This window comes from Hydra vulgaris, chromosome 08, assembly GCF_038396675.1.
Source record: "Hydra vulgaris chromosome 08, alternate assembly HydraT2T_AEP".
NCBI classification, from domain to species: Eukaryota; Metazoa; Cnidaria; class Hydrozoa; order Anthoathecata; family Hydridae; genus Hydra; species Hydra vulgaris.
Genome location: NC_088927.1, coordinates 22,091,979 through 22,164,067, shown reverse-complemented (window position 1 = coordinate 22,164,067; position 72,089 = coordinate 22,091,979).

The following is a 72,089-nucleotide window of genomic DNA, read 5'->3' as shown; positions in this document are numbered from 1 at the left end:
GTAGTCAAATCATCTGTATTTTCACAACCACCTCTAAGTTTAAACAGAAATTTTCAAACAAACAGCAGTTGTATGGCATCTGCACCCCAAATCAATGAAATGGATCAAGCGAGTAAGTTATCAAACTTTAAAAGTTTTTGAATTCTATTGCCTTATGCTAGTTGCTTAAGGAACTTATAAGGATCTATCTCTGGATCTTATAACTGTGAAATAAGGAATTTGATAAAATATTGCATAAAATTTTTGAGGCATATATTTTACAACATACATTTTAAAATAGATTTAAAAAAAAATCAGTGTATCAAAATTTTAATAGTTTTTTAAAAGTATTTTTCCCATATGAAAGTATTTTACGGAGTTTCAGAGAATAGTTCTCGATCAGCTAGCAAATTTGGCAAATGAAATTAAAGATTTGAGAATAGCAGTTGAAATGATGGATATTCCAAGTTCAGAGCACATAGAAAGTGGTGAAGTTCATCTCGAAGTTATTGATGGACCTATTCGGACCTTAAATGGGTATAGAAATTTAGAGGAGCAGTGTGGAATGCTTGTAAATATAACAACCTTAGTGAGTAAATAACTCATACGTTCTATTTCAAGTTTAATATCTTGTCATTTAAAATTTGACTATGATTTTAAAATTTGTATTCAAGAATTTTTGTTTTGTCTAAAATAGGATTTGGTTTTACTGAACAAGCTGAATTTATTTTTTGATTCTGAACTGGAATTCCTTATCTAATAAAAAGTGCATTTATTAATAATTTATTTGTAGTTTCACCTTTTTTTACGAATTCGTGGGACATCTACTAAGATACTTCAATAATTTTCTTAAAACAACTTTTGTCTAATTTTGTTATGTCGCATTTAAGTATGGATGGAAAAGGCACACTTAAAAAGCTTCCAATTAGAGACACTGCTTAATATCAACTTGTTGTTGATAAAGTATTAACTTTTTTGTTTAACTAAAATCAAATTTAAGCTATAATTCTATTCTTTAATGTGCTTCAAATCTTGAACACCATTAAAACTATGAAAATAGTTTTTGAAGGATATGATACAAACCTATGAAACGATGAATAGGATTTACAAAGAGCATAGCGCAATCTGATTAAATTTTTAAATTAGATTAGTAAAATATAAAAGTAGTGAAGCAATTTAAACGGTTTTTTTAATCTATTGGTGGTTTATTCACGGCTCCTTATACACCACTGTTAATTTTGTGTATTTAATTTTTTGCATCCACTTGCTAAAATCTCGGACCCTTGTTTCAACATTTAGTGTAAAGGTTAATACTGATTTAATTGTTTTTAGAATGTGTAATGGAACGTGATTGTACGTCTACAGTATCGGAAATACATTCATTGATTAGTTTCCATCTTAGAATGGCTCCCTTCCGTATAGGTGGAACTTGAAAAAGTCATTTAAATGCTAATTTTTCAAATTCTCAAGATGAAGAAGCTGGATTGATCAATTTAAGCAGAGACGATGACGAGGATCATCATGAAGACGATCTTGATCTTGATGACAATAATAATTATTAAATTGCCATGAATTTATATGTATTTTCATCAAACTTAAACATAAATAAAACAATAACCTTTGATGTTTAATTCCTTTATTCGTATTTAGACAACGCCCAACTTTTTTTGACGTCGAAGTTAAGAAAAGTTAAACGTTGTCTAAATTTTGACAACGATCGTTTTATATTACTTTTCAGTACTTAGAACGATTGTTTTGTAGTGTTGTTTTTATTACAATTTATATTTACAATGTTTTATATAAGTTAAGCTAGTTAAGTTTATGTAAATTGTTAAAATAACTTAATTGGACATGTCCTATTACAATTTTAAATGCATGAATGTATAATCAGATGTTTTCTTATTACTTTTCAGTATTTAGTATGAGTGTTATACTCATATTAAATACTGAAAAGTAATATAAAACGATCGTTTCATTTTTTACATTCGTACGGTGTTTAAAATCAACATTTAGATGGAGTTTAAACTGCGTTTAAAACTAACGTATAGGTAGGGTTTAAAGGAACATTCGAACATTCTGTTTATTCCAGATACTTAATCGCTGCAGCGTCAAACAATAAATGCAGTCATTCCTTTTTAAGAAGTATTAATTCAACGGCAGTTTCAAATGGGATACATCTGGACCATTTTGCTGCTATGATGAATTTTTCATTAATGGAAAGACTAAATAGTACAATCAGAACCAAATTAGGACTTATTTACCCAGTCTTTTCAAATAAATGTAGTAAAGATTTCGTAAAGCAAATTTTCCTCGAAGCAACCGTTGTAAGTACGGAAAATGGGGGTACTCAACGAGCAGTTTGTTTGGCATGGCTACTCCTGTATATTTCATTATAAAGTATACATTAATAAAAAATGTATAAACAAATGTATGTATTTCTTTTTAGAATAATTTTGTTTTAAAAGATAAAAAGTTTAAATGTTATATATTTTGTTGTCAACGGTTAGCAGTAATTCCAGAAATTGAAGAAATTTGTCCGACACCAATAATTGCTGTAGAAGGAAATTTTGTGTGACTAAGAACATTGAGATTTAAAACTATAAATAATAATTTATCAATATCAAAATATTACAATAATGTTTTACAACAGAATAACGATAGCATGTTTACTATATTGATTGATGCACAGGAACTTAGTTTGATTCAGAAGGTTTTTATATTTTGGTGGAAAAGAAAGCTTGCTATACTTTCTTTAGAGTTTTTTTATAGGTAAAAATATTTCAAAATAATATTATTTACTTATTAGTATAAGTGTAGTTCAATTTTTTTATCCAAATATTTTGAATTCTTGGCATAGGAATCAACAAAAGGATTTGCCACAAAAATTATTTGTCCCCAAATAAATGCTAGATAAGTTACTATCTTTATTTATTTATGTGTGTGTGTGTGGGGTGGGGGAAAGGGGGATTTGTACGTATATCAACTGAAGATTTAATGATCGGACAGATATCAATTTAGATATGAAGAACTATAATTACAGCAAGAAATTTTTTGCTTTAATTGATTGTTCTTGGTTTTTTTTCTTCCTGAAAAACGAACTATAAAGTGCACATTTAAGAAATATAGCGAACCAGAATATATAAGACAACTGATTCTTAAAATATTATTTGTAGAAGTATATATATGTTTCTCAAAGTTCCTTATTCATTAAGCTGAATAAAGTAATTTCTTTTTCGTCTTTGATACATGGTCGTCTATAATCCTTTGAAAGGCAGATGGCGGTCGTGTTTTTTTAACGGTTGAAAAAAAAAGGAAATAAAGAAAGAAAATCTAAAACTGATTTAATTATCAATTGTTAAAATAAAGAATTCAAAAATATAAAAAGAAAACGAAGAGTAAAAAAAACAAGTCATATTTTAAACAAAGAAACTCTTAAAAAGTTAATACTTAAAATTTAACACTTAAAAAACTAAAAAAAGAAAATTGAAACATCAATTTGTACTAAGTCGCTACCAAATTTGCTACACCTTTTTTTGTCGAAAATAACAAAAAATTATTATTATATTTTTTTTTTGCAGAAGTTTTTGTGTTTGCATTTTCGTTTTGTAATTTTTGTGTTTTGCCTATTCGTTTGCGTAAAGTTTGTAATTATTTGTGCTGTTGTTGCTAACTATTTTTATTACTGTTCGCTGTTTTTCTATGTAACTAATTTTTCGTTTTTTTTACCGCCACAAATAACAAAATATTGTTTTTATTTTTAATTTAATTTTGTAGAAGTTTTTGGTGTTTGCATTTTTATTTTGTAGTTTTTGTGTTTTGCCTTTTCGTATGAGTGAAGTTTGCTTTTATTTGTGCTGTTTTGCAAATTGTTTATATTTTTGTTTGCAGTAATTATTAAATGAGTGTTTTCATGTTTTTTGTCTTATTAATTAATTTATTATAGCTTTATCGTTATTATTATTATTTTTAAATTAATTCAATTTAAACATGCTTTTATTTATAATTATTTTTTTTTGTTTGTTTATTTTATTTAGGTGACACTTCAATGACTAGTTTTCAACTTTATGAGTGACACCTAACCTAATTTTATAAAACTTGTAATTTTTCAGTTTTTGGTTGAATAAATGGATTAATCCTGATGAAGACAAAAGAAATGGCTAAAGAAAAGAAAAAAGTAGCACTTATTTGCCCAGCCATTGCCACTTTAACTCGAGGACTAAATAGTTTTGCTTAATATTTTTCAAATCAAATATTTTCAATTTAAAAAACACACTTTCCATCATTTTTTCTATTTTTTTCCTGGACGCCATTTTGGTATTTCGTTTAATCTATATAGTTAGATATCTACATGGATAGTTAGAAAGCGCTTATTAAGGCGACTTAGATATATAATTAGTTTTTTATATTTAGCTGTTGGAAATGCAGAATAGAGATCTTTATTTCTGGTATCAAAATTTAGAAGACAAAAGCTTAGCTAATGTGTGCAGTTTTTAGACAACACTTTTTTTCCAATTTCTAAATTGCTAAAAATGACATTACTTTTTTTTCGTAAATAAAAAGAGTGATTCAAAAAGTTGGGTTGCTCACTAAAAAAAAGTAAGAAGAATTTCTGCTTTTAAATTTTAGATCACCATTATCTGAAACAAATGTTCAACCATTTTTACAATCAACGTCATCTGAAATAGAAAAAATCTCAAAATAAAACTCCAAAGCGCAAAGTTGAAGAAACCAACACTTTTAAAAAAGTTTCTGAAAACTACTGTAACCAGTTAAATGGTCTTGAAAGTGAAAATGAAAAACCTAAATTAGCTGTAAAAACCAGCAATGGAGAGAAATTAGACAAGCCATGCAGTGTAAAGCACTATAAACAACAGCAAGCAAAAGCTTGTTGAGTCATGAAAAAAAGTTTAATACATTGAAATTAAAGAATAAAACAAAATTCGAAATTTAAATAAGATTGTTTATCGAGATTTAAGCTGAAAAAGCAAGAAAAAGAAATTGACACATTAAAAGCACAATTTGAAAAACATCTCAAACTTTAAATATGGAGTTCAATAACCTGAACCAAATGCTAGAAAATAGTCATGCAAAAGTTGAAATGTTGTGTCAAAAGAAAAGAAATATTAAAAAGAATTTAAGCCGTGTGAAAAATAATTTAAGTAAAACAAAGCAAACAATTTCCTTTTCTTCAATTGCAAATCTCTCCTTTTTAAAGTCAGGAGTAAAAGAACTTAGTGTAAAAGTTGAATCATTAAACTAAGAAAAAATTTATTTAAATAGTCTTTTAGAATTGTTGGAAGATGAGGATATTGTAACATTTGAAAAAGGACGTTATTCAAGTGATATTCAAGAAATGATCATAGAGCTGTTATCATTAAATGTCATTATGAACAAGGCCAATGAAGTTATTAAAATTGTATTAAAGAAAATTACTAAACTTCCCTCAGTAGGTATAAAATCTAAATTTATGTCAGAAGCTTTAATTCTTGCACCGCTTCAAGAAATGTTCGATAATATTGAAAAAGACACAGGAAACTGTTTACATGGAGATGGAACAACCAAATATTACCGACATTATCAAAACTTTCAGTTGATTGCCACAAGCGGTAGAAACTATCATTTGGACTATCAGAAATAGCCTCTGGAGATGCTGCATCAACTTTGAGTTCTTTTAACAGAAATGTTAAATGATATTTGTAATATTCTAGACACAAAGGACAGGAAAAAAAAACTTTGAAAAGTTAATTCGTTTATTTAAAACAACTATGTCATATTTAGGTTCTGTCAATCCACTGTTTAACAGTAAGCTCAGAGAAATGAGGGAGCTATTGTTACCAAAAGTTATAGAACATTCAGGTAGTTTAACAATTGAACAGAAAATTGAATTTAAGGATATGTCAAACATTTATTGCAAGTTTAAACATCTTTAAACAAACTTTGCAGCTGAGATAGATAAAGTACTAGATTCATTTAAAAAAATTGCTCTGAGTGATGCTTACGAAATCACTTTTGCATTTAAAACTTTTGAATCTAGGTCTGCAAGACTGATACGTATTGAGAATGATAACTACGTAATTATGTGATTTAAGTTACGTAAGTGCGTTTAAGTGGAACGCACTATAAAAAACGTGCATAAAAATTGAAAATAGAGACATTAAAAGAGATTAGAATTCGCGTTGTTTTCAAAAGTTGTACAAAACTATTTTTATTAACTGATTTAAAATAATATATATATAAGCAAACATATAAAAGTGTCATATGCTTAAGAGGATCACAACAATTGGCGACGAAGATAAAAACATGGCAAAAGCAATTTGTAATTTACCAGGTATCGAACAATTTATTATTAACGAAAATATACAACAAATATAGATAAACGGTGGGAAATATGGGGAGAAGATTTTGAGCTATATCTAATGGCGACAGGAGTTATGCTAGAGGCGCAAAAAAACGCATTATTGTTGCACTTAGCTGGGAAAGATATGTAAGAAATATACAAAACTCTAAAAGGAAACGATACTGATCAATACAATGCAATGTGTGAAAAACTCGATCAATATTTTAAACCGAAAAAAAACATCACGTATGATATATTTTTAAGAACGTAAACCAAAATAAGGAGGAGAGTACTGTGAGCTTTGTTACTCGATTACGAAAATAAGCCGATCATTGTGCGTTTTCATACATCGCTGAGGCAGTTAAGGATCAATTTATATTAGAATGCCATTCTGTAAAACTGAAGCAAAAACTTCTTAAGGATAGAGAAATAAACATTAATAAATGTTGGTCGCAACATAGAAATATCAAAATAACAAGCAAAAGAAATGTCAAATAAGAAGACAATTTAATGTACAGAGGAGATTGAGGTGTAGATCATTACAAAAAACTAACCTTTTTTTAACGACAAAAACAAGCAATAGATTTTAAATCAGGAAGTAAGAAAAGTGGAAATATATGTAAAAGAGAAAATGACTTGTTATGTTTTCGATGTGGGGAAAAATATTTTGTTGGTCATTAAAAAGAGTGCAAATCTAATGGAAAAACATGTTATAAATGTCAAAAGAAAAATCACCGAGCCATTTGTTGCAGAAGTTTTTAAAAAACGCCTTACAGGCCAATGCAGCAAGTTAAAGAGATAAGTAATAAAAGCAAAGGTGAAAGCAGCTAAGAAAATGACTTGAAGGAAGCGTTTGCTCTAATATTTTGTTCAAAACAAAGAGAACAATCCTATAAAATAAAATCAATAAATGTGCTGGTTGAAAATGTTATAATAAAAATGATTGTTTACTCAGGTTCTAGTGTGAACTTGATTGACAAAAACACTTTTGAAAGGATTAAAAACAACAATCCTAACTTATTACTTAAAAAATCATCAACATAAGTATTTCCTCAGCTTCAACGACTCTAAAGTTGATAGATTGTTTAAAGGCTGAAATTAAAACAAAAAACAAAATAACTACCAACAAAACCTATGCTGTAAATAAAAAAAATGTTGGAAATATCATGGGAATTGAAACTGCAAAGGAGTTGAATACTTTAAAAATTGATGAAAATAGAAACTATGTGCTCAACAAAGATAATGGTGTAAAGTCATTGGCTAAATCAAATAAAAATATTCAGCATTTTAACGTGTGTAAAAATATTGATTAAGAAATTAAATCTCAAATAAATCAAAAAGTAAATAATTTGCAGTATTTTGATGCAAGTTGCTTAAGTGACTTTGAAATTCAAAAATGATTTATTAAAATTGATTGCAGATTATAAAGATATATTCAAAGGACATGGTAAGCTAAAAATTTTTCAATGTAAACTCCATGTAGATAAAAACATAAAACCAATGGCACAAAATTTACGTCGCTATCCTTATCACCTTCGAAAAGATATTCGAGCAGAACTAAGGCGTCTTGAAGAAGCTAACATTATTGAAAAGGTTGAAGGACCGCAAGAATGGATTAGTAACTTTGTAATTATACCAGAAGCAAATAAAACGGTACAACTAGGTCTATATGCTAAAACCATCAAAAAAAGCAATCAAACGCAAAAGATACCCAATACCTACGTTCGATTCCGTAATTGATGAAATGAATGGTTCAAAAACACTTGCTAAGTTAGATATGAAAGAAGCTTATACTCAATTAGAGTTAGATGTCGAGTCCAGAAAGATCACAAATTTTCAAACAGATGAGAGAGTTTATTGACACAAAAGATTAGTATATAGTATTAAAAACTCATTCGAAATTTTTAAAAAAACTATGGAACAAAATTATAGTAAAATATATGAATTAAAGTTTATCAGTGATGATATTATAGTATACGGATCAAATGAACAAGATTTATTAAGGAAGTTAAAACTATTGTTTATCAAAACACGTTCATGAGGTTGAAAGCTAAATAAAAGTGTCTTTGAGGGTCACTTTAAAAAAGTGACCCTCAACTTTCTTTTCTTGAGCAAAGATTTTAAAATCTTTGCTCAAGAAAAGAAAGTTTTTGGTATTGAAATATCCAAAAGTGGTATTAATCATGATCCAAACAAATTAAAGGCTATCGAGAATGCAAGACCACCAACAACTTAATGTGAGCTTCGTAGTTTTCTGGGTTTATACACATACGTGTCAAGATTTTTTAAAGATTTTAGTGAAAAGACAAAAGCATTGCGTGAACTATTAAAAAAAATACAAAATTTAAGTGGTTCAAAAAACATAATGATGCTTTCAATATGTTTAAACACAAAGTATCAAGTGAATTGGTTTTGTTTTTATATGATCCGCAAAAAGAAGTACAGTTAATTACTGATGCAAGTAATCATACCATTGGAAGAATACATTTACAAAAAAAAAGGTATTGGAATGAAACCAGTCTACTACATAAGTAGGTCAATGACAGCAGCTGATTTAAAATATAGCATTACAGAAAAGGAAGCTCTTGCTTTGCTATGGGCAATAAATAAATTCATTTGCACCGGTATGGAATAAACATTAATGTTGTAGTGGACCACAAACCGCTCAAGTTAATTTTTTCATCCGATTCTAAAATAATTGCACTTGAAATCAATACCAATTAAAGATATAAAAATGGAGACAGCAAGAGACATCAGTTTAGTTGCAGGAAGGAATGCAATATTGTCTAGTAAATGGTATGACAACCCAATACTGGAACCATATCGTAGATTTCAAAATGAGTTAACTAATTACGATGGGATTATGTTAAGAGAAACTAGAATTGTTTTACCAAACTCTCTTCAAAAAAGAGCTTTACAAATTGCACATGAAGGACATTTAAGTGTTGAAAAATGCAAAGGATTGTTGGGTTAAAAAGTGTATAAGGTCACTATGAATACTGACATTGAATCACATATTGGAAATTGTCTTGGGTGCTAGGCTAAATTATGCATGCCAGATCCTGAACCAATTTTATGTCGATTTACCAGAGCATGTTTGGGATGAATATGCGATGGATTTTTTTTAGACCATTACCATCTGGTAATGTTCCAAAAAAAATCCATCCATGATTTTTACGGCTTTCGCAGAAAATTTATTTTGTTTGACCCAATTGCTCCATATGGGGGAAACGAGCGCTACGATTCCAATATTGTTTCTAGATTTTAATAAATTTGTATGAATTAGTTCACTCTTAAAATTTATAACATAATAATAAGCTCTTTTTTTCTTGACTAAAGTTAATTTTTATCACTTTTACCGTGATTTTATAGCTCTTGAACCAAATGCCCCATAAAGGAAAAACAACGACTGGGACAACTATATCACAACAACAATTTGTATAACTGAATACATTCATTGCTATAAAAATATAATGAATATAGTTTATTATTTGTGCTCAACCGAAAGTCTTCTCGTCGATGTCAATTAAAAAGTAAATAAAATTTTTAATTTCGTCAAAAATCCTTAAGAAAAACTCCACAATTTTCGACCCAAAATAGGCGTTATTGAGCAGGACATAAGTTATCATAACCCAGGAACCAATTTTCCAAACTAATAAAATGAACTCATTTTAAATCATCTATATTTTCACATAATTTGTAATAAATATGGCTACAGATAGTAAGGAATCAAATTCTAGTGAAGTGCATACTTTATATATATAAATTTAATACATTAGGTTTTACTCAGTTATTAATATAACACCTAAATGGTTGTTATTAAGATGTTATATCAATATCACACAAAAATGCATATAATTTAAATATATTAAGGTCCTATTTTAAGCTGTTGTATTACTATTATATTAAAAGGAATTGTTATACAAAAAATGTAACAATATTATTATAATATTACAATAAACAATGTTATATTAATGTCATTTGAGATAATATAACATCTTAAGAAAATTTTTCTGTAAGAATCAGGCAAAAATACAACTTTTTTAAAGTGACCCTCTTCAAAATTGCTTATTTTTTAATATGTTGTTGATATTTATACTGGAAGCTCAGTTCCCAAATTTTTAAAAAAAATATTTATTGGTGCTATAGATATTGGATTTCATAGTTTGAGTAAATTTATAGAAATATTGACTAAATGTAGTCAAATGGATTTTTAAACTTGAAAATAGAACAAAATATATGCTATCAAATACCAATTTCACTTGATTATTGTTTATTGGCTATTTTTAGACCAAAAATTAACAAAACAGGTAAATAAAATATTTTTCCATGCCTAAATATTATGCTTCAAAATACGCGAAAAATGATTTTTTTTGTCATTTTTGATCTTCGCTTTTATCTAAAGTCGTGATTATTCCATAATTATTTTTTTTTTAATTATAAATCTTTAACTAGTTAAGCAATTTAAAATTTAAAAAAACATCTGGGCAAGTAAAGTCTTAGTCGCAAAATGCAACTCAAAAATGAAAGTTTAGTCATTTGGCGATTTTTTTATGACCTCATGATGGCTTAAGCCCTGGGTTTACAGTAAAATTTAATTTTCAAAAAGTGTACAGACCTTTAACCTATCTTATTTATGAAAAATACCTATGGGTTATTGCAATAGTATCTTAAAAATAACATATACTTAATATTGATGATTTCTATTTTGAATAATAAATGTTTTATGTAAGAAACAGAAAGAGCTCAAATCATGTTTCTTGAGTATAATTTTTACTCTGAATATTTTTCTTCAGTATGATTTTGAGTATGATTACTTTATTTGATAAAACACTTTGTAAATCCAACCGATGTTTTGTGTGTGTATAGTTAGTTTATACTTTTGACTTTTTAAAATGTTAGGAAAAAATATTTCTTACGAAACATGTTGTTGCTTTGAATGGAATAATTGTGGACCTAACATGCGATCTACTCCAAATGTAGACGAAATGTTTGAAATAAGCTAACTCACTGAAAAACAACTTACAAACTGAAAGATAATTTTTCAATTTTAATAAATTTAAAAAATTTAAATGGATTTACAACTGTGTCTTGTAAATGTTAAATTTAGGTTTTAATAATTAGATTTTGAATAATAAAAAAAGATAGTAATAAAATAATAAAATTGGTTTTAAGGTATTAAAGAGTTATGAGTTTGCTTGTGATTGGAACGAAAAATCTCTGATTGAAAATCGATTAAACAGAAATTTTAACAAGTAGAGAAAATATGTGCATATCATCGCTACACATTAGGAATAGAATGGAAACAAGGTAAAACATGTATGCACCCTGATCACAAACTACAAACAGGGAAAAAAGCAACATTAGGGCGACCCACACCAATATTTATGACACTTTAAATATCTTCCTGTTATAATTCATACTTTCCAATTGGTTCAATTATATGTGATCCTTATCAAAAGGAACACTATTCCGATACAAAGAAAAAAGAAACAAAAATAGAAATTGAACTTGAATCTTCATCAGCAGCATATGATATTGTTTTTATACCAGATGAGTTTATACAAAATCAAGAAGAACTCAATACTTCAAATGAAATCAGAGAAAGCATTACTTATTGTCTTGGGACCAGCCAATTAAATTCCAGTTTAAAAGAAAACTTGAGCTTATCAATGAATCCTCAAAGCAACAAATGCGAAGGAAATATAAACGTATAGAAGAGACCTTGAGAAATAAATTTGCAGAATGCATTGCACCTGGTCAATCGGAAGAGTTTTTGAAAGTGCTTGAAGGTAATGAAAATACCGAAACAGAAATTCTGGATAAAATTGAAATACTCGTGGAAATGTATAACAACAGTGACGCAACAAGTCAAATAGTAATTTTGGCATTAATTGATCCTAATAAATACACATAGCAATTTTTATGCGACACATTTACATGCACAAAATATAAAATAGAAATTGCCAGAAAATGGAAGTCCTTGCAAAATAGGTTTGTACAATCCCAAAAAAATTTATTTACAAGAAGCAGACTTTCAATTCTAAAATGTGAATATTTTTTAGATTTTCTCCTCTCAAGTAGATTATTATAAGACGTTTCTTATGGATTTTCAAAATAAAGTATGACAGTGGTATAGTTAAAACTGTAGCCCGTGTCATTTCAACAGCAAAAAATAGTCATACAATTGCTCTAAATTGCGAAAGCTACAAAGAAACTGGATACGAACCTCTGTCCGAATCACGTTTATTGAGAATACTAAAAGCAATTAAACCTTCGCATAGAAAATGTCTGGCTGGTTTAAATGACATGGCTGCTGCTGGGATAAACGCATTTGCAACACTTGAACAATTCGCAACTATGGTCAATAAAAAATCAACTGTTGAGAAACTCGAAAGATCAAAAAGGTATTTAATAACTAAAATAAGCTTTATTGCAGCGAATTGGAAAATGAAATTGCAACACATTCAACAAGATTTGCCCTTTCTGATCCTGAAAACATTAAATTGCAATTACGCAGCATTTTGAATGATTCTGTATGCTATGAATGCAACGAATTACGTGAAGCTTTAGATGAAGTCAACCAGATAGGAAATAAAAATAATGTTGGTGATGATGAACTATATGACATTAAAGTTGTAATAAGCAGCATCGCAGAGTATATGAAGCGCTAACTGAGAGATGCACAGTAAAAAAACCAAAGAATGATGCATATAAACAACAATATGACAAATCAGTATTTTGGTTGAAAGACTATTCACAAAAAGTATTGCCCGTGAAATTTCGAGAGGGCAGAAGGACTACTTTGGAAAGAAAGGCATCAGTATGCCCATAGATGTTTTTTTTTCCAAAAAAAAAAAGACATTCTCAAAAAACACGTTTACCTAACAATTGTGTATCGATGCAGTTAATGTGATTCCTCTGTTATCTCTGTTACTGAATCAGTTCTAAGTCAGTTTCGCCTAGATAAGCAAAAAATAGTAAATATTTTTGCGAAATCAGATAATGCTAAGTGTTATCATGCTAATTATTCAGTCGAATCTATGTACAAGCTCTGCAAAAATAAGAATTTTAAACTTCTTCGGTACGACTTTAATGAGCCCTGCTGTGGAAAAGACCAATGCGATAGGGAAAGTGCATCCGCTAAAACAATATTGAGAAGTTATGTAGATGCTGGCAATGACATAGTAACATCAGAAGATGTTGCAAAAGCAATGAAATACGGATACGGCATCAAAAACGCTATGGTTAGCGTTCCAAATATAATTTATAATTTATAAATAGCGTTCAAAATATAAAAAAATTCCAAATATAAGCAACTACCACTCCTATGAGTTCCAAGAAGACTACATGACTTTGTAGTGATACTATGTTATTGAAGAAGGAGGTAAAGTGCTATAAAAAAACCTTTCAGTTGAACCATCAATTGAATTGATTGTTCCATTTACAAGCACTGAAGGAAAGCCAGTGCATTCCCATATCGATAAAGTAATTTTTGCTGCCATTTATCTTGATAAATGAACAGCAATGAATTTTGAAGCTTCAGGTCCTTGTCTGAACTGATTGCTCCTTTAGGGCTAAACTGCATTTTTGCATCTGGATAGTACATTGCCCATTCATTAATCTTGTCACGAAGGCATTCCTGATCTATCATGGATCTACGAAGAGTTAGTCTAGCTTTCTGCATATGGTTGGCAATTGTCTCATCTCGTGGAAAAAAACGTTTATTTGTTTTCTGTGGTAACTCAATTGAATTAAATTTGGTACTGACAAAAGAATCCAGAAGACGTCTCATTTCTGAAACCGAATTGACACTCTTTGCAACAAGCTGATCAATTTTTGTAATAATTTCCTTGGAAAAATGTTGATTAAGACCAGCTTCCTAAAAATAAGTGCAGCAATAAATAAAGACACAGGACAACTTTATGTAAAATAATGGTGTTACGTACATCACCAGTTGGATGGTTTTTGTGAGCAGATATTTCAGGTAATAATAAAATGTATTTTCTACAAATTGAAATATTTTCTTTGGTAGCCAAAGCTGCACGAAGTTTTTTTGAAGCTTCTTGTCTTAACCATACTGAATCTCTGTCCAGCTAGAGCAAAGAAAATTATAAAAACATTTATATCTTTATAAAAAGTACAGAAAGTATAAAAAATTCAAGTAATAAAGAAAATTTAAAACAATATTCAACATTTTAAAATATTGAATTTTTTCATTTTAAAATACCTTATATTGAAGAAATTCAACTATTTCTTTTATCACTGCTTTAGCAGGACAATCAAATTTCTTTGTATCTTGCAAAACAATTTTGTTTTTTTTACAATAATGACTGTAGCCTAAAGATAAAAAATAAATAAGAATATAACAAATAAAGAGAAGATAAAATATGATATCCAGGCATATATATCCGTGTATTATTCCGGAAAATATTTTATACCGCGCTTTGGCGATGTTTATCATTATTTTTACTGAAAAAATATTTGCAAGACTTTCAAGGACCATTTTTTAATTGAGGATATTTGCTTTATTATTTCAAGGACTTACAAAAAAAAAGTTATAAATTCAAGGACTTCACAGGACTTTTTTATCGATTGCTCAAAATATCTACTAAATGTAAAAAAAAATTAATATAAAATAAAAAAATACATAACTACAACTACAGAGCTAAATATAAATTTAAAAAAGTATTCAACAAAAACTAGTTTTTTATTTGTAAGAGAACAATTATTGAATTAAGCTATTAAACTTTTAGAATCTCTAATACTTTATACTTGAATATATTAAAGAATGCAACTATGCTATAATTAAATATTAATTCAAAACAAAAAAGAAAAAAGAATCAATTTTATATATATTTATAATTTATGTAAAATAAGATCTATTGTGGATGTGTAAGTTTTTTTAAATTTTGATTAAAACAATATTAAAATCTTATTTTTCATAAAATAATTTATTAAGAAATAATTAGCGCAACTATACATATTTTATTATTATATATTATCATTAGTAGTAGTATTATTTTTATCAAAATGATTAAAACAAGTCTAAAGTCAAAAATATAAACTTACTGCATCTTTAATTTTTTTTTTTCAAGTACAAAGCTTTTGCATTCAAATTTTTTTTCAAGATTTTTCCCGCTAATTAAAGATCGAGAGATAATAAATTGACGTTTGGATGGTAAAATAGAAACAGGAAAAGAATGTCAATACTGCTCTATAGTATTAGAAGAGGAAGAGAATTCAATTGTACACGTCAAAGACAAGTGTCAATCAACAGAGCTTTAAATTGAACAAAAAAAAAATGGCATGCAATCACATAGGTTTTTTTGTTATTGAAAACTGATGATGTCATATTTCTAGAGAATAAATCATTATCTAATCAGTTTAAAAATATGTTAAAAATATGTGTTTCCTCTTTAATTCCGTTCTTTCTTTTTGTAGCCTTATTATTGCAAGTAAGTATAGTAAATTTAAGCAATTATATTGTAGATGCACTTGCAGAAGAACTTATTTCTGTTGAAATTATGACAGAAGCCGAGCACATCGAGGAAGGTATTTGAAAAGGAAATATTGACACCACAAGAGTTTTTAATAATGATGAAACTCCACAATTTATTCACTATGGTGTTGATGGAACTTATTCTGGTTTGGTCTATGCAGAGAAAGGAGATCAATCCAAAAAAATGCAAAAAGAAAACAGAGAATGTGTTACCATCCATCCCTTAATGTCATTTTTAGGTTTTATCTTATTTAGTATTTGATATTTTCTTAAAATGATTGATTTAGACCAATATTTTCAGACGTAAAAGCAATATTATTTGAACTATATCTTTTAACAAATCTATTGTTATCAAGATTTACGGGTTTAATTTAGTCTCACTATACATTTAACTACATTAAACGTAAAGTAATAAAACTGTACTGTTTAGTAACTTTTTAAACTAACTTTAATTGAGGTCATATTACTAAAAAAAACTTTTTCACAAACTTCAGGAGAGATCTGTATGTGTCAAGTAATATTTGGAAATGTCGGTGTAACAAGCCTGATGGCACCTAATGAAGCAGCAGCTAAAATAAAACATCTACTGGTAACCACTTCAGGCCATGGCGTATCAGAAGGCCAAACACTTTTGGCCGCTTTTAAGGAATTTGATGTGTTTTTTAAAAGAAAAAAATATTAAAAGAGAAGTATTCCTATTATCAAATGGACATAGTTCGAGATTTGATTATCATGTCATTCCTTCAATCAAGAAACATATGGATGTTTCTTACCCCACCAGATACAACAAGGTTACACAACTATTAGACCAGTTAAATAAATATATTCATCATGAATATAGAAAAGAAAATGGTGAAATGTTTACTGAGGCAAATTCTTTAAACAAAGATTCTTAAGAAAAAAAAAAATTTCTAAATAAATGGGCAGCAAAACCCGCTCTCTTAAAAGATGCAAAGTGAGTTGGTGTAACCAATGAAGCCTTGAGCATTGAATTCATGTAGCAGGACAAATTTGATAGAGCAGATAATTACATAAAGACTCCTGAAGAGGCATAAGTTTCATCCATGCAATCAACATTGACTTCTCCTGATTCATCATTTGTCTCTCCTGATAAAAGAAAAGGATCAACATTGTATTGGAAAGAAAAATTTGAAAGTACTCAATCTTTGATTAACGAGCTGCATGAGAAGAGATGCTCTTCTCATGCAACTTGAGGAGATACCAGGATTTATGACTATTAGACAAGTAAAACCAAATCTATCTACCAGTTCAACACAAATAACTCAAGTTCATGGGTAAATCAAAGCTAAAGACATTTTGAGTTTAGTTGCATGCATTAATAAAAAGCAAGAACAAAAGGTTTAAACACTATTGCAAAATGCAGAAAAAAAAGTAAAGAAAATCTTTATTAAATGTGAAGAGATTTGTGTATGTACTGGAAACATTTGTAAAGTAGCAATGTTTAGGGAATGCCCAAAATGCCTCAATATTTTAAAATCAAGAGTTTTTGTATAACTAAAACATTCTTTTTAAATGTAATGTATGATTTTAAATTATTATGATTTTAAGGTATTATTAGACATTATTTTTGTTGCGGTTTTAGACTCTTAAGTTTATTTTCTAAATGCACCTCAAAAACCACATCACTATTAGGTTGAACTTGGCTCAAAAATGTGAACGAATACTACAAAAGAACCTAACTTTATGATTTATTAAAAAAAGTACTCAAGGGCTTATAAAAAAAGTCAACTTTGAAAACCTAATGTTTCATGTTTTATGGTGTTTTTACTGAAATATTTGATTTAAAAAAACAGAGAAATTTTTGGAAAAGGCTTAAAATAATCACTTAAAGCTATAAAAATGAAAAGCTAATTAATTTTTCCATTAGCTGGAACATTTTAATGAAAAAACAATGAAACCCTTATTTTTTTTCGGTGTAAATCGAACTAGCTACATTCCAATAAGTAACTATGTGGTTTTTGGGGTGCAATAGTTTTTGGGATGCATATACCTGTAGACTAATATGGAAACAGTCACTCCAAAAGTTGGTTTATTCCCACGTTGATGAAATGAAACTACTTTATTAAGTAGATAAGATTATTATTCGATAAAACATTTTTTTAAAAAGAATAATGAATAATACTGTAATAAAATAAAATTATGCATAGTAATAATTGCTAACAGATTAATCTAATCTAAATATCTCGGACAATAAAACAAAAACACTTTTGGTATAAAGAAAGCAACCAATATAATCTTACTCAGCAATTGTTCTAAATCGATGGAAGTAATATCTAAATTCATTTTGTTATCGATAATAAATAACTTAAAAAATTTTGAGAACTTCAAAAATCAAGCTACGATAAGCACGCGCTAAAATTAATAAATTTTCCTGACGATCCAAGTCCTTGTAAAAAAGTTTCGCATGCGCAATAGCAGACGAAAACATTCTAGGTCTGTGTTTTCTATAAAGTCGCAAACCTGGATTTGCGTCTTACTAAAGATAGCTAACCTAACTTACTAAAGATAGCTAACTTTAGTTGTACAAAGCACTATTCTGTTAAACACTTGATATTAAACCGCATTTTGTATCTTATTCGTAAAAACACTGAAAATTAGGCTAAGAAACTTAAGCAACCATTAAGCTACTCGAGATATAGAAATTGCCTGAAAAATACGCAACTCGAGTTCTGCCACAATTCTAAGTTGCTTATACAACAAAAACCATGTACATGTCGTAACTGCAAAATAACTCAATATTCTCTGAAAGACAACTCAATGAACTTTCAATTAGGACGAAACCCGATTGCAAAGCAATCGATTGCAAATACACTCGTTATTTTCTTAATGCCCGATACAATTCTTTGGCAGGCTAACCTCGTGATGCGTAAAGAAAACTAAAAGATACATTCGAAACTTCACTTTTTCCTTCTACACCTGTAAATAAATTTTATATTGGAAGTTTACTTCTTAACGAACTTTTATATAAATTATATTGTAATAGAATGAGTTCTTTCCATTAAAAATCGATGTTTGCTAGAGTGAGTTTGTTAGAGGAATTCCAAAACAAAATCAAAAAGATTTTGTATGAGGAGCGAAGGTAACAAAATTAAAGTAGATATAAACAACAATCTTTTTTTAGACTAAAATACCCAGATTATTTTTGGAACTTTTTCGATTATTTTCGAATCTTGCTTTTCATGTTTTTCTTGTTTGTTTTGTTTTTTTGATTTTATTTCATTTTCGTTACTTCTTTTTTTTGTATGTGAGGTCTTCATTTTTTTATATTAAGTATTTAACTCTTGTGAGTTTTATATGTGACTTAGTAATGGAACAGTGGACCATCTTGTAATTAATACCATTGTATTCATTATTAATATCATTACAAGGCAGACGCCGGAGGAGACTATTAAACAACAATATGATAAAGAAAACTATATTACATACAGTTTCTGAAATTATGCTCTAATCATTTTGAGTTTGGAAAACCTACATATGCTTCACCTCTTTCCACTATGTATTAGAATATTCGTTATTCACATCAGGAATCTACTACTAACAATAGTAATAAATTAATGCGAGAGTGAATGATTTTTGCTATTTTAGCAAGAGATTCTGATGTTCAGTTTTTTCTGGCCTAGCAAATTTAAATATCTTTGAAATGTTTTTTTGCAGAGAAAAGGAAATGTAATGCACTACTGGGAGTTTAAGAGAAATGCAATTTAAGACTTATCTCCATTAAAAGGTTTTTGATACGCGCACTAAAAGTTTTTAAATTATTCACATAGTAGCTTGTTAAAAATCATTTAAAGGCCTTTAATACATAATTTTAAAGGTGAAAAAATGATCATTAACCAACAATTCCATAAAAAGTTATGACTTCCTAAGTACTAATTTTAGATATGCAGTATTGTTGAAGAAACTGTGGTCAAAATATTTTCTTACATTTAAAATGTTTTAACTTTGTCAAATCTCATCCAAATATCTATAACTTAGTATCTTAAGATAAGTGCAATAAAGGGCTACGAGTTCATATTGTCTGGGTGTAGAGTGTCTCAGGAGCCAGGGGGGCTAACGAAACACCATCTTACCCTTGAGAATATATATTTCTTTTGTCAGATATAAACGATTTTTTAATATAATTGTTACATTCCTAACACAAAATATTGTCATAAGTTGCTTGCAGGAATCGCCAAACATAGTAAGGTAATCATAAGTTGGGCGTAGATGTGGTTGTGATGTTATAACACCCTAATACAATAATCTTGGATTCTAAAAAATAATATAATCTGTAACACTAAAATTAAATTTACTGTTGAATAGTAAAAATTATCTTTTATTACTATACAACATACATAAGTGATGTTCACATTGACATTAGGGGGGGGGGGGAAGGCGTATGCTCACCGCCCCCCACCTAACTAAAATTAAACTAATTTAATCTTTATTACAATAATTACATGCATTGTTATAAAGTAACAATAATCTTTTATTCAGCATACATTAGTGATGTACACACTGAATTTAGAGGGAGGGCGTATGTCGCCCCGCCTTAGTCCCTCTACCCCAACTACTTTACAAAAAACTAATTTAATCTTTATTTTACCATGGTTAAATGTATGTGAAAGTAAAGTGAAAACGAGATTCTTTTACTATTCTACATGCTCTAATAGTTACTAGATTACAAGTAGCATGAGTATACATTTTCTCATCTAAATGAACATGTTTAACCCACCAACCTAAAAAAACAAACAAACAAACAAACAAAAAAATGTTTTGAAACATTGTAATTAATTTATGTCTTGGTTTATAATAAATGATTTTAATTTTAAGTTCTAAATAAATCATTATTAACAATAGCCACCACATAGCTCATGCATGACTACCTCATATAATCTTATATAAAGCATTGAAAGTGGTAACTATTTATAACAACTCTCGAGTCCTTAATACAATTGGGTGGTAATGCAATAGGGTGGTATTAAAACTAGGTTTGCACATATATACATATATAACTATGAATATTTATATATATATATATGTGTGTATATATATATATATATATGTAAATACATATAAATATATATATATGTAAATATATATGTAAATATAAATATATATATACATGTATATATATATATATATGTATATTTATATATATATATATATATATATATATATATTTATATATAAATATATATATATATATATATATATATTTATATATATATATATATATATATATAATTTATATAAATAATATATATATATATATATATATAATATATGTATATATATATATATATATATATATATATATATATATATATATATATAATATATATATATATATATATACATATTAAAACAGATTATATATATGTAAGTCTAATATTAATTTAGATTTTGGTAAAATATTTAAAAATAAATTTTACATTTATAATAACATTAAGTTATAAATATTAAAAGAAAATCGGAGACAAACTTCCTTATTAAAAAACATTTTTTAATAACAAAAGGAATGGTGGCGACAATGCAGAATGTCATTAATTGTTGACGGTAAAATTAGCAAAGCCATTCAAATTTGAGACTCTCGTCTATTAGCTCCACTTCAAAATTCATGATGTCTAACAGTTCCACTTTGGCCACCACGACCTCTGCCCCTAGACCTTCCGTAGGTCCCAGCACCCCTGTTCGGAGGAAAAGGCAGCTATTCGAATTCCTCTTCATCCTTTCCTCCAAACCAGACCCACCTTCGAAAGGAATGATTGCTTGTTGGGCCAGGATGCTGAGTCTTGTAAAGCCGATAGGCCTGATATGTAAGCTTTAAAGAAAAATAATTTTTAAATATTATTGTAATTCATCGAATAAGAATTATATAAACTAGTTACTAAATAACACAATTTGTCAGAATAAATATTATGAATATTTAATAAATCAATAAAATTTTCAATGAAAGTTTAACAGATTAAAAATTTAAATACTGCTATTGATTCTCTTTTTATCACACATTGAGATAACAAAATACAAAAGTATTAAATAGTTTAAAGTAATAGGAATAAGGGAAATGCAATAATTATTCGAAAACAACCCAGATTCATAAATTTACCATCGGAAGGTGGTGCAGATGAATCTAAAGGTGAAAAAGTTATATTAAAAAATCAATATTGAAACTGACGGAAAGCCATATAAGACAAGTAATACATAAATAAGTTATAAATACATGTATTTGTATTTCTTTAATTAATACTAAAATTTATACTTGCATAACTTACCAGACAAATAACAAAAAAGTGTTATAATAAAAATAAAACACCTGGAAATGTCAAAAGTATACTGTCCTTAAAAGTAACATTATTCAAAATTGTTCTGTATAGAGTTCTCAAAAGGATGTTGTCCATATAAGTAACAGTAATCAAATCACTTGTATAATGATGTTAATAAGCAAAAGATATCGGTATGTAATAGAAAAATGATAAAAGAGGATAAACATCTTTTGAAGATAGTAAAATTTGTCATAATAATTTAAAAGTCAAATTATATTTAAGTTAGTAAATTTTTTATACGATTAAGATATAGAGTCAATTCAATTTTATGTTTTGAATATAAATTTCATTTGAAATTATACAATTAAAATGTATAATTTTATAATATATTTTAGATGTCAATTTTATATTTTTTTATATATGGTTTCTTAACAAATTTGTTATTTGATACCATTAGTTAACAAAAAATTCAATGTGAAGGTTTTAGTCTGAAATACTAATCTTTTTTAATATGAACCATCTAATTAACATGGTACTTATTAAAAAAGAGTAGTATTTCAAGTAAAAGTAAGTCAGGATTAGTATGTAAAAACCCAAATCTTTATTTACATTGTTTAACAATGTAAACAAAGATTAGGTTTTTACATTTCTTATCATTATTGTTTTAAGAATATTTATTATTATTATGAATAATAAATTAACTTACTTTCTGATATATACATTTTCCTCGACATCACCTTGGTCATTTCATTACTAAATATTATAATCTGATATTGATAATTTAAATAATACAATCTAGTAATATTTTTTTGTTAACATTTCCCCTCCCCCTCTTCCGCCCCCGTATTTCGCTGTTAACGATTTGTTTTCTTCAAAAAAAATGAAATTAGGTACCATAAGTTCGATACTTTGTAATCTATCTGCTCTTAATTATCATTTTTCTCTGAAATTTAACATGTGCAAAGAAAAAAACATGTATAAAAATGCCTGATTAACTAAAAAAGCGGCCACGACATTCCTTCATCAAAAAATTTATGTAAGAACACAACCAAACTTTTAAGAGCAAAATAATTACTAATCAAAGATCAGTATAATTCATTTAAATTCAAATTCATTTCAAATGATTGAGTACGCTTCGTGAGATGAATTATTAGATGCTCTGTAGAGTTGTTTCTCTTGTAGCCCTATTGGTTCATGTAAAGTACATTGGCAACACTTAAATGGTTGTATATTTGGTTAAACAAAGTTCGCTCCAAAATTTTTGGAAAAGCAGTTGACATATTGGACAACAATTACTGACATTTGAGGGGTCACCACCTTTAAATACGGTGTAATCTAGCTAATTTCAGTTAACCTGGAAAAATTACTTGATTAATTGAACCTTTTTAATAGTTTGAAATGAATATACTTTATATCGTCGTATAAATATATAACTACGTTACAATTTATGTCATCAGGACCAACTGTTTTGTTAGTTTTCAGCATTTTTAAATGCATTTTAAATGCATTTTCAAATTCTGAAAAATTTACTTTAAATTTATCTAATTTAGAGAATAATGGAAAAGCGTAATCATTTATTGGATTTATCATATCAGAAGTATTTTCAGCTAAATTTTGTCTAACAGATACGAAAAATTTATATAGCTCGCTCGCTATTTGTATAGGTTCATGTAAAGATACGCCATCTATATTTATAGTCTTATGTTTAAAGCACATTTTTTATTTGTTTTTACAAGTAATTTGACTTTAAGTATTTAATTTTACAAGTAATTTGACTTTAATTTAAATAATTTTCCTCGTGCGCTTTGAATTAGATTTATGCTTCTCTAGTAAATCGCAGTAATATGTTGTTTTTTTTGCCTTTTTTCTTTGGCTTTCAAATAATTTAGTGTAATTTTTACAAATAAATTTATTTTCAGGGTTGATCTTATTAAGTATTTTATATATAGTTTTTGCTTTTATTTTGAGGATTTCTTGAGATCTGTATTGACCCAAGGTTACGTTAAACTTTTTTAAATTGACGTTTTGGAAAATTTACATCGTAAATTTCATAAAGGTTTAAAAGAATCTGTCGTACATTATATTTGCTTCGAATGAACTGTTTACCTGCATCCAGTTTATTAGAGAGCTGATCTTTAAATGATGCCATATTTTTATCATTGAAAGAGCGCTTGTAAAAGACTCTTTGTTGCTTTTTTATTGTTTTTTTCTCAATGTTAATAGAGAAAAAAGTAAGAAAAAGTAACGTCATTTTTAAATAAATTTATTTTAAAATATTACTATGCTTTTTGGGTTTCCATTTAGATATGGTTTTAAGGTTGCTTTTAATTCAAAGCATTAAGTAATCTTTGCTTCTTGGCAGGGAGTTTGTTATTATGAAAAAATTTTAAATTATTCATAAGTTTATTGTTTGAACATGAATTAACTTATATTAGAACTGTGAAAATTTCTTTTAGTTGATTATTTTACGTCTATGTTACCATTGAGTTTATAGTTTAATCATGTCTATCATTTAGTTACATATCCACAAACATTAACGCTTGTTTGCTGTCTCACTGCTTTTTTTGACTTTGAATTATCTTCACTAGTTATCTGTTACCTCTTACTAATGTTGCATTTGGTGATTACAGGCATCTTTGACAAAAATTATTTTTCTCTAGGATCAACAAAGAAAACTGTTTACTTCATCTATCAAAAAAAGAAATTTTGTACCATTTACTCTGGCTAAATTGTTTTCGTCAAAACCACATAGCAACATTAGGCAGTATAATGAAGATATCATTAAGGCTAAGTCTAAATTTCTCACATCAATTTAATAATAAATTAGTTATCAACATATCAAAACACGTCCTAACAGACGATGAAAAAGAGCTTTCAGGTTTAGGATTATATTTTGTTCCTTCAATTACAAATACGTCACCTAATATTCCCATAATCGCTTTTGGAAGATTTAAAACAACCCTTCTCCAACAACTCTTTTTTGGGACCAAAGAGATAACGAGGCATCCATTTCATAAAAAATCAAATTGGTCTCCCCCTATGACGAATAACAAAACTTTATAAGTTAACTTAGTAGAAAGTGATATAACCGCACTTGTTTTCTCACAACTACCGAAAGATGAAAAAAATTTAACTTCTGAACTTATTCACGCACTAAACTCCCTTATGCTTAATCCCACAATTACCATAAAAAAGGCCGACAAGGGAGGGGGTATTTGTATTTTAGACAAAACGGACTATGAAGAAAAGATCTCTCTACTTTTATCAGATAAAAACACATATAAACTACTTTCAGAAGAACCAACAAAAAGTATAGCAAGAGATGTTATTAGCCTTATTGACTATATGTTTCTTCATCATATGATTGATAAAAAAACATCGGAGTTCCTTCGTCCAAAAACACCTCTTCGTACACTCCTGTTTTATGGCCTTCCTAAAATTCTTAAAATAGCCATTCCCTTAAGACCAATTGTTACTGGTTGTGACGGACCAATCGACAACTTGTCGTTCTTTATCACAGAGTTTATTCATCCAGTTGCTAAACAACTACCAGCATACTTTAAAGACACAACACACCTCTATAAACTCCTTTAATCTCATGTACTAGAAACCAACAATTATATCCTTGTCACGGCTGATGTTATATCTTTGTATACAAACATTCCTCACCGCGAAGGTATTAACACCGTGAAATTTTATTTAAAGAGAGCCCCGCCATATAAAAGACCCATAAAACGCCCACCTATTGCTTTAATTGACATTATATTAAAAACCATTCTAACCCACAGCAACTTTTAATTTTCAACTGATCACTTTTTACAATTAACAGGTACTACCATGGGAACACGTATGGCTCCACCCTATGCTAATTTATTTATGGGAAGAATTGATGAGAAAATAATTGACCAATTTTCAATAAGGATTTCTTTTTATAAAAGATTTATAGATGATATATTTTTTATTTTTCATGGGCCTTCAGAGAAACTAACACAAGTTTTCGAAATTATGAATGCCATCCACTCCATGATCAATTTTACTTTCAATAGTTCTAACAGTTCTATTAATTTTATGGATCTAACAATTATGAAAAAGCTAGATGGAAAGTTAGAAACAACAATATTCAAAAAGGCAACAGATACAACAGCACTATTACATTATAATTCATTCCATTCCCCTCTTCAAAAAAGCAACTTAGTATATAGCCAAGCGTTAAGATTCAATACGATTAAATCGAACAATTACAACCTAATAAAAGCGCTACAACAACTAGCACAAATTTTAGTTATACGAGGCTGCCCTAATCAATCTATTAACAAAGGTTTTTAAAAAGCACTACGACATACTCAACACAAACTTGTCAACAACAAATATAAAGAAGAAAGAGAGAATTTTACCGATAATGACAACATTTGAAAAAGTTGGGAAACTTAACAATAAGATAATAAAAAAGCACTGGAATATTGTGGAACAGGATACTAATCTTAAAAATATATGGCTAACTCCACCTTTTGCGAGTTACAAAAATATTAAATCGACTCTGAGGAGATGTTTATTACTTATTCATTACACAAATTATGTTTACACATTTGCATTAATGTTTTTTTCCATTATGAGGCCTTTCATTGTTGCATGCATACTCTTTATTTTTTAATGTATTTTTTGTTTTATTTATTTTTTCTTTAATGATATATATTTTTTGTTTATCTTAGTTCATATTAGTATTTATATAACAATTTATTTTTTATTATTATTGTTAGTACTGTTTAGGTGCATTGTCTGTCTTATTTATATTTTAAATATTCCTCTATTATTCTTTGTTTTTGTCTTGACAACTGTCAAAATATGTTTTGTTTCAAAAATAATTCTCCTTTACTCTAATGTACTTCATTTCATTCCTCAAGAGTTCACTGCTCGTGTGTGACTATTCGGTGAATTTTATATATGTCAGAATTATTTATATGCCAAAGTTTATAAATAAATATCACTGAGGTCAAAAATTAATAAACAAAAGCTAGATAATTTTATTATTCAAAATAAAAATTTTTGAAATAAAAACCTATACAAAGTAACTAAGAATTATTTGAAACTCATATCTTTTTATAAATTATAGATATATATGTATAAATAATTTACAAAATAGTAAAAGAAAACAACAATAATAATACAAACTGTTTATAAAATGAACTAAAATTTATCTAATATATAAAACAACATTTATTTGTATCAATTATGAGTATTAAAAATATGCAGGCTACAATCCGAAATATTGTTTATAAAAATAAAGTAATGTCAGTAAGTATATTTTTCTCTAAAATAATAAAAAAGATCAAACCGTTTAAGAACAATTTAAAAGATTTTCAATAAATATATATTCTGATACCATTAAATAAAGCATAACACGACATTCTTTTGACAACTTACGGCAGAATTTTGTTTTTGTCTATTTCTTGTTTATTGTTTTAAGAGATAATGTTGATATTGATACTGAGAAATATAAAATATATTGAAATATATGTAAATTTATGTATATAAACTTACATGTCCACAAATAACAGTCTTATTTTATAAAACTTTTTGTGTTAAATAGATAAATTATAACTTTTAAAGTATAAATTCTAGCTTAAAATAAAACTGAATAGTGAGCTTACTTAAATCAGGACCATTTTGATTGTCTAAGAACGTTTACTTTTATAACCCTTTTAATAACAAAAAATAACAAAGTCAGTCGAATTAACCAAAAAGCAATTCAAATTTTTCCAATTGCAACTAAAAATAAAACAAAACCTGCTTAAAATGATTAATAAAAGGTTAAAGTCAAAAATGAACCAAAAGAAGTTGCACAGTGCTAATAAGAAAAAACTATGTTAATAATCATTTTAATTCGAGCTTTTTTAAAAAAATCGAAACAGGCTACAAATATTAGAAAAATAAAAACAACCAACAACAAACAAACGATTATTTAAATTTCTAATTTAGTTTTTAAAAAAAGAACAACATCAATTCTTCTTGAAACTAAAAATTTATCAGCTATAATTTGCTTCCAGACCTATAGAAACGCTTAAAAACTATTTTGAAGTGACGTAAGACGACCATTAACTATTAAATTACAGTATTAATATTAATAATAATATTAATGTATTCTTATCAAAACGGCTGTATAAGCTTGTGAGTAAATGTTACATGCACAATAAATTGAACAAATAATGACAGTTCTTCGAAACAAGATTTTGCTCGTGACATAGTTGGGATAATTTTCGAAAATAGTTGCAGAGGATGACTTAAATATTGAAAATCTTTCCGTAGTTTGCAAAGCAATTTTTTACGTATAATATAAAATGTTTTGTTGTTATAGTGACAAAACTTTGCTCACCTTAAATTACGGAATAATCTTTATTTTTGAAACATTTAAAAATATTAAAGTATAAAAATTTTCATGTTGTTTTTTATTGAATTTTTTTTGGTATAATATTTGTGTAAATGTGTCAAAAAATGTATAAATATTTAAATTATAAAACAGAGTTCTAATTTACTTTATTTACATCAAATGCTCGCCATTTATTACATCTTTTGTTACAAATTATTTTGAACTATATATAAATTATTGTTTATAAAGTATTAAAAACATTTTAATTATTTATATCAAAAGTTTTATTACTAACATAAAATATCATTTACATATTTAAACTATGTTGAAGTCAACTTCCAAACATGTATATAAGTTGTTTTTAAATTGATTATAAATATTTTTTTAATAGATAACTATTATTAAAAAGAGATTAGACAGTGGTGAAGGCAAATCACCTAGGAAAAGTGAAATGATAAAATTTCTAATAAAAATCCCCTAAAATTAAAACTTTTAATTTGTGCATGGGTTAGAAGAGTTCGTAAATTTTGGATGATAATCCAACTAGTAGTATTATCAAAATAAAGATTCTTAGTCTTCAACTCAAATTACTTACGCCAAAAAGGGTATCTGGTTGAAAAATTAATTTTACTTCTTCACATTACAGTGGGTCGGAATGGCCAGTTTTCAAATATCTTTAAATAGTTCCAAAAAAAAATTACGGTATAAGATTATATTCAAATACAATTTTATGTCGAAATAATCACTTTTTTTATGTTTTAACAAAAATAATAACGTATTAAAAACCTATTGGTAATATAAAGATTTACTGATAAATGCAACTATTGCTTAAATCTACACCGTGGTTCCCGACCTGTTGATCGCGACCCCGACAGAGGTTGCCTAACAATTTATAAAAGGTTGCCATTTAAAGAAAGCAGATATTTAGATGTCAAAATATATTGGCATTAACAGCAAAAACAGCAGCGATTTAGGTCCTAAATTACTCCTTAATCAAGTTCTGACTTTCTGATCTTTTAAATAGGACACCTGTAGGGGTCGTAACCAAATCTGTAGGTTGCAATTTATAAAGTAGCTTCTAAATTTTACGAGGAATTTTATTAATTTTATTGTTGAGGTCGCCACAATTTGGTCAACATTATCAAAGGATTGCGGCATCAGTAAGGTTGGAAATCTCTAATCTACACTAAAAGCATTTAGAACACAGAGCACACAATACTTGGGTCTTTTAAGAAATATTCAAGTAAAATAGCTTTTTCGAAATGCTGGTTTTAAATTATTAAGCAAAATAAGGATTTGAATAAAAAATAGACAATAAACGATATTCTTATTATATTTTATTGGGTCGAATTTTCTTGCAAAGCAGTTCCTGTATTTCTAAATTACTTTTTTGAGGCTTGTTGGGCTTTTTCTATAAATGCTAAAAAGCAAGAAAAATAATTATACTAATAGATCTCTATTAATTATAATTTTATGTAAAGTCTGTGACATTAGATACCATAAATACAACTGTGTATACAATTTTTAAAATTTTTTGTGTCAGTGTCAAAGTTAGATAAAATCGTTGTCAAAACAACATTTAGTTTTCTAATAAAGTTAGCACCCACACCCAATAGCAGATTTGTCACCTTGCTATACTCGACGCGATGTATTCTCATATGAGTTACCTGCACCTCCACAGCGTAATTTAAAAAAAACCCATCTAGGTTAGGATTAAAACATCCTTTTTTCTGGTTACCACCATAACCACATACCTCTTGTTTACTATTTCTAAATTAAAATCTTGTATGCAGATTTAGCGCTCAAATATCTTGCTTCAGTCATGAGTTGTTAAGATGTTTTCTGCAGATACTCATTTCTTTGATACCCAGTTCTTGTTTTATTAATTCTGCTGATCATTCCTAAGTTTTAGTGAGATATCACTTGCACTGCAGCATTTTGTGAAAGTTGTATCTAGGAAGATACTGTTTTTATCTTACCATAAATAATAGTGGTGTCTATAACATAATACACAACAGTTTTTTGTCCATTGTGTTTCACTTTGGAAACTGGGAGTGACTTGATATCATTTTAATTTACTCAAATTCTGCCAAAATCTTTTTCTTTTTTTAGATGTAATTAGGCCAGAAAAATCTGCAATAAACAGGTGATAAGTGTTGGTGATTCCTCAAAAAAGTTCTAACTTAGCATCTTTAGATTACTATACCTCAAAAAACATTTTGTGATAATGAATACATCACAAATGAATCAGATTTTACTATGAACTTAACAAACACTTTGTAATTCTTTGTCCTACTCTAGCTTCAAAATTAGTGACGTCAAATAAGGAGTTTGATGAATTTATTAGAAAAGAATACCTATTATTTAAATATATCAAATAAAAAAAAAGTACTATAAAGAATTTAACAAAGCACTGACAGCTAAAGCGAAATAAGTCGTGCGGATATGACGAAATTACTTGCAATGTAGCAATCAGGATTGAAAATTTTCGGAAATCTTCCAGGAAACTTGGCTAAAAATTTCTGGAAATTTTCGAAAAAATTTTATTTCAATTAAGTTATATTTTATGATAAAGTTTTATAAAGTTCATTTTTTTGTTTCAAAATTATGCGTTTTATTATCGTAGTAAATAGGTATAAAATATTTCAATTTTTTGTTTAATGAACACCTTTAACAAAAAATTAAAATATTTAGAAAGTTTTATAATACTTAATAATACGGGGAGTATTTTAAACTTTGAAAGGTTTAAAATACTAACCGTGTTTTAAACCTTCCAAGGGCATTTAATGCAGTTGATCACACTAACTTACAATCAAAGCATAAGCATTATGGTATTTCAAAAGTCGGTAACGGAAACAGATTATAATTAAAAAATAGTCAAGTTTTTTTGATTTATATTGCGGGGTTTCTTAAGACTTAAGGTCCTAAGGACCGTTATTGTTTTTAATTTACATCAATAATATGCATAAAGATCATCCACAGTATCAAAAATAATTTATGCTGATGATACAACTTTATTTTATAATTATAGTAATTTAAAACCAAGTTTCGTTACAATGAATACTAATCTGGAAAACTTGAATTTATGGTTCGGAGCAAATAAACTATCCTTAAACTGTGAAAATCTAACTAAATTTTATTTCATAAAACAGGTCAATCAATGTCTCTACCGTTAAAACTCCAGAGTGCCTTTTTTTAGAAATAAAAATGCAAAAAAATTTTATTTTAGTGTTGGTCTAGCCTATTTACGAAATAATGTTATGCCAACATTTTTAAGAAGTAGACTACGAGTTAAACATCATATACAAGTTTTTGACAAGTAATTGACGTATGATAGAACACGTGTCGCACCTTTAAATGATTTATACTAACGCCCTACTGTAAAACAATTACGATTTGATGAAGATTGTACTTACTCATTAGTTACAATGAAAGGTCCGTTTAATCAAGATAATGACGATATAACGTTTATAAACTCTTATCAAAAAATACTTGGACCTGCTTTTGTTACTATGTGGATTGCAAAAAATAAAAATTTAGAGGAAGACAAACCGCTTAATAAAAAACAATGTATTAATGATAATTAATAAATCTAGCTAAAGAATTATTGTTGTTATTTTTTGTGTTTTATAACCTGATAAAAGATAAAGTAACTCCGAGCTACACTCAGCTTGTCTTGAAATTTCTTACATTGTAAACAGTGATGTTAAAGGTCTGTCCATAAATATTATTGTACATCTGTTTTCAAAAACTGGCATTTTATTAGAAAACTATTTGAATATGTTAGCTTTTACAGAACTGTTCATCGTTATTAACGTCGGGTTATGGCCTATAGGCAAAGAATCTTTATACTTTACGTCAGTTGTAAGTGTAACTGAACATTTTAATAGGTTTTTCATAAGTTGTGCAATTGAGCTATATTCTAACATTAATTCATCACATTTGTATTCCTTTGCTAAACAAACGGCTTGCAACAGCAAAGGTGATGCGTTAGCCCGAACTGAACAATTAAAATACCTAATTTCATAAGGTTTATAAATGCCGTATAATAAATTTGCTAAAAATGTTTTGCCTGTATCTGATGGCCCACAAAGAATAAGTCCCTTCTTTTTATAATTTAAATTAAAAACAATTTGAAGCAACAATGTTTTGAAAAAAATCAGGATTAATAACATTACTTGCTGCGTTGTTATCCAACAAGTTATGTAACGCACCTAATTTAGCAGTGTCAACTGAAAGAATTAATCTTGGTGATAATACATCTATGCCTCTTTGAGATAAATAAACTTGTCTGAAAACAGACTCTTTTCAAGGTTCTATATCAGAACTTTTCATATTTTTCTCAAGTAAACGTAAATGACTATCTAACCCTAGTTCATAGTCAGAATGTCGGCTGTTAAATATTCCCTTATTTATTAAGTATTGTTTGTATTCAAGACCCTTATTAGATTTCATTCTTAGAGTTACCTCATCTTCATTTACAACATTAAATTCAGGTAAAATAATTCGTTTATGGGTAAGTTTACATATGTCTCTGAAAGAATGCAAATACATGGGTGTAGTGACCTGCGGATGATCGTCTTAATTCCTTGACCACAGACATTACACTTCGAGCCATACCTTTTTTTGTGGACGATGTTGCAGCCTCTGCATTTAAACTGCCAGAATCTGATAAAACATCCTCCTAATATCCTGGGCAATGGCATTAATTCGCTCGTATTTCTGACCCCAGTAGGCAAGGAGGCAATGGGTGTGCAGTTTTCCATGGAATTCGATGTGTTCGTTATTGTTTCGGAGAAAGATGGTATGAGTGATGGTTTTGACGAGAATGCATTTAAACCTAGTGCTGTAAAAAGTCATAAAGTATTTCGGTATATCTAAACAAGTATAGGTTTTATATGTTACAAGGCATTAAAAACCAATGTATTTATGACATTTGATTGAGAGAAAATCAAAAAGATTATCCGTTTCTATGGTATTTAATTAAGAAAAGAACTAAGTTATTTAATATTACTAAATATAACATAATCGGCGTAGTTTACCGCTTATAATACGAAATCTTTATAAATTTACTATCTACCTCACCATTCGACTATCTTACGTCGCAGACACTCCCCCTGCCACACCCCCATTTTTCTAATACTCTTATAATAACGATCAGATTCGAACAAAATATAACCATCCCAGAGTGTTTATATATGACACATTTGATATTTGTTATTGATATTGATATATTCTTGATTTTTTAACACGGTTTGTTGTGCTGTTCAATAGCTTCAACTTTTTCTATTTTAAACTTTCAACCAACTGCTTTCTTATGTCATGCCAATTTACAATGAAATAGTCTATGACAGGCTCTAATTTAAGAGCCTCAAAGTATGATTGTCATAAGGGAAATCATAGGCAACTTCATTATCAGAGTAAGAAAATCTCTGCTCTACCTTTATACCCTTTTTGTAACGGCTATTTTCCTGCAAAATGTTTGCATGGATCAAAAAAGGCAGAATTGAAGAGAAGCATTCGGAATTTTTTCACTCTCAGCCATGTCTTTGTCAGTCACAATAACTTGAACATCACTGGTATTGGTATGTTTTTTATATATATGTTTGTTAACTCTTTTATGATTACTCTCTCCTTTTTAGCAACAATCCAGAGTGCAACAATTACCCCTTAACAATTTCCATAGACACATTAAAACATAAAGAGGCATATTCTAGTTGATAAGCTTGTATGTTGCTTCAAGGAGAAGAAGTTCAGGATAGTAAGCAAATAACTACATTATCTTGTTTTTAGATTAATACAATGCCTGAAGTTGAATTTCATTATTAACAACAACCTCTGTTACTGAATCTTTTTGTTTAAACATAATTAACAACAAAAAATAACAAATTAACCGAGTTGTTAATTTTTTATCATCCTGATTTTTAAAGGCTTGATTTATATTTTGAATATCCTTAAGTGCAATAACTTTCTCAGTAGATTTCATCATATTTGCTGCATCAACTGTTAGTTAGCCTTTACAGCAAGCATGTGAGTCATTTTATCTTTTTATCTATGTTCAATTGACGCTGATGAGGGAGATGGATAAATAATTCCTGTAACGAATTTATTTAAAATTACTTTTTCAAACATATTACTATTTTTTAAAATAATTATAAGTTTTATTAAATATTTAGAAGTTTTATAAATTATAAATTGCCTCTGTGTTACATTGAGAGTGTTCTTCAATCAATTCAGCAATTTTCTTGGGAAGTTTCTTCCCATCGTCACTCAATTGAAGTTGATGCATGTTTTGAAATTTTATTGCAATGTTCTGGAAAAGTGAAAAAAATTTTGTTTGTTTTGTTTTAAAAATGTACAAAATCCAAGATTTTGCCAAAGCCAAAGCCTTAGTTACCCATAGTAACAAGTTTGTATATACTGACGAAGTATATAAAACACGTATTCTGAAACACAAACCATTTTTAGAATCCCAACTGAATTTTATAGGGCTTTAGGCTGTAGATAAGCCTTTTGGTCAGACTTTTCTTTGTTAAAATATAAATAATAGCAAAAAAAAGTAAATGCAGGAACTAGTAACATTCAATTTATATTTTAATCAGATTTAAACACATTGATTTAGTGTCCCTGTTTCTGTGCTTGCATGGGTTCGATTTTTCTTGCTCCCTTTTTTTCAAATTATTATTTCAACTTCTCTTCATGATTATACTCAATATCCAACCCTCGGAATTAGGGCATTTAGCAATGCCAACATAAAAGTGTTTGAGGTCAGCAAATAATTGCCAACCTCGTTTCTATGTTTTATGATAATCTCTTAGTGTCGAATTTATTTTGCCGACATGATGCCTACCTCTAACAGTTTAAGGTCAGCAATTTATTGCCGACCTTATATTTCTAATTCCGAGGGTTGCTATATCCTTTCACTCTACTTGCCTAAACTACCGTAATCTTTCCTGATGCATCCATCAGATTCACTTACTATTTCCAATATTTTTCTAGATCATCGCTTCTTTTCTTATCCTTTTAGATTCATACCCTAAATTTGATCATTACCTGTGTTTATTCCAGAGAATAAACAGCATTAACTCTCATGGCAAGTGTTTTACTATCATACATCTTGACACTCTGGATGCATGTTGTGCATAACTTTTTTTTAATTTGTAATGATGCTCCTTATACTGTAAGAAGTATAGATCGTTTCGTAAACTTAAGTTATACTTTTGTTATTGAAACCATTTCTACACTAGCTTATCTAATTTTATCTCTATGATTAAAAAAACTTTCAAACACTTTATCTTTCCTCCGCTATTTATTTTAATCTTATACCTAACTTTTCATTACGCTTAAATCCATTATTAATATGATGACTACTTTGATAATAATACAAGGAGCACATTGCTTTCGTAATATTAGGAAACCAAAAAGGATTCTCTAATTTCTTTCTACACACTCCATATGGTTCATTCTTTCTTTACAATGCATAACATTTCTCTTATTTATAAAATTTAAAATTCGATCCTCTTATTTTATATTTGCAATAATGTAATCTCAAAATGAATTCTAATTTGCCTCTGAAATCAACCATAAATCATTTATGAAAAATTAGTTAAAAAGCAATTGATGTTTGCTTAACTGAGTCTACTTCTTTGCGCAAAGGAATAATCTTTAATCAATACCAAGCTGAACTGTAAATAATTTATTAAATTTCAAACTAAGGTAATATTAATCATAAAATTATCACATAAAATAAAAAATATATGAATTATGTTTGTTAAATATAAGTAAAGTAAGGTAAAATTAATGATAAAATTATCACAGGTGGAATTTGTAATTTAATACATAAAAGCAGATATAAAATTAAATAAGTTAAGCATACCTTTGCTTTTTGTCTTGTAACAGCGGTGGATTTTAACTTCTTCCCACCGTGGATGTAGATAAATCCTATTTCTTTATACGTAACGCAGTCAGGAATATGGAGATGTTTCTTTTGACGGAAATTGCTTTTTGAAACCGGATATAATTCTTGTATTTCTTTTATTATAATGGACAAGATATTTTTCACGTAACTTTGTAAAGTATCCAAGATTTTTTTAATTGAAGTAAATTGGTAACCCACATGAAATTCCGCAACCATCTTTGGAATTACTAACACCATGTATAAATTCTACAAATTACACTTTATACGGCGATCACGTGCTACAATCGCCAGACAAATGGTGCTAAATAAATTCGTCCTGTTGCCGGACGTCCAGACACTTCATTGCTTAATACTAACTTTAGCTCGGTAATTTTTTCTCAAGTTTTAAAAATAGATTGAGATATAATTTCAAAATATAAGTCAAATTCTCGATAGTTTGATTTTATAAGATAAGAACCATAATCTTTTAAAGAATTCAAGTATGTTTTAATTGAACCAGCTTCTAGTTGTCTGTTTACACAATATACCTGAAGAATGTTTAAATTACATTTGTGTCGTTTTCAAGGAGTAATTTTGTTGGGTTTGTTGAGGCAAATAAATCTTTTTAACATTATTGTTAATCTTTTCAATGAATCTACTTTTTCTAGCTCTATCAAGTACTTAAGATTAAGATCAAAATCATTTAACACATCTTGAATAAAGAAAATTTTTTTAATGTTACTTTGTCGCTTTTTTGCTCAGAAGGTATATAATCACCAACATCATCATCATCATCGATATCATCATTATCATCATCATTAAAAGCATCACATCATGAGCATTACCAATTACCCTCCCAGCACTTTTTACACAAGTACTTTCTACTAAACCACTACAAAATAAAATTAACAACTTCTAACTAATATGCATAAATCAGGGTATTAAGTTTAAGGGCAACTTGTCACTTTATTTCAAATCAAAATCAAATTAACAGTTACAGCAATAAAACAAAAAACTTACTATATTTGTGATGAACTTTTTGAAAGTGTTTCTCTATTACATTGAATTTTATTGTTTTTGTTGGTAAAATTAAAAAAATTACTGATGTAAACAAAAATATTGAATACATACATATAAAAGAATATACAACCCTTTTTTGTTGAAGTCATAAATGTTATGAATTATTATTAAATTGACTATTATTATATTATTAATTATAATATAATTAAACTATTCAAGTATTAAAGTATGTGAATCACATACTTTAATGCTTGAATATTTTGTCCATCAAACTCAGTGCACTGCTCTTAAGCACTACAAATCAAATAAAAAAACTTGATCAGTACACACAACATTTAATCAGTTTAGATAAGTTTTTTTTTTCTTTTGCTTTGTTATATTTAAGGTTTTTAAACTTACTTTTTTTGAAATATATCTTCAAAATTCGTATCTTCATTAATTATTTTCGTTAAATCTTCAAAGCTAAATATCTAATTAGGAATTATTCTTACTTCAAATATTGGCTACATGCCCAATCAACCACATTGCTCTCTTTTAAGCCACTATAAACAAAATTCGAAAAAAGGTTAAGCCACTATCAATCAGATATATATTTCTGAAGAATTTTTAAATTGGAAAAACATGAGTAAACTACAAGCAAAGTCACTAACTTTATCAACCTAATACTTGAATTAACAACTCTTTTGAATTACCAAGTGCTCTGTTGCAATCACCTACAAACCTAATAACTTTTTAATTATTATTATTTTTATGAAAATCAAAGTTTTTTAATTATAAATATAGAAAACTTTAAAAAAATATTTTTAGAAAACCAGCATTTTCCATGTTTTATTGCTCATGAAATAAAAATTAGTCTAGAAATATTTTTTAAACAATTCGGCAACAAAATAAAAAGCAAAGCAAAAGAAATAACATAGTTCGGTTTTTTTTTGTTTTCTTTATCAAAGTATACAATATAACTAAGCAATAAACTTACGTTGTAAGTGGAGTTTCACTAGCAATTGTCAAATTATTGCTTTCAGAATCACTATAAACCAACATTAAAAGAACATTAAAACATCTCACTTTTAAAAATAATTTTTTTATAACACCTAAGCAACATCAATCTACTTTTAAATTCGAAACTTTTTTCAAAATGGTATTTGTTCTAAAAAATAAGAACCATCAACTTACAATAAAATAGCTAAATAAACTCTAATAGTGTTACTAGAATAGAAGCATTAATTACTTTCTTTTTGATTTTTCTATCAAACATTTGGCAGCAACGATCATTCGAGGTGAAACTTTTTTACTAAGTTTGAATTTAATAGTTTGATAAAACAGTTTAAAAATTTAAACTTTGCTTTTGTGATCAATGCAACTCTTACCTGATGGCTGAATTTAAAAATAGATTTTCAGAGTTATCTTTACGAGTACTTTTTTCTAAACTACTACAAACCAAAATTTAAAATATTCAATTAATATTCACAAATCAGGACATAAAGTTTTAGAATGAACCTTTTTTTTAATTGCAAATCTATTTTAATTTTGTAATAGCAAAAACTGAATAAATTTATTTGTCTGAGATGATTTTTTTAATTTTTCATATGGTATTAAAATATCTTCTTTACTGAAACTAAAATAGTACTTAATATAAACAGAAAAAATAAATAAAGACACAAATACTTGTTTTTTGTAAAAAAGTTTACAAAGGTAATTATGTTATGGTTATTCTCATACTCTAATGATTGTTTATATTGTTCTTATAACTTATTGCACTTCTCAACACTACAAACCAAAATTGAAAACATTTAATTGATGTGCAATAATCAAGATAAAAAGTTCAAAGATAATCTTATTCATTGAAAACAAAACGAAACCATAACACCAAATTAACTTTAAACTAACAATACTTGTGAGAAACTTCCTAAGATTGTACCTTTATTACTCTTTGCAGGTACATCTTTATTTCTAGAATTTATATGGAATTAAAAATCTTAAAAAGTTTTGAATATTATTATTCATTAAATAACCTAATAACTCGACTTTTGGATTTATTAAACAGAACATTAGATTTAATATGATTTAATACAAAGCAAGCAAGATTTATAGCATACCAGTAAAATCAGTATTTTTTCACCTTTAACCATATCATTGTTTGAGTATATATCTTTCAGAATATTGGTCGTTACTTAGCTTTAAACCCAAACAAATGGACTAAAAATTGGTTTTATAAATAGGATAATAATAAGAAACATTCAGATTTTCAATAATAGTCTTATTAATAACTTTTAAATAAATATATTTTTTAAGAATTTTACTTTAATATCTTTATTTAAGAGATAAGGTGCCAGATTCTTTGATTCTCATTTAGGCTAGCAATAATGACGTATGTACTTATCAATAACTTCAAAACAATTTTGACAAACTTTAAAGCAAGCAGCATTTAAACTCTTTCAAGCATCATTTTTCCTGAAATTATTTTCTTACTGTTTTATTTGTCTGTTTTTATTTAAAGAATAATATAATGAATTTTATTCAAACTAAAAAAAATTTCAATCAAATCAAGTTTTTATTAAAATTTTTTTCCAAAAACGAGCGCAAGAAAATATTATCGATTTGCTTTGAAAAACATACCGTTATCTTATTTATCTATATCTTTTTTTAATGTCAATCAAATCATAGGGCCAAAAAGAGAGTCTTGGATATTTTTACTGAAAGTATAAATTATAACTTGCCAAACAATTACCCAAAGTAAATTTAAATAGTATTAATTTTAATGACTTTGTTAACGAAGGAACTAACTGCTTTTATTACAAAAAGTTCGGCACTAGTCAATATTATGGGATTCCTTCTTCCATTCCTTTGCTATCAATAATTTTAATATACATTTTTGTGTTTGCCTTCGTTCAAAAGACAATTATCATCGCCAATAAAAATTAGTTTATATCGTATTTGAAAGACTTATTTTGAATACGAGATAAATTAATGAATAAAAATAAAAATCAATTTCTATTCACCTTATTAAATCGATTATCAAGTCGGTTCAATAGGCACTTCTGATCTTTCTGACAAACTGTTTCAAGTTTTACATTCCAACTTACCTGAAGACATTCATAAAATAAAACAGCAGATTTAACTTTGATCACAAAATATAACGCAGGAATATTTATTGAAGTTTTATTATACTGCTAGCAAACCAAACCTATTTATTCTCCTACTATCGAAGTATCTTGTTACTACTGCTTCTTTGGAAAGATTCACTACACCTAGTTATAAAACGTGGTTGAAAAAGACGCAACTAAGTTGATATTTTATCGCACTTTGCTTAACGGTCAACATATTTATCAAACAAATAGCAACATGGCTGAAATACAAACTTCAGTGTCAGTTTCCCATTAAAAATTATTATTTTAAAAATGTATCAACCGATTATAAACAATCTAGTGCCTTATACTTTTCTTTTACAAAGAGATCAATATAGTTTAACAAACGAAATAAATCTGTTTGGTATGGAAGTTGATCAAAACGTGACTAGCGTTATGAATCCAGATTTTAATTTAGAAAAGAAAATATTCCTACTTCAAGATGCACTTTAATGCAAATAAGTAATTTTAATAACGCCATTTCTAATTTTCCTACAACAACTGGTTCCATATTTTTATCAAATGCGATCAAGCTACAAATTGCGGAATGTGCACGAATAGAAATTATGAACCTAGCATTGTCGCTTTTTTGAATTTTGCTGACTTTAACGAGTCTATGCTGATGACAGTCAATATTGATTTTACTAAAATTCACAAATCTGAATTCAAGGTTTAACACTAACGATATAAACAATTAACAACGTTCAACATTTACGACATTACGTATTGGAAAGATACAAAATGGTCTTTTTTTAACTTTAAAAAAGACCCACTCGGCTTTAGTAATCTAAGTTGTAAAGTTTTTTTCAACCCTTCCTTGAAAATTCAAATAATACCGTTTTAAAATTAACTTCTTTGGAAATAACGACAAATAAAATTAGAAATAAACCTATTTGATTAGAATAAAATGATCAGACTTAATTTACTTGTTTATATTAAAAATTATAAAAAGAATGAATATGTTATTTTTTGTTATCAAACAAAAAAAATGGCTCCTTTTTGCGCTAAAGGAAGACACAATAAAAATTTTAGCATAAAGATCAACTAAATTAAATTAAAAATCATATAAACCATCTTCAAAATCAATTCTCGCAATATTCTATCAAATTTGACGTTTTAAACATTAAATCAGAATTGGATATAAAATGCAAATATTTCAAAAAATTAAAACAAAAAAAAAATGTGAAGAAGAAGAAAAACCTCAACAAAAAAAATTGTCAGAAAAAATGTTTATAAAGAAAAACCAAAATGAAAATTTTCGGAAGAAGAAAGCGAAAGTTCAGAAGAAGATGAGAAGAAATACTTAAAAAAAATTCGCCAAATAATAAAGTAAATGTTCCTTTTCACGTTTGTTCTCAATGTTTTCAAGAAGTAAACGCATTTGACGCTTTTCACTGTTCATGCCGATATTGTATTATTCAACAGAGACATTCTATCTAGCTCCCTTATGCAGAATACTGGTGAAAAAAAAAGAAAAATTGAATAAAAAAAGCTTGATTAAACTTGTTTACACTCAAGCTCTAAAAGACGTTAAAAACAAAAAAATATCATTTAAAAAAAAACTCTTCTGACTCGGATACGATTGAAAACGTTTTAGCAAGAGCTAAAGACGAAAATCTTTGGTTGCAAGAAGTTACAAGCGGCAATATAAGCGCAGAATATAATGGTATATTAAACAAAAACCATCCTGGTTTTATGACCGCTCAAGCTCAAGATGAAAATATAGCTACCAATTATCAAAAATTTACTCACGATCAAACTTTAGATTTAGCAAATTTAATTACTTTTACAATTAAATTAAAGGAATGGAATATACCGCAAGATTACCAGTTAAAATTTGATTTGCACACTTATAAAAACTTAAACACGCTTACAAAATTTGAAAATGTCCGTGATGATAACATTTAGTATGTAAATTATGTTTTGTATCAAACATCGCTTTCCATTTATACAAAAATATGAAAGTTTATCCAAATTTTAAAAAAATTAATACTACTTGCGCAAACAACGCGGCATCAAATCGCGCTTTCGATTGATTTAAAGCTCTACTAATTAAAAAAAGCTATTTTAAAAAAATTAGAGAAGAAATAATTATAATTTAGGATTAGTTGAAGTCAACGATCTTAACCATGACGCCACTTATGAAAAAGCAATAACTCTTGTTCAATCGGCCGACGCTAACGCTTTAACCCTTTCGTTACCGGGCTCGGCAACCTTATATTACCGTGACAAAAAGTGATGTTTTAACCCAACTACCATCACAATTATATTATAGGTTTAAAAAATGTTCAATTTCCTTAAAAATGGGCCCCTTTTTAACTTAGTAATTTATCTTTCATAAAATGAAAAAAAAAAAAGTTTTATCAGGTCTTATGATCAATAATGGCGGATTTTAAAAAATAAAAAATATTTTAATTGTAAAATCAATTAAATAAAAATGTATCTTATTTTTAACAGATTATTTTCAAATTTGGAGTCAACAATCAGACATATATAATAAGTAATTCTGAAAAGTTTCAAATCCTCAACATCAATTTATCCTAAGTTATTATATTTATTAGATTCGTGAGACTTTAGTCTAAAGTTTCAATTTTAATGCTTTCTTCAAAAAAGAACAAATAACAATAACAAAATCAAAATGTAACATCACTAAGACATGTCAAATAAAAAAATATGTGTATATACTAATTTTTACACTAAATCCAGCACTGTGATAAATTTCAAAGCAGCTATCAATATGCAGCCCTGGCTCACCCGGGCAGGTTTTGCATACATGTACAGTTTTTAGTGGTTTGCCATTGTTGTTAAAAATTCCTCGTGCATAGCAAACTCTGCATAATTTAGATGGGCGTCTGTCTGTTGCATCGTGTGATGGCTGTTTAGTTCCTGGAAAGTGACGTCCAGTAAGCCGGTGTATAGTATCATCAGGAACAAGTGTTTTGTTTAACTTTGGTGAAGACAAAAACGTTAACTTAATTGTGTCGTGAAGAAAATCTAAGAAAGTGGTACTCTTGTGACAAGTGTACTTTACAAAAATTTTATGGCTATTTAAAATACCCTGAGAAAGAAGCCTAAATGCTAGTTTCCGATACCACTTGTAAGTTTTCCGTAACAGATTCAAGCTCTGGAGTTGTTGGTCAACACGATCTACACCACCCATGTGGCTATTGTATTCTTTTACACAAATAGGTTTCTGAATATTCAAACCACGAGTGTTTTCAATAATTCTCATAAATGGTTGGTGACATGTTGACAGCATGTAGACAACTTTTTGTTTACCTAAAGCTTTATCATTTGATGCACGGAATTTGCTAGCCAGCATTTGACTATTTGCATCATTATTTTTATGAAAAACTGCATCTCCTTTTTTTGAAACCTCAATAAGAATATCTTTTGAATAATTAAATCGATTTGACCTAATTGTGCCACATAGATGTGTCTTGTTATCTAATTTGACCTAATTGTGCCACATAGATGTGTCAGATAATTATTACACAAGTACAACACTCGCAAAATACTTTGCGAGTGTTGTACTTGTGTAATAATTATCTGTGTAAAGAGTGTGGCCTTTACCAATAATGGGTTCCATCAGCACAGATGGTATTCTTGCAGATGAAGGCATCTGGTCATTTATATCATAATCAGCAAACATTCCTTTCCCACAGTATACAAGGAAGTCTAGTGTTATTCCTTCTGAAGTTGCTAGTTCATATAACTTTATACCAAAACGGGCACGCTTGGTTTTAATATATTGACGGAAATGTAAATGACCTTTATAAAGGACAAGCGATTCATCAACACTGAGATTTTTTCCTGGATTGTATACAGTTTTGAATCGGTTACGCAGAATGTTTATGACTGGTCGTACTTTGTAAAGACGATCTCTGTTATCATCAGTTGCATCATAATTTTCATCTTCATTGTTATTAAAATGAAAAAACTTCAATAACATACTAAAACGATTTCGATTGATAATTTCTGAAAAAATTGGAGTATTATACAATTCATCCTTTGACCAATACATACTAAGTTTAGGTTTATAAATAATTCCCATTAAAAGAATAACAGCAATAAAGGTTTTAATTTCTGCAACATTAGTTTCCTCCCATATTGAAGAGTTATCTGGATTGGCAGCAAAAAATTGCCTTGCATACCGATTGGTTTCTTCAACTAATAAAGTTACAAGTTCAACTGGAAAATAGAGTTCAAAAAAATCAAGACTAGTTGGGTTTTGCCCCATTCTAACATTTAAACCTTCTTGAAAAAGTTCAGAGAAATCCATTAAATTAACAAGAACATCTGTATTAACTTTCCCCCAAGTTGACAGAGGAGGTTTTTGACTACGATTACGACCTTTACCACGACTACAAACTCTACCACGACGATGATTATGTATACTACCTTGGACACCATTATTTAGTATATTGACATTGAAAGCAGCATCATCAGTAATAGCTTCTCTATGAGTAATATGCATAGAATCAGTAACACTTTCAACAAAAATTACTTTGTTACATTTAATACCAATACCACCTCGAACACGTACACGCCTGGTACCTCCACCTCTTGTACGTGGGCTCTTTTTATAAGTGACAAAAGTCTCAATTTCGCTGTCACTTGTACTTGAAGCAGCAGAGCTTTCACTGTCTGTATCGTTAAATAATGGCAAAATTGAATTAGAAAAAGGAACAGCAGCTTCCAATTTATCAACATTGTTGATGTTTTTAATTGTATTTTTAACTTTTCTTTGAATATTAGTAGATGTCATAATGTTTTCAACTTCAAATTCTATCAAATTATTATCCTCGTCATTACTAAAGTCAGAATAACCAAGATCAATATCTTTATTGCTATCTTCGTCACTTTCTTCAAGCATAAAGTTTAAAATTTCGTCCATATTTGAGATTTTTTTTTTGCGTAAAGACGATAAATTAGCCATTTTTCAAAATCGAATATCAGCTAATCAAACAAAGCCTTTTTAATTCGGTTTTCGATATATTATCAGATTATTATTCTAGTTTCTCTTAAGCTAAGTTTTAAAGTCGCTCGAAAAACAAGGGGTCGACAGAAAACAAAACTCTTCATCACCCGCTATGCGGGGTACTGGTATTTTAACGACATTTTTTATTACCCGCTATGCGGGGTATCGGTAACGAAAGAGTTAATTAGAGCCATAAACGGAGTGGCTGCCGGTTATCAAACAAATCTAAAAAATGGAAACAACGCATTAATGAATGCAGAAAAAGGTTGCAAATTTACAGTATCCTTGAGTCTTTTATGTGAATTTTTTCAAATTAAAAGCTATCACAGATAAAGGAAATGAACTTATAATCGAATTTTACATAGAAAATGATAAGAATCAACTTTTAGAACTTATTAAAAAATATACTACAGCCGACGTAACAGCCCTTGCCAACGTCGGTTTTGCTAATAAAAATCCCACTATTCTCGTAGCACATATAGAATATAACCGAGTTTGTGATTAGAAAAATTCTTATACCTTAACAGTAAAAAAGACAAACCTTATACTTTACTTCGTTTTGCTCATTACAAACAAGTCGTTACAAATGTAGAAGGTACTACTGAAGTTGCCATTAACTTAAGAAATATAAAAACGGTTGATGTTGTGCCTCAACGCATTTTATTTTTAGTGCAATCAAAAAAAGAAAACGATCATTTAAGCAAAACGTTTTTAACACCTGCCGAAATAGCTTGCAGTTATATAAAAAATTACTTTTAATAATTTTAGAAGAACATTTGTTAATTCATCTGGCTACACTTTTGAAACAGATCTTAACAAAGTAAACGATCAACAATTTTGCTTTCGAAGTTATGTTTCTTGGTGTAAAGGAAACACTTTTTCTAATTTAAATATTAATATTGCCGATTTTTATACAAGCGACGACGACACTTTTACTAAAAAGCCCTTAAGTTATTTTGGTACATTAAATATAACCGAACCGTTAGTCGTAGACACATCCAGCGATTACAATTTCATTAACGACAAACCCCCCGCAGTTATTGCAGGAAAGAATTCGTTTTAAATTACTGTTCAATTTCAAGAATTTTTAAAAGTTTGCTGACTCTGAATCTTCAATATTTAGCTCAGTTGGTTCAACCCAGAACAGGAGAAGACGAAAATTACACATATGCTCCTAACAAATTTAAATAATCATTTAAGTTTGTTAGGAGCATATGTGTAATTTTCGTCTTCTCCTGTTCTGGGTTGAACCAACTGAGCTAAATATTGAAGATTACAACGCAGTTATATAAAAAATTTCAAAATAATTAAAACAAAAAAAATATTTCGTATACAACGTTTTTGTTTTGGTTAAAATAACCATATTTGAACTGTATTTTGTATAAGCTTACGACTATTTACTTTTAAAAAATGTTAAAAAACATTCGTATTTGTTTTTTTTATTAATAAAATAATTTTTATGGCTCGAAGAAGTAGTAGAAGAAGTGGAACTCGACGTAGACATCAATGCCTTTGAAGTAAAGGAAAAAAAAAAAAAAAAACATTCACAAAATTACGTATTAGCGTATTTTTGTAACAAATGTATTCTTGGTTTGTATGTACTGAACTATACCACTAGATAAGTTTAGACATATCACAATCTCATAAGGTTTTATGTTTCTTTTTTGTTTCTATCTAGTTTTCTTGATCTGACGTCGCTAAGTTAGTTTGTTGTGGTTTGCAGAAAACAGTAGGGTGGGTCGTACTTTTAAAATTTTGGATATCGGAGCGCGCGCAACTTTTTTTTTATGTATTAGGGTATTAGAAGAGACGTGAATAATTTTTTTTTCTTAAAAAGTTCATCTAGTGTGGGCGCAGGGCATTTGAAAAATGTCAGCTTTTTGAAAATCTTATCATATTGGCATTTTTCGGCCTTTTTTATATTAGCCAAAGGAAAGGCATTTATTAAAAAACAATCAGACATAATATAGACATAAAAAAATAAATATATATTCGGTGCTACTTTTTTAATGCTATACAAACACGATAGACGTAAGAAAAGTTGGCTACCATTATGGATTTTACAAAAAAATTCTACATATAAATTTTAAAAATGAGAGCGTGCGTAATATTTTTTTTATGTATTAGGATATTAGAAAAGACTTAGATAATTTTTTTTTCCTAAAAAGTTATTGTGGGCGCAGGGCATTTAAATATCTATTGTGGGCGCAGGGCATTTAAAAAACGATAGTTTTACTAAAAATGCATCAAATTAGCACTTCTCTGTCCTTTTATTTAAGCCTATGGCGATGCAATCATCAAAAAACAAACAGGTATAATATAGACATTAAACTAAAACATAATTTGGGGTGCTACTCTTCATAAAGTCATAAATAAAATATATAAAATGTCATCTAAAAGATACAATATATTTAAAGTTCAACTTATTTACTGTAATCATAAATAATCAAAGCAAAACATCAAAAAATTAATATTGCTTAAACTAATTCAAATAGATCTTTTTTTGATTGGTTCACGGGCATGATTTCTCCATGTGCTAATGTTGCTCTTATGAACCCCTCTCTTCTATCTTTTCCAAATTCTGATTGAGAAGCTCGTGTGACTTCTTGGAAACATCGTTCAATAGCTTGCCGATGAACAGGAAAACAAGGTACATACATCGGAATATCATCGTATTTTAAAAGTTCATCCTTTGACAATAAACATGTAAGTAAAGGTTCGTGTACATCCAAGCTCCAATCAATTAGATCAAAAAGCGATTCAGCATTTTCTTTATGTTTATGATGTTTTCTACTTCTTACACTAGTGTTTCCGTATTTTAAATCTCCTCTTAATTTTAAAATTGTTTCAACTGAAATTGTCTTTCTGTTTTTTCTAGACTACATAACAACGTTTGAAGAACATTTTCACTATGAGCATTCCATGAAGCAGATAAAACGTAGGGCATTACAATGTCTTTAACTTTAAGTCTTTAATGTCAAAGAAGTTTTAACTGCTTGAGTATATGATTAGGTCCTTCAGTCCACTTCCACTTTACTTTGATTTCTAACCAAAGTGGCGCATAAACACCAACAATAAACTCCACCAGAAGTTGCAGATTATATGTTTCTTCAACTGAAAGTACGATTTCAGAGCACCAAATTAAACATATTCTATTTGCAAATTCAACCATCTTGCATGAGAATGTGGACCGATTTCTTTACTTTTAAGATTTTCCGGAAAAACCCCAGCGTTAATTGCATGGGTAATTTTATAAAGATACTTTTGATCATCTGATAGCGACTTTACAACTTCAGAGTCAAGTTCTATTATTGCATTAGGAAATTCAATTTTTACTATGCTATCTTTGACTTTAAAGCTAGTTGCCTTACCTATAAATTTTCCAATAGAATAAGAAAAATTATTTTTAGACGTAGTTTTTCCATCAAGCTGAATCATTAGATGTCGGAGAGGTAGTTCATTTGTATGAAGAGCACAAATTATCCACATTAATTTTTTATCCAATTTATGTTCAAAGAAATGGATAACACCTCCTTTCCTACCAGTGTTTAAATTTGTTGAGTCTGCACCAATGGCAACTAAATAGTCTCCGACATCATGATTCACAATCCATTCGTAAATATTATCAGCTATTTGCTGCAGTCTCTACTCTTTCTTCAGAATTGTTAGTGAAATGAAATTGGTATTTTCCTCCAGGTTCAGAACTGAATAATGTTCTTCTTTTTTTTCCGATGGGTGTAATTTTCCATCTTCTTGTCTCTCATGTACTTTGTCAAATCTTTTCGTCCATCAAAAAATATACATTGAATATTATCATTCATCGCTACTTTTTCAGCTCTACCTCGGATTTCTTTCATTAACTCAGTCTTACTTCGTTTTATTTTGTTGTGCTCAACGAAAATTTCAGTATTTTTCTTTAAAAAATTTGCATCTTTTGCAGAAGCTAAAGTAGCAGTAGCTATGGCTGCTGCAGCTCTGTTAGATACCCCATACCTTATAGCTGCTTGAGAAACCCTGGTAATATCTAAGTAACTTTTTTTCAAACCGAAGTCAACTTTTTCTGTATTATCTGCATTTTTGTTGCCAATGACCGAATCGTCTGTTGTTTGAAATTCTACTGCTAAAGGAGAAAATAAATTATGTTAAACAATTTTGATGAAAAAAATTTATAATCAATTTATACTCAACTTTTTAATTCACAGTTTAAACAAAAATTGACAAAAATATTTTTAGTCTTAGCATTTACTTGCATCCTCACTAAGTGTTCCAGGTATTTTAGAGTCTGATTCTTTTCTACCTAAATATCTTGACAACCGATGTGTCTCTGGTATATCAACTAATCCTATTTGTAAAGAACTTTTGTTACCAATTTTATTTCTTTGAGCTTGTAGGAATAATAGTTCTTGCAAAGGTATCTTTGCTACTTTTGGACATATGCAAGTTACATGAGCTTTAAAAAGACAACCATTGCATCCATTTTCATTACAGCTAAAGATGTTGCACTTACATTTCGTCAAGTAAAATAACTTATCAAGCTTGTCCCTATACATATTTCTTTTTTTTTGTAGTTCTCAGTTTTCTAATGTCTTTTGCAATCTTCCATTCAAGGACAAGTTTATCGACTGCGTATTTTTCTGAGACCAACGGGATTGTAGAATTTGCTGACATCCAAATACTTTTTATTTTAATAAATATTTGTATACACTTACATCTTGTATTCAAATGTGTAACTGATCTATCACGCAACAAAATTCCATACCGTAAACTATCTCTCAGCGTAGACAGCTCTGATAAACAAAGTTCGAGTCCATTACCCAATAGCTCATGCAATTTAGGGCATTTTAACTTTGTTTGAGCTCGAGTAGATTTAGCCATTTATAGCAATGAAATTGATGTTTGATGATATAGTATGTTGGAAATATTTAAGAACAAGAGACCGCCCGTCCGAGGTCAAAAAAAGCTCAAAGAGAAACGAGAAACCGGTCACAAGCGATCAACCGATCAAACCGATCAAGCGATAAACCGAAAGGTCCCGATTAAAAAAAAGGTCCCGAGTTAAAAAAAAGAACAACGTCACGCGCATGCGCATGTGTAAAATTTTTAATTAATGAAGCGTGACAAAAAGTATATAAAGAGTGAAAAAAAATGAAATAGGTTCTTAACGAATGGAATCGAAAAACAAACCGTTACAACAATTTCAAACTCCAACGACAGTAGCAGTAGTTCAACCTTATAAACCTGATCCTCCGATAGATAATGGTGGTACACACGACTTGCATGGGAATCATATTCGAAATTTTGAAGTGTATTAATAAAGCAAAAATAGTGACAATATTAACACTTTCGAGCTTGTTTATTGTTATTGTAGTGGGAGGATATTTATTTGGAGCGTTATTAGGAGTTTTTATATTACTTGGAACAATGTTGGGATTCTATATTTGTAACAAAATAATAAAAAACAAAGTGTAAAATTTTTTTATATATTATATATTTTTTTCCAATTCTATTGATTCCGTAAGAAATTCCACCAGAGATAGCTCCACCCAAAACAGCTTTACCAATGGTAGGTAGAAGAGCGCTAGTAAAGGAAGGTAAAACGACTTTAGATACCATTCCTAAAAGAGGTCCTAAAAACTTTCCACGCATTCGTCTTGTTTCATGTCTTTTATAATGTCTTTTATGTCTTTTTTTATGTCTTCTTTTATACATTTTTTTTATCGCGGTATAAGTGATGATAATAAAGTGGGTGCTCAAACTGCAGCTAACAATGGAAGTAATTTACCACGCATGCGTTTTCTTAAATGTCTTCTTAAACGTTTTCTACCTGCGCCTTTTAACGGAGGTAAATAAACTCTTCCTCTTCCTCTTTTTCTATGCATTACGACATGTTCGAGGTTGGTTAAAGTAAATTTATATTGTAAAGTCATGTTTTTTTAACATGATCAAATTTATTTTTTTGCATTTGTTTCTTTTAAGGTACATACCAAGGGTAAATTTGTTAACTTGGTCAAAAAAATTTAGACAAACCTCTATATATAGGAATCAAATTAAGAGCTTTTTTAAAATCATCTTTTTGACTAATCGGTCGTAATTCTCCACCTCGAATTCTTTTTCTATGTCTTCTGAATCGCTTTCTACCTGCGCCTTTTAAAGGAGGTAAATAAACCTCTTCCTCTACCTCTTCCTTTTTTTTACATGAACTTTTTTTTATTTTACAAGCGGTGCAACAAAATTTTTTACGCATTGCGTTGCTTTTGAAGATAATCCAAAGCGTAACCTCCTACGTTTGATTTTAAAAGACGTTTAGCAAAATTTTTAACTTTGCTAAAAAATTTTCCTTTCCCCCTATGATGACGTGCGCTACCTCTATGAAAACGACGATGATGACGACGGTGTCCACTCCTTCTTGTACGCCTGCGAGCCATGAACACAAGAAATAAAAAAAAACAAGATTTATGGTTTTTAAGTTTTTTATTTTTTTTTTTTTATTTTTTTTAGAAAGAAATAGTCGTTTTTTTAGAAAGAAATAGTCGAAAGAAATAGTTTTAAGTTTTTTATTTTTTATTTTTTATTTTTTTTAGAAAGAAATAGTCGTTTGCTTAAAAATAATAAATACAAATAGGGTTTGTTTAATAAAATTAAAAATGTTTTTTATAACAAATTAAGACGATTTAAATTTGGTAGGAATATAGTTGAGATCAGTATCGTCTCCTGACCCAAGTCCTACAATTTGAGCTGGATATTGCAAATACATAACAAGTACACCTTTAAATTGTTCGGTAAATTGTACATTGATTTGAAACGAATTATTTCCAGCAATGGTAGCAGGAGGTTTATCGTTGATAAAATTAAAATCGATGGTGGTGTCAATGACTAAAGGTTCTGAAGTGTTAGTAGTACTAAAGTATAATTTAGGATGTCTCAAAAAACTATCATCATCAGCATTATAAAAATCTGCAAAATTGTTAATATTAAAAGTAGAAGGTGTATTTCCTTTAGACCAGAAAGCATAACTTCTCCAAATGATCCATTGATCATCTTGCTTTGTCAAATCGTATTCAGTAGTATCACCTGCTGAATTAACATATGTTCTTCTGTAATTATAAAGGGTGATTTTTTTAATCATGTTGCAAGCCATTTCAACCGGTGTAAAACAACCTTTGCTTAAATGATCGCTTTCTTTTTTGAATTAACAAAAAATATAATGTTGTGGGGTACAAGATCTGCTGTTTTTATACTTCCCAAATTGACAGTGACTTCTGCAACATTTTCTACATTGGTGACAACTTGTTCGTAGTGAGCTATACGTAGTAAAGTATACATTTCGTCTTTTTTACTGTTGAGATATAAAGATTTTTCCAAAGGTAAACTAGGTTTGAATCTACACGTATTGCAATAAATCATTGGGTTTTTTATAGCCACTCCGACATTAGCAAGGGCTATTATGTCAGCGTCTGCAATAGGTCTTACCCTTTCTAATAGTTGATTCATATCATTTTCAATATAAAGTTCCAATCTAATTTGTTTATTTTTTCCAAAAAATTCTTTCATTTGAAAAACTTCACACAATAAACTCAAAGGTACTCAAAATTTACAACCTTTTTCTCCAGTCATGAAAGCATTATATCTATCTCTTAGCGCTGTTTGATAACCAGCAGGAGCAGGAGCAGCTCCGCTTGCTGTGTTGAGAGGACGAATGAGTCCATTAGGGTCTGCAGCTTGTATAAGCGTTTTGCTTTCAGTATAATTAATAGGGGTTGTAACATTTTCACTGTCTTCTGTTAAACCTAAACTAGGATTAATCATCAACTCTCTAAAAACTTTCATATAACTTTTTTTAACGAGCATTGCTCTAAAACAATCATAAGAACGATTAATGATAGCGTTGTTTGCACAAGTAGTATTAGTTTTTTGATAATTGGGATAAAATTTGATAATTTTAAATAAGGCATGATTAAAGTTGTTGCAAAGACAGACTTTTTTTAAAGTCATCGTCTGTTACAGGTGTAAATCTTGTTTGCGTGTTCACATTTTTATAAAGAAATAAATCAAAATCTATATAACAATCTGGTAGATATGTCCATTCGTTAAGTATAGTGGTAAAGAAATTAAATTAGCCATGTCAGAAGTAAGATCATAAGAAAATTTTTTATTATTAACAGCAATGACTTCATCTTGAGCTTGATCTGTTTGAAAACCAGGATATTTTTCATTTAATAGTGCTTTATATTTTGCGCTAATATTACCACTTGTTGCTTCTTGCAATAAACGATTTTCGTGGTCGGCTAGTGCCAAAATATCTTCAATAGTAACATGACCGTTTGTATTGGGTGTATAACGATTGCCGTCACCATCTCTCATATATTTAGCTAACAAACCCATTTTTTTTTTGTTAAATAAAATAAAATAATTTTTTTTTTTTTTTATCTTCTGATTCTGAAGTGGTTTTTTTAAATAATGTTTTTTTATTTTTAACGTCTTTTCAAGCACGAGTGTAACCAAGTTCAATTAAACTTTTTTTGTTCAATTTTTCGTTATTCTGCATGAGTGGAGTTGATAAAATAGCTCTTTGTTGAATAATGCAGTTTCTACATAAACCGTTTATTTTGTCAACTGCATTGACTTCTTGAAAGCATTGTGAATAAATGCGTAAAGGAGTTGATTTCATTTTAGTTTTTTTTTAAATAATTTCTTCTTCTTCTGAACTTTTTTAATTTCATCCAATTCGGATTTCATGTTTTGTAATTCAGATTTAGAAGAATATTGAGTAAGTTGATTTTGTAATTGTTGCATGTGATTTTTAATTTGAATAAATTGATCTCTAGGATTTATTTTTGATTCTTTCATTTTTTAAAAAAAAAAATGAAAGAATCAAAAATAAATCCTAAAATCATTTTTTCTTCTAAATTGATTAAATTTTTATGATATCTTCCTTTGGCACAAAAGAGACTCATTTTTTTTGTAAAAAAATAGGAGTGAGAGAAAAAATAAATATTTTTTTTTCTTTTTATATTTTCTTAAACATAATAAAAAATAAAAGACATTATTTTATACTAATTAAACTAGTTAATTGTAAAACGGAACCGTTTGAATCTTTAACGTAGGATTAAAAAAAACAGTAGAACTAAGATTATTAAAGGTGAGGGGTTCAGATTTTGAAATGAGAAACGACCATCTTGTTTGTTACCAATCGTCAACATCGTTGATATCAAAGGTGGTCAATTGACCTTGAATTACGATCTTTTGTATTACGATCTTGTAATACGATCTTTTGTAAAATCAATATTGGTGGTGACTTGAGTTGAATTAGTATAGTTTAATAAATTGAAAAATGCAACAACTCCAGGAACATAAATTTTGTTCATATACATTCCACATTGCACAGCTTGATTACATTTAATAAAAAATGTAAGTGTCTGTAGTTGAAGGAAAATTGGAAACGGTGTTATTAAAGTTACTAATTTGAGCGAGAGCACATCTTAAAAAAGCTTGTCTTTTTTTTGAATTTTAAGATCTAGTGACATGGCGTTGGTCATATTTTGATCGACTTGCATAATAAAAGGATTGCTTTGTTGAGTTAAACTATATTGATCTCTTTGTAAAAGTAAAGTATAAGGTATAGGATTGTTTTCAACAGGAACATTATTCCATGTATGACTGGTATCATAATCTGAATAGGAGTTACTTTTCATTTCAAAATAGGCGTTACTTTTCATAAGTAATGTGCTCAATTTAATGGGTGATAATAAATTTCTTTGGTAAAGAAAAAAAAGTATAATAATTTGAAGTTCCGTCTATAGGATCAGGAATGCATAAAGGCACACCCTTTGCTTTATTTGTAAGATATTTACTAAACATGTTAAAATCGGACCCTGCATAAGTATGATCGTCAAAAGTCAAGTTATTTAAATTGAGATTAAGTAAATTGTTTGTCATGTTTAAACTTTCGGTAAAAACATCCATCATTTTTAATTCTCTTCAGGCCATATGACTTGATCTACGTTAAAAAAAGGTATAACGATAATATTTTCTTTTGGATGTGAGAGGAAAATAAATTTAATAAAAACTTGTTAATAATTCTGTAGGTTCTACGCCTAAATCAGCTGTTGTAACATAGATAAGTTTTGTACCAAATCCAGGTGGAAAAGCAGTTGTAAAAGCAGCTTTGATAATATCTACAAATTGTGGTAGTACTATTTTTTCATTGGTATAAACTCCAGGATAAAGTGGGTTTTTAGTGTCGACATAATCGTTCCAAATTTTCCATAAAGATTGAATACGAAGGTTGACATAAGGTGTGTTGAAATCGTTAAGATTAGTTTCTACGTTATATAGGTTGCCTTCAAAGGGTATTGTGTTGGTGTTGGTTATTATTTTTAATAAAAAGAAAGCAATTTGCCACGGTAAAATGTGTTTCATTTTTGATTTTTTGCTTTCTGCAATAGGTAAAAAGTTATTAACATACACATCTAGATCAACACTAAGAATATTATTGTCGGCGGTTAAATTTGTTCCAGTTAAAGCCGGATTTTTATAATTGGGTGAGAGCATAATATGAATAATAGGTCGAACAAAGGTTTCTTCTATACCGTTTAGAATAGTTTGTCTTTCGGGTGAAATAGCTGCTATTTGTGCGGCGGTTAAAAGCGGATGTTTTGCATAAATTAAATAATTTTTACTAGTGTGAGTATTTAATGATAAATTGAATATGTTGTCGTATAGAGAATTAGTAGTAATATAATCAAATTGTAATAATTTTGTAAAATCCTCTAGAACGTACACACTATCACTTGTTCTATTTGAAAAAAAACCGAAATAAGATAAACCTCTTTCTTGTAAAGGCGAGATCACGCTTAAGGTAGATCGAATAGGTTGTAAAAAAGAATGATTTCTTGCGTATTCGTTTCTTTTTTTATAATAACATAATAAATTATAATTGATTCTATTACTAAATAGGGAAGTATTAACGTTAAATAAATTTTGTTGAACATTGTTGTTGCTATCTAAACTTAACTTTATCATGGGTAAATCGATTACAGCCGTTTTGTATCGAAGCTCAGTCGAAGGATCAAATAAATATTTTGGATTAAAATATTTTGTTGATGAAATTTTACCATCTTTGTTATAATAACTTGAAAAAAAGTCTGAAAAATATAAAACTCTATCTAATTTAGAATTATAAAGTTCCAAGTTTCTAACAAAAAAATAATCTTGATAGGCGGTGGGTGACATAACGCTAAAGAGTTTACCTCCACCTGACGCATTAAAGGTCCACATATAACTCAAATGATCGGCGTTCATGTTTTCCATATCTAATATGTCTTAGCAAGGAAACGTGTCACCTGGTAAGGGTATATGATTGGTGTACAAGACAACATTTTTAGTAACAAGATAAAAATATTTTATGTGTCTTGTAGGATTGCTAATCTTATCGCTTTGAATATCTGATAACATTTTTTTTATAGCAGGTTTGGATTCCATTCTTAATCCGTAATTGTTTTCTAAGAAGGATAGGTTTTCATCTACTCGAGTTAAATTGTTAGGTACGTCCATTCTGGCTAAATGTAAAATGGTGTTATTTTTTAATGTGGGTTTGTCAATATCGTTAGGAGTCAAGGGTAAACTAAAATCGTTCAAGACATTAAAATGCTCGCTAGCTTTATTTTTATTTTTAATTTCGCTAAAATAATACGTGCTACAATCATATTTATTTACATCTAAAACATCGTCAAACGTTAAATTGTTCATTTTTTCTTTTTTTCTTTTTTTCTTGCACTCTTTTCTTCAAAGGTTTTAAAAAAGTATTAACATATTTGCTAAAGTTTTTATAGTAAATGTCTTTATCTTCTTCGTTCATAGGTAATAAATCTTCTCGTTTCATTTTGAAAGTCGTATTTAGATTGCCTACTACTCCCACTTTATAAATATAAACACGTAAATAACCTTCTACTGAAGGGTTAGAGCGCTTAGAGACTTTGATAATAATCACTTTTTTGGTAGTGTCCCAATACGGTTGATTGCGTGTAGTCGATTTGCTAAAAGTGTCTTTAGGATCTATTTTATATTTTTTCAAATAACATTCGGTTCCAATGGAGAGAGGTTTGAATATTTTTAATTTTTCGTTTTTGTATTCTTTTTCTACTCGATGTAACATGTTGGAAGAAAAATGATAACCTCGTCTTTTGTCGTCTCGGTATTGATCGACTAAACGAAGAGCTTTACCTTTGGCGTCGTCAGCATCCAATTCTTCAGGGGCTATTCCACTCGTTACTTTTTCTTTTTCGTTGAGTTTTTGTTCCATGTCCTCGATATAAAAACTCCAATTGTTTTTTTTGAAGTTCTCCTTGTTTTCTTAATTTTTGATAAAGTTGTTTTAAACGTCCTTTTGTTGACTCGGCCAAGTAAGCTTTTCCATAATTTTTTGAACTAAAATGAACAATGTTTTGTTTATATCACCATTCTTCCATTTTGTTGTTAAAAAATTCTCCACCTTGATCAGTTTGCAAGTAAATAAAAGTTTTATCGTCTCTTGTAATATCTTCAAAAATATGTTTAAAACTGCTCAACACTTTATCAGCCGATTTTTTACTAGTGACTCTTAAATACACTCTTTTAGATACTCCATCTACTACAACTAAACAAAAATCAGGTCGATGAGGAGCGAAATTTAAATTAAAACTGTTCATATCGGCCAAATCAGCTTGAAAATATTGCTGAGGTCTATCGTACGAATATTGATGCGCTTCATAAACATAAGGTTTCCGGGGCGCTTGTTTTTTAGCGTAGACATCAGTTGTTTTTTTAAAAAGTAAAGTAACGTGTGACCAAGCTGTTATGAGACCGTTCCATTTGGCATAAATGGAACTTTCTAAAAGAGCTTTGAGTTGTTCATAAAATTTTAAATCGGTTGGATTTTTTTTTAAAGTGTCCAATTGAAGCAAAACTTTTTTAAATTTGGGTACGTCTGTCAAAGCAAACAAACGACTCGATAATTTAGACAGTTAATCTTCTACAAGGTTGTCAATAGTGTCTCTCAAAACATTGTCCTTTTTTTTTTAAAAGTCGGAATATTTTGCTATCGGAGCTTTTTTCTTTCTTCTGGATTTGTGGATGACGATCTAGTAGTTGGTTTTTTTGCTCTTAATCCTACATGAGCACTTCTAGTTAACATTGGAGTTTCAGTACTAGCACTAGCAGTTGTTGGTTCAACTGTGGTTTCAGTTGTTTCAGGTAAAGCAGTAGCTCCTAATAATTCGGGAGCAGTTTCAGGTTCAGTAGATACGATTTCAGTTGTTTCAGTAGGTTCTTCTTCTTTTTTAGTTTCTATTGGTGTTAAATAAAGATCGGATGCTCGTGTTCGTGGTTCTTTTTTGGGTGTAGGAATTTCTAATAAGGAAGACCTTGTTAAAGGATGAGTGAATAAATTTCTTTTTTTAAAATGGGTAAGTAGTTTTAAAGCGTTGGCAAAATTTTCAATATTATTAGAATCCATTTCAAAACATTTTTATAAGATATTAAAAGTGAATTTAAACGAGCAAGTTGAGAATTATACATTGTACCCATAATCATCAACATTTTGAGTAAACTTTTTTCTTTGATTGTATTTTCTGTGCTGTAAAATTGATTTGAATTGGATTTAATATGTTGCAATAATTCCAACACACCTCCTTTAGCACAAATTTGTTCTACTTCTTCATTTAATAGGGCTACATCTGTTACATCTCTAAAAGGTAAAGAAGGTACAGTGTTGAAAAAGGTTTTGAACGTTAAATAGACCATTGTTTCTCCGATGGGTCTGTTGGCTAATGCGTTTTCGTTATAATTGTTTAACATTCGAACAAAAATATCTTTATTAGGTAGTAAATAACTGTTTACTTGAATGTATTCTCTCAATATTTCAAATTTATCACCTCGAAACATTTCGCCATATTGTATACATCTTTGTTGAATAATGTCTTTTGTTTGTGTTAATATTTCAAAAGCTCTCTTTCCTTCAAAACTTTTATCGTTTATAGATTCGCTTTCTATATTCGCTTTCAATCATTTTTTGATGTTAGTTGGTCGCAGGATATTGGACAGGAATTAAACTGATGGCAAAACTTAATTTGCTTGTATAGCTAAAAATACTAACGTGATTAAGGATATGAAATTTTGTAAATTCAAATGTTCTTTCATCAAAGTCAATCATAACAGAACCTAATACGACCGTGTCGAGCACAGTATAGATATGCAATAAAGATTTGAAAGTTTTTAAACTTAAAAAGTTCCACAATTTTTGAACACCTTCATAAGCTTCTTTCAATTTTTTAATTTCTTCTTGTAGGTTTTTAGACTTCATTAAATCGTTTTGAGCAAATAATTCAATAGGTGGAAATGTTTTATAATCAATGTTTAATAGTTCGTCTGTTATTTGCGAGTAAGGAAATAATGTTTTTTTAATAAAAGAGTTTTAAACTCTTGATTGTCGGTTAAATGAATCAATTCAGGATGAAAAGGACGTAAATAATGCAACATGGTGTTGACAATTTGATTTTGAGCTTTTTGTGACAACATACTACTAGCTTGTTCTAAGGAACAGTTTAAAATTTTTAAGCTGTCTACAATTTTAATATATTTACCAATGCAAATTATATTGACTTTGCTCACATTTTTAGATATAACAAAAACATCTTCCATGTTGCTATATTTTATAAAAGCGTTAAAAGGTGTAGTTTCAGATTCAGCCAAATGACCGTATAACGGAATATCCAAAAAATTTTTTAAACCTTCAACAATCATTATGCGGTTATCAAAAGAAGCATTGTGAGCAAAAATAGGACAAGACAAATGTTGACTATATCTACCTAAATTTTTGTTGCAATAATCATGAGCTAATCCATAAACTTGTCCTGAAAAATGATCACGATCAATAACAAGATAATCTTCAAAAGCTTTGAGAAAAAATTGCATTTATTCAAAACTTTTTCTTTATTTTTTTGATCTTGAATAAAAATATTATTAAAAGCAACCAACATGGCATGATACCATAATTCGTAGACGGGTTGTTTAAATTTTCTCATCAGAAACAAAAAATGAAGGTTATCTGTATATTGTCCACCACTTTCGTTGATACATTTGCGAAAGATTTTGATTTAAAAGTAAGGATCTTCTAACAACTCTATATCTTCTTGATCAAAATAATTTTCAAATTGATGTTTTGTCATGATAAGGGAAGCCAATTGTTTCATATAATCTACAAGTTCGCTACTAGTTATTCTCACATAATCACTCAACAAACCGTTAGTGGCAGGTAGGTATTCAAATTTTTCCCACCATCTACAAAAATGTAAAACAAAGTTGGTACTTGAAATAAATCTTGTTTTATTTTTTCAGCATCGTTGTTAATTAAATAATTTTGAACGTGACAAGGTAACATGAACAATTCCAAACGCCCTACTCTTTGAAATAGAATGTTAACAACTTGAATTCGTTTATCGTTGTAAATACGAAATTCATTATGATTCAATCTTTCTATTTCTTGAGGAGTCATGTGACAAAATTTATTTTTATAAACATCAGATTGACGTATTTTATCTACAGGATATCTACAAATAGAACATAAATGATTTTCTTCTTGCCATATTAAATTTCTTTCTTCAGTTGAAAAATTTAAATTTTGAAAACGCGGTAAACATATTTCATAAGCAAAACGAACGAAAGTATCTGCTAAAGCTATTAAATCATAAACTCGCAATTCCATTTTTAATTTTTCATTATTTTCACGAGTCGAATTTACCTTTTCCCACAAGATACGTCTGTGTGTCTTGTGAAGTAAAGAAACTCCTGGTTGAAAATAGGCAGGTAAAGACGTTAAAGGATTTCTTTCTAAACTTTCAACCGTATTTTCATAATAAAAAATCCATTGAGTAATCACGTGTCCTTGTTCATCCAAACCAAAACATTCTCTTGCTAATCTTTTATGAATGCATTGAATCACAATGGAATGACAATGATAATTCAACTCAGATAAAGGTTTGACTTTGGAAGTAGCATTTTCTTCAGATTTTGTAATACTCGTTTCACAATCAAATGTCATTAAAAAAGGAAATAAGTTTCTCCTTGAACACATGAACGAATTTTGTGGTCGATAGTGACTAATGCAATCGCTGTATGTAAATTTGTCCGGTTTATTATAACCTTTACATTTGTGTGTCTCTGTGGCAAATTTTTGTCCACATTCTAAACATTGAAACAAAACACGCGCCTTGTTAAAAGAAAAATGTACAGTAGAAAATTTTTCATTCAACATGCTTATCGCATGAAATCAATTGTTTTTTTGAAAAATACAAATTTTTATAGTGTTGTTTGTTTTTTTCCGTTGATTGGCTTTATTTCTTTCTTCATCATTAATAAAAACTTTTTGAGAATCTTGATCGTCTTTGGTAATGTTTGCACGTTCGTAAACCACTTTTATTAATTCTGTAAGAGTGCTTTTATATTGTGATTTTAATTTAGAATGCAACAAACGAATTTTGGTGTTACTTTTGTTAACGGCAAAAATTTTAATGTTAATACGGTCAAAAGTATTTTCGTAAGCAAAACAATGACACAAATCAATCAAAGTTTGAAATGACATATTTTTAGATTTTTCTTTTAATTGTTGTAAAACTTTTTTCCAAGCTAGAATATTTTGCTCTTCTTAATCTTCAAAAAGAAGTTGTAAAATATTTTCTTCAGGATATAAACCAGTAGTATTTTTTTCCAACACTTTTTTATTCCATTCTTCAATGGTACACACATTCCATTGACGAATCAACAAGGAGATGAGAAAAGCAGAATAAAAACATAATCCTGGTTCAAACAAAATACTATAATCTAAAAACATTTTTCTTTTTTGTTCATATGAGAGTTTAGTATAAGATAAACTTTTTAGTGAATTTTCCCATTGCGTTATAGAATGAGGTCTATACCATTCACCAAACCATTCGTCAATTTCTCTCCTCTTTTGTAGTTTTTTTTCGTAATATGTTTTGTTGTGTTTATTCTTTTTTTGAAATTGTTTATCTTTGCTTTTCCTTTGCTGATTTAGTATTTTTTTTATTTTTTTCATAGCAGGTTTTGTTGTGTTTTTTCTTTTTTCCAATTTGCTCATCTGTCATGAGCATTTTTCTTTTAAAACCAGACAATTCAAAATTTCGTAATTTCATCATTGATCTTTCTGTTAAATTGGATAGAGTTTTAATTTTAATATTACATAATCGTATCAACCTCCATCCACTATCGTTTTCTAAAATATTAAAAACAGCTCGCACATTGGCATCTTGAATAAAACGTAAATTAGTCGGTCCTTCTAAAGGTTTAATAAAATAAACAGGTGAATTGTAACAACGTTTCATTATTTTACAATAACCATTTTCAATAGATTTGCAACACAAACTAACAATATTATAACCCAATAAGAAATTTTGAAACAAGTCACCAAAATGAATACTGTTTTTCATTTGTGTTTCAAATCCTTCCATTGTTTTTTGTTCAACGTGATAAATAATTTCATCAGGACTTTGAGTTTCTGAATAAAGTTGTGATTCTTCCACAATATCTTCATCTTTATAATTATCTTCAATGTAGAAAAAATGTTCAGTGTGTATACTGTTATTACTAAATTTAGTTTCCTCAGTTTGATATTCAAATTTCATTTTTAATTATCTAAAAAAAAATTTACATGTATTTTTTATAAAGTTCCAAAACATCAGAATCAACAGTAATACTTTTAAATATTTTTCGTAAATCAAATTTATTATCATTAATTAAAAAAATATCATTAATATTACAAACTCGTGATAAAGAAACATAATAAAGACTATTAATAAAAGCCTTTGAATTAAATTGAACAACTGCTTTATTCCTTGAGCTTTATAAACAGTAAAAGAAAATGCTAATGTTAAAGGTAAACCAAATCTTGAGCCTACAACGGAATGAGAGCAATCTAAAATTTCTTTTTTGACACATTCAATTTTGACTTCTTTTTTATTCATCATCACCCAAACCGCATTATTTTCTATTAAAATAAAGGTACCAATATTACCATTACACAAACCTTCTTCTACATTAATATTTTTCACAAGCATAACAATAGCACCTATTTTAAGATAAACAGCTGCTGGAATTTGAAACGAACATTGCATGTTGTGATTTTTAATAACATCTTTAGCATAAAACCAATACCCTTCTTGTTTTATAGTCTCCATTTTTTGATTGTTATAACAATCGACTTCAATATTTCTAAAAAATAATCTCGTATATTTACTGTTTAAATTTTCATCTTTTTCAAAACAACGCGTCATAAAATAATCAATAATTTGGTCTGAAACTTGTCCAAAACGTATTTCATTTAAAGCTCCAAAAATTGTTCATCATCTTTTTGTCTAAAGCATCGAGTTAAAACCAAAACTTCTGTCATGTAGTGTTGCCATATTTGTGATTTAAAAACAAATTCTCCTTTAATAGGTGGCAATTGAAAAAAATCACCACAAGCGATAACTTGTATACCACCAAATAATTCATCGTAACATTGTCTAATTTCACAAGCTATTAAATGTAACAAATCAAATGTTTGAGCATTAATCAATGAAATTTCATCAATAATTAAAACATCAGTTTCCAACCACGTTTTTTTAATGTCTGGATGCATATGACGTTTATAATAATCTACACTTTTAACACCAGTTTCTATACCAGCAAAAGCATGTATTGTGACACCATTTATCAAATAAGCTGCTTGTCCTGTACTCGCAGTAATATGTATTGTTTTATAAATTTGTACACTTTGAGCAATTTGGTTGACGATATAACTTTTTCCACAACCAGCACCACCAGTAATAAAAATTTATTTTCCTTTATCAAGCCATTGAAGTGCTTTTTGTTGTTGCAAAGATAACATTTTTTATTATTTTTGCTGAAAAAAAAAATTTATTTTCAATATAAATACATAATAGGATATTTTACAAAAAACATAAAAATAATGTTCTGTTCAACAATTTTTTCCAGTTTAGATGTCCATGAACCATCATCTTGTCCATGAACCAACAACAAAAACTTTACAGCCAACATTTCATCTTCTGTCAAAAGATTTTTTGATTAGTTAATAAGTTGAGCAATTTTTTATTATCATTTTCTCTTATTTTATTCATCTACAAAAAAATTACATGTAATATACTTAATTAAAACGTTTTTCACAATATGTAAATGAACAACTTCGCTTATAAACTTCAGAATATTTAAATTCATGGAAATCTTCACATTCGTTTAAATAATGATTACAATTTTCAATTTCTAGACATTTTTTTTCACATGATTTAATAAATCTTCTTTAAATAAATTTTTAAAAAATAAAGAAAATTTCAAAATTCAAATTTAAATAAACATGATAATGTATTTTAATATATTGAAACACCATCAAAATCAATATAAAATGTATTCTTTTAACTTCTTCATTAGAAAAACCATCCCAGTCATTATTCAAAAGAAGTAATCTACAAGATTGACATAATCTTTGTCTTGAAGTAAATGCGTGCTGTCTAATTTTTTCCAAAGTCTGTGGATAATTTTGATTGAATTTGTATATGCTTTCGATTAAAAAATCCTAATCATTTTCTGTTAGTTCCATTTTTTTTTATTATGTAATCTAAAAAAAATTATTTCAAAAAAATCAATTAAAATAAATCAATTCAAAAAAAAATCAATTCAAAAACTAAAAAAATCAATTGAAAAAAATCAATTGAAAAAAATCAATTCAAAAAAATCAATTCAAAAACTAAAAAAAATCAATTCAAAAACTAAAAAGAATCAATTCAAAACATTTATCACAATATATATATATATAAAAAAAAAACTTTATTCTGTCTTTGTTGCTGCAGAAAAAATACAGTTTAAAGAAACTGAGATAAAGACAACAGATAATTACTTAAGAAAGGTCTTCATAGTATACAAATTTTCAAGCACATTATTAAATGAACTTGTTTGAAAGTTTTCAACATAATCCATAATTCCTGTTAAACGTCGATATTGTTCTTGATCATGTTCTAAAACAGCATCCCAAGCTCGTTTGATATCATACCATGAATTCATTTTTTTTATTAATTTTCTAAAAAAATACAAATATAACAAAAACATTTAAAAAAAAAATTACTTAATTTTACATTTGATATATAAATTATTTTCAATTAAATAATCATTAATGTTTGCTTTTTTTATAAAGTTACAATATCCATAACCAACATTTTCTTCATTTTTTAAAGGACGTTGAAAAGACACATTATTATCACTAACAAAACTTTTTTTCATTTGTTTGCCATTAGGTCCACATAGTTTTAATGTAATGGCGTGATTTATAAAAGGCCATTTTAATATAGATTAATAGTAAGGTGATGATCTCATTATAATATACAAACCAATTTCTTCTTCCTCATGGTTATCACATTTCATATTGATATTCATTTTTATTAAAAATTGATAATTTTTATAATAAAATGGTACGCTATAATAAGCTTTGCTTTCAATTTTTAGTCGCTCCTTAAATTTTTCAAAAATCCATATCTTACCACCATGTCCATTATTATTGTGCATTTCTTCTAAAATGGATACTCGAAAATCTAAATTCATTTTTTTATCATTATACAAACCATTGAATAAAAAAATCGGATTGTCAGTATAAATGGTAAATGAAGGTCTACTATTTTCTGCAATTCTATCAGCCATAATTTTTTACTAATTTAAAAAAAAATTTATACAAAATAAAAAAAATTTTACAAAAATTTATGTTCCAGTGGAACCAAAACCACCCTTTCTTTCTACACCTTTAATCATTGACATTTTCACTTCACGACAAAAACATCCAACAATTTCTATTACATTTTTTAATGCTTTAAGGGGGTTCCCCCTCTGATTTTAAATCTAAGCATTTTTACAAAAAATGATTATTGGTAACATGCTTATATTAAATTAAGAATAATGGACTAACTTTTTTTTTAAAATACCCCAAAAATGACCGAAAATTGACTTTACGCCGACCAAAATACAAAGAAATTGAGTCATTTCCACCTTTCCATACTGAACAATAGTGTTTTTATAAGGCAGGTCTATGATATGAGTGGAACAGATTTTTCATAACTATTTTTTACCACCTTAACAGGACGACCGAAGTTTAAGGTCAAATTTTTTATCATTTTATTGACCCAAAACATTTTTTTTCAAATTTAAATAAAATCCATTCCATTCATATCATAGAGTATAATATGGACAACACTTCATGAAAATTTCATAAAAAATATCATACCGTTCTGTAAATATATTGGCCGGCGTCCACAAAATGCAATTCTGAGAAAAACTCGATTAAAGTAAGAATTTTAAATACAGTAATATTTTATACATAAAATAGGTAAAAATAATAATCCAAACTTTCAAAGTCCACCAGGTACAAACAAGTCACTATCTTTTTCAATTATTTTGTCATTTTTTTTTAACTTTTTGGCACGTAAAAATTGCCGTCTTGACATATTATCAGGGTTTATTCGATATTCATCATTTCTTTTTCTTCCATTATTTAATACTTTGCATCCTGCAATCATATGAAAGCCTGGTTCCATGTTCAGTTCTTTAAAAATATCAAATGATGCTTTTGCTCCAATATTAAAGTAAGCAACAGCATCATATACACCAATTTCTAATTGGGTAAGCGAGACAAATGTTTGTTTTGGTATACGGTCCTAAATCATTCTATTAAATGATTCATTAGCATTTTGTGTTTTGCCGTGCAAACATATTTGTAACTCAATGTCTTTATTTATCTCTTCAAATATATATCTTAATTTTATAATAACGTCCATTGGTAAAACCGGTCCTGGCTTATATGTTGTTGTTTTATTTATTTTATCAGCATTGTGTTTGCACCAGCTGACTGAATTAGTAGGGCAGTGTGGAAAATGTAAACTATTATTTTTTGATGAAGCCAAATGAAATAGCAATGCTAACACTCCTGCCTTTATTTCCTTTAGGTTACCTACATTTTGTCTGATTGCAACTCCAACAAAATTTTGTAGCGATCAATTGTCGCATCTGTAAGACGCCCTTTACCACAAAGGCCTTTTTCTCTTTTCTTTAAATTCCGCAGCCGTGTTCCAACTCTCTTTTGATAATGTCCAACGCATTCCAGATTTTCAACTTCTATATCAGGGTATGTATTTTTCACATTCACTGTTTCCATCACCTAAATATTGAATATATCTTAACTGGCGATTATCAATAGAACGCTGAAAAACACGTTTTGCTCCTTCTGGCTCCATACCACCAGCAGAACCTTGGTAATTATACTTACAAAGATGAGAATTTCTCCATTGTGCATAAGCATTTGGATTAGACTTTTTAAGGTCTTGATTAATACTACAACCTTTACAATATCTAGACATGACTTCAACATCTAACACTTTGCCTCTAACAGTAGAGATAACAGAAAAGACTCCATTCAGCGATGAATATCCTCGTTTGTGCAACTTATTTGCAGCATTTATCATTGTTTGCTACAGTTTTAACAGCTGTTGCAATTATTTTCAGTAGTTTTTCAAAGTTGTTTTTGGTCATAGGCTTAGGTAAATTCATAAAAGTGCAAAAACTTTTTTATACCTGCATATCCACGGCCCAATAGTCGCATGCAATAAATTATTCGCTTATTAATATCAAATCATTTTGTATTATTATCGTTGATAGAGGTGTAGAACTGATGAAGATAAGTGCAATCTTTTTTTTGACACTTAAGATATAACAAGGAAGATAAACCATGTCGTTTATTATATCTCTCACCTAATGAGAGTGTGGGACTTCCACATTCTGGACACAGAAAAGAACTAAAAACAGAAACCAAAACAGCAACATCAATGATACGATAACCAGATATACAAGGTTTCAAAACAAGTGTTTCTTCTAAGTCTTCAACTTTTCGAGACGAAGCTGAAAAATTAAGTGAGTTTTTCATTATTTTGTTCCAAAACACAAGTGCTGTTAGCAGCATTTAAATTAATTGTTAGCAACTCAATACTAACATTATCAGAAACACTATCAATGTTCACCGATTTTTTAAGATTTCCAATAAATCCTTTTCTTTTACGGCGAGTTTGTGTACTTTGCTTTACTCGACAATCTTTTTCCATTTTCACTAATAAAACTAAGCTGATAAAATAACATTATAACTGATTTAAATTGTAGTACTTGATGTAGCAACCTTCAAAAAAATTCTCGAAAAATTTATAAAGAAGCTGTTCAAGCTTGTACATGACTATTATAACACACATTAGGGTTGAATAAAGATAAAATGTAGCATGTATACAGTTAAACAAGTGCGTTGCTAGGGCGTTGCTAGGGATATCACGTTAAGATTTAAATAGACAAATTAAGATAGTTATAGGTTAATTTGCTACTTTTAAAACAATTTATATAATCATATGCGGGGGATAGCCCCTTAAACATTTTCACAAATCCCATTTGAGCAACAGCATCTCCACGTTTAATAATATAATCTTCTTTTGAAAGATTCATCAATATGACTTTAATTTCATCTTTATAATCAGCATCTATTACTCCTGGAGCATTCAACACAACCACACCATATTTAAAAGTCATACCTGATTTTTGAGTATATGTGTCCTACTAAATCTGAATCTATTAAATCAATATACACTCCAGTACTTTCTAAAATACGTTGTTGTGGTTGAAGTATATAATCCTTTGTGCTTCTCAGATCAAAACAAGCACTTTCTTTTGATTCATAAAAAGACCATTCTTCATTATCTCTTATTTCAATCTTTTTATCGTCTTTAGTTTCATAAAAAGACCATTTTCGTGTTTTAATCATCTAAAAAAAAATTTAAATACATACATTGTGTTTTTGTTCTAAAGAATAAATTACATGTTTTTTTTTTCCTTATGAGAAAGAACACAATTTTTACAAAAACTTAGTTTACAAAAAAAACAATTAAAACAAAACAAATATATTTTACTACAAAATTCACAGTGTCCAAACCAATAATAATGAAATTCAAACTGTTTTAAATCCTTTTTGTTTAATGGTCTATTAAAAAGTTCATTAATATAAGGTAATAAAGATACACCAGTATTAAATTCTGTATCAATCCACATATTTAAAAGTAAATCATCTATTTTTTTTACTAATTTTCTATCGTAATCTTCTACAAGTGAAATTTTTTCACTTTTTACTAGTGGAATTGAACACTACTATCAAAATGTTTGTATTTTAATTTTACGATTTCCATTCTTGTTCTTTCATAATATCCTATTTTCTTCCTTTTCCATTTTTTTGCAATCTAAACACATTTTTTATATCTCACTGTCTTTACCAGAAGATGTTGATGACTTGGACAACTTTTTTTTCCCTCTTTTTATATAAAATGGTAGTCATAACAACATCATCTCTATTATCAAAATAGAATTAAAGTATCAAAGTACAAAGTTTAAAGTACATCACACCACATCTTTGAACTTTAAACTCTTTATCAGGAACTAACATTTTTTAAAAAAAACTTGTTTTTTACTTGTTTTTTTTAATCTCTCTTTTCAACTCAAACAGTATAAAAGGAGCTCATTTTCATTTAAAAATTTATTCAAAACACAACTAAACAAAAAATGGCAGAGTTTGAAACTGTTTATTGCAACGATAACACCTATGTCAAATTTGTAGATTTAGCAGCTGCTACTTTGTGGCTTATTGAATTTAAAGAAGAAAAAAATTTAAAAGAAAAACAATATTCCACTGTTCCTCTCAATACACTGGCACAATTTAACTATGTTAAAAAAGAATTGATTTACAAACCAAAAAATGAGGGCTGTGAAATATTACTACCATGGAAGTACAGAGATATGTGTGATCTCAACAAAACAAATTATTTATTGAGATCTGAACTGAAATTAACAAAAGACGACAACAAATTTAAAATGTCTAAAGGCGAAATTACTAATAATGTGGTTTTTAAATTTAATCACAACAAAATGACCAAAAAAGTATTGGAAAGTTTGATGGATAGTATGCAAACTGCTCAAAACAAAGCTTATATGACGGTGGCTTACCCTAAAACCCACATATTAAAATCAGTCGAGTTTAACGGTTTTGGTATACGTTTAGCAAAAGAAGATTTATGTTACAGAGTGTGAAAGATTATTGTCTGTAGAACCTTCTTTCCACAACACTATGAATAAAAATGGTGTCCCTAGAAATTATAATCAGAATTTGAAAAAAGCCTGTGCTGAGTTTGCTGAAAAAGATACTGCGAGTGAAGCAAAAAAAGCCAAAGTCGAAATAGCAGAAGTACCAGAAGAAGACGAAGAATAATTTTTTTTTGTAATTTTTTTAATTGAATTAAAAAAACCTGTTTTATTTATAAAAAACTTGTTTTTTCTTATCTCTATTTCCTATATAAAGGGTAAAAAAAATAAACTCTACTTCATTTTTGAAAGAGAAAATGACTAGCAAACAACTCGACGAAAGTCTCATCAAAGCTGTTCAACTTTTTTATCCAGATAATGAATTACATCCTATGTTGTTTGAATTTCACCATTTAAATAACACGAATGAAGATAGGCAAGAAATTATATTTACTTATTTAAAAAATTTTAACTTGGAGTTGAACTTGGAAGAAGAAAAATACAAGGATTTGTATTATATATTTATAGCTAAAGACTATGAAAACTGTCTTCATTTGTTTGAAAAACCTTCTCGTCGTTATATGAATTTTGCAGAACAATCACCTTCATGGAGAACGAGCATGTTTGAAGTATGTCGCATGATAAACGATGATTTTTTAAATGTAACCAAAACAACAGTAGAAAAACAACATGAAGAATTAAAAAGAAAACTAGAAGAATGTATTAAAGTATATAAACTTTATTACAAATCAAAAAACATGGAAAAGAAATGCACTTGATGGAAAAGCAAACTTAAACCGACTTTAAAGTATTATTTTATGTTTCCTTATCTATCTAACAAATGGGAGTATGATAACTAGAAGAAAAATTGTAAAATATTAAAAAACGTTTATCCAGCTTGCATGGAGCAACCGCCTTGCTTTTCGTTCAACGATAAAGTTTTTCATAATGCCTATTACACCATTTATAAACCTGCTCCTATTTATGAATATTTTATAGAAAAAAAGGTACACCAAGAAGGAGATAAAGTTTACATTTATAAAGCCTTTGAACGTTGTAATTTTCACGAAAAAAGTTTAACAGAAATGTTCCCTACAGCTCAATGGTTTTTTTTCTTTAAAAGAAACTTTAACATTTCAATGGTATTATACAGAAAAGAAGACGAAGTTTATAATTACAATACTAACGAAATAGTATCGAAACAACCTATACACAAAAACACTAATTATACCAAATATTATCTCACCGCGAAAGAAGGATTATAAACAAGAGCATTTTTTTTATTTTTTTATTTTTTTTTCCATATCAAAAAGTTGATATACAAGATTATTTATTTTAAATATATTATTATAACATTCACAAGTGTTTTTATTTAAAACTTTCATACATGGCATGTTTTCTTTTATAAATGAAATTAAATTTGCATATTTTTC